Source organism: Blennius ocellaris (genome assembly GCF_963422515.1).
Source record: "Blennius ocellaris genome assembly, chromosome: 10".
NCBI lineage: Eukaryota > Metazoa > Chordata > Actinopteri > Blenniiformes > Blenniidae > Blennius > Blennius ocellaris.
In genome coordinates, this window is record NC_137659.1 from 11,780,567 (window position 1) to 11,836,025 (window position 55,459).

A 55,459-nucleotide genomic window follows, 5' to 3' on the forward strand; every position below is an offset into this window, starting at 1 on the left:
ACGAATATCAGTATACAGAGGAATTAGACTATTTAAAACCCTTTGAATACCCTGCATTCAACAAAATAACCTTAATTCATAAAAACTCTCCACATAAACTAAATTAGACAGTTAGTAACACATCTGTTAAATTCTTCAAAGTAGCCATAAAACAATAATACCATTTGGAAGACCAGCCCCACTAAAATGCACATTGAATCATTCTAACATTCACAAACAAAAACGTTCAGAGAATTACTTTTGAATTCATAGCGCATTTCACTTTGTGAATGAAAAATAAATTCATCATTTTTAACTTGTGACAGAAAAATAAGTATCATAGGTCTGTGACTTCAGACTTTATTTTTTAACTTGTGACAGAAAAATAAGTATCATAGGTTTGTGACTTCAGACTTTAAAAGTCATCTATAATGTAATAAATAATTCTAAAACCATTGTAGGACCTGGTAAAAATAAAACAAGGTATTGTAATCCAAAATCAGATTATTGACAAAAGGTTCGGTTGCTTGAATTACTTAGGACTGCATGTAGAGAATTCACTGCTTCCTAAACCAGTGGGGCTGGTCTTCCAAATGGTTTTATTGTTTTATGGCTACTTTGAAGAATTTAACAGATGTGTTACTAACTGTCTAATTTAGTTTATGTGGAGAGTTTTTATGAATTAAGGTTATTTTGTTGAATGCAGGGTATTCAAAGGGTTTTAAATAGTCTAATTCCTCTGTATACTGATATTCGTGTATGTGCTGATTGTCAGAGACAATACCTTACTTAAATAAATGATACCTGTGTTGATGCACACAGACATAAGAGAACTGCAAAAAGTGAATCTTTTCTCTGTCACTTGCAAGATTCACGTGTGACACACTTTAGCATTCAAATGACACCCTCTCAGTGTGACTTGAAGCCGCGGGTGGTGTGATACTTAAAGACTGAATGAGAATCAGTAACTTACAAGAACTACGTAATGTGAACTTAGACCGGGTCAGTTGAATTAAATTACTTCTTGTGAGTTCACAGTATTGAAACAAATTTAGAAACTTTTAGATTATGTTAACTTGTTTATTTCAAGTTTGCAGTAGTCAAAGTAAATTAAAGAATTTAGATTATGGTAACTTGTTTGAGTTTGCAGTACTCAAAGTAACTGAAGGCTTATCTTTAGTTTTAGTCATTCATCATATTGAAGCCGACTTAACATAACAGTTCAGTTAAAAAACACGTTATTTAACAGTAACAGAGTCCCCAAAACTATGAACGATCACTCAATGGATGAAATTGACATGAAAACTTATTTGAAAACACTCTGTTTAACACACCACGAAACTTGAGACTAATTTACCATGATACTATAATATTTCTATTCCTACAGATTATGATCATTTGTGAGTGAGATCAGTGAGACTGCTCTGAAGTCCTTTCATTTGACTGAGTATTTTGACCGGGTACTTTGGGACCACGTTACAGTGGTGGTCAAAGTGTTAGAATCCTTTACTTCTATAAAGGCCACACTGTGAAAACAACTTTGCTTTGGTTGATGGAAAAATCACGTCCAGATTGTCGATGTAAATGAACAGATTTGTTGCAAAAACGGCTCCCCAGTGATTCAGGTAATATCTCAGCTCTGGTCACCTCTTATTATTACTAAAATGTCTAAATCATTTTGTGGTATGTGTTTGTCTCAGTTTAAAATGTCTTTGCAGACGGGTAAAATAATCTGCTTCTGTGCAAAGAGCCACGAAGTTGCACAACTGACTGTGAAATACAGTTTCACAAATTTTGCCGTCATTCATTTGAGCATGCCATGTTGATATGTGTACTTTGAGTGCATTATAAGTCCAAAGACTTCATTTTACTTACAACTCCAGCCGTCCATACGGAACTGGGGCATAAAGCCTTCATGTGATCTGCTCTATATTCGTGGAATACTTTACAGACCGTTCTTAAACTCACAGAGCTGCTCTCACTGGGGGGCGTTTAGGGCCTTTTACAGCGGCTGGAAACAAACAAACAAACAAACAACCAAACGAACAAATGGTCACCGTGTTCTTGTCTTACCTAACTTGATTTAAACTATTTGATGGTTTTTAGAATTTTTTCTTTATATTTTTTTTATCTTTCATCTGCTCTCTGTGTCTGTACTTTTATTGTGTTTCATGTATTTGTCTATTGCTATTTATTTGTTTTAAAGAACATTTTAGTATTACTGACACTGTAATTAATTTATGTACCTACCAGGTACAACCAGGACACACTTGTAAAAGAGATTATTAATCTCAAAGTGTTTCTCCTGATTAAATATAGGCTAGTGAATGAAATGAATGTGCAGAGATACTCTTTATGAAGACTTGGGAGCCGGGGTTCCAGTGTGGCTTCCATGTTTCAAGCAGCAATGATTAAGCAAGTAGCTTCTCTTTTCAGCAGAAAATGTGTTGCTGGACCTGAAAAGATGTAAGCAAAAAAAAAAAAAAACAGTTAAACCTAACGTCAATGTGTTGAGTACTTGATTAGGAACGAGTTTCACTACATTTCATGGGTCAAAGCATATTAAATTACAACTTGTTTCAGTTAGATTATAGTTCTTTCTAAATGTACAATTAATTGTTTTAGAATTACTTATTACATTATAGATGACTTAAAAAGTCTGAAGTCACAAACCTATGATTACTTATTTTCTGTCACAAGTTAAAAGATAAAGTCTGAAGTCACAAACCTATGATACTTATTTTTCTGTCACAAGTTAAAAATGATGAATTTATTTTTCATTCACAAAATAAAATGCACAATGAATCATTCTAACATTCACAAACAAAAACGTTCAGAGAATTACTTTTGAATTATGTGACTAATAGTCAAAGTGAAATGTGCAATGAAATTAAAAGTTACATATTTAAACGTGCTGTGAACAAAACATCTTCAATCGTCTCAAACTACTACTACTAACATTTTATTTTAAACAATCCTAAATTAGAATTAACAAACTTGATCCATTTAATATCGGTTTCATCGTAATCCAACTATCGTGACATCAATGTCCATCTGTGCTGCCTGTTGTCACCTTCGTCTAACTGGACTCAGACTGGCCTGGTGGATCTGACTGAGCTTATGTTTCTCCTAATGTGACCCCTGCTTGTGTTGAATAAACTTTCAGATGTACATTGCTTTGGAAAAAAAAAAAAAAAAAAGTGTCTATTGAATGACATTGCAACACTACCGGTTTCTCCCCACCTATTAAATAAATACTCACAATAGAAGGATTCTTCGTTCAGTTTATGAGGCGTTAAGTGAAAACTTTAATTGCTGTGACGTGGGCGTGTGAGGACAACTGACCCGTCTGCTTCAGCCTGAAATAGGGACAGTGAAATAGAACATAAAGTTAAAGCAACAAGTTCAAAATACAGACGCACATGTAACCAACCATCAGCACGCCAGGTTGTTGTAGCATTGCATGTAATTAGGGCTGCAGCTACCTAATATATTTTCAAGTATCAAAAAAAAAAAAAACATTAATAAAAACTGCTTTTTTAAATTGTACACTGTCACATTCAGAATGTGATAAAAGTTACAAGCCCTGTCTCAATCAGACAACGTAATGGTTTACAACAGAGTACAATGTTTACTTACCAGATCAGTGTGCTCAGCGCAAGTCATCCCAAAACCCAGATGAAAAGTAAAATTGTTGGGAGCTCCAGGTGGCTGTAGATGTGTGTGGACACACTGTGGGGCCGACGCTGGAATGCTTCGGCCTCTGTCTATCTGTACGGAGTCTTTCTACAGGTTCAGATCCGAGTAACGTCGGGTGTTGTAAGCAGTGAAATATCTCCACAATGTTGTTTTCAGTGTACGGTTAAATCCTTCAAACACGGAGGCCTTTAGATTGGTGGCTGTGGAGAAATGTGTGATACTGTGTTTCTTGTAGAGAAGTTCACTCCTTCAATAGAGTGTACCATGTTTGGGGAGGGGTAGACTAATTGACACATATCCGCGAACCACAACCCCCCTGCAGCTCAGTGGCCTGGGCCAGCTCCACTTGAGCGAGTGTTGTTTAACCAGGGACAGGGTGACATAAACCCCTGGTGACCAATCTGCTCTGCATACGTGGGAATGCTCAGGCCTCTGTCTGTCTGTACGGCTTGTCTTCAGTCAGTTCCACTTTTTTGTAGCTCTGCCTCGTAGAACGAACCGTCGCTAAGTTCTCTGTCATAATCTTTGACATTGTATACGGCGGGAGTACGGAGCGACGCATTCTGACATGGTAAATACTTCGTCCGTAAAACTCTGCTCGGATTTCTTTATCTAATGTTCCTCTCACTCTGGATATTCTGGCAAGGTTGCCCTCCTTAAATATAAACTTTCTTTTCCGACCATTGCGAGCAGTCGGTACACCATACAGATTCCGAAAAAGTTGGCGTGTTTTTCAGCGTCACCTCCGTGAGGGTCATCTTTATGCCTCGGTGAAAATGTTGTTGTTGTAACTTCTAACCAAGCCTTGCAAAACTTCGAGGTAATGCCTGGTGTTGTGAAGTGTTTAAGACCATGTATACAGAGAATTAAACAATAGACTGTTTAAAAACATCGCCTAATACAGCTATGAAACATTTGAAACCATCCTTAATACAGCTATTAAACATTTAAATTAGACCTTACATTAAATGTCCACATCTGTTCAGTTAGAAAGTAGTATTTAAGAGTTAAATTTAAACTCTTTAAAGTAACCTTTGGACAGTAAAAACAAAACAAAACAAAAAACTCTTTGAAATTGTCTTCAGAGCCTTATAAACTAATTTAGGAAGTTGTAACGTACCTGTTAAGTTCTTCAAAATAACCGTTCTATGGTCGGCATAGACGTCTGCTTAAGGCCCTGTATCCAGTGAATTAAACATTAAACATTAAAACGTTTCTCAGCTATGTTATCTTCAACAGTTACGAGCTTTAACTAGCCTTATGTGTGAGTGAGAAGTATTTTATTTAATTTCTTCTAAATCCTAAGTCGAGGCTGTAAGCTGTCATTGTTGTTAGAATGAAATCTAACATTAAATCCTGTATTCAGAGAATTAAACAGTTAAAAACCCCTCCTCCTACTACTACTACTACTACTACCCGTGAATTGAACATTTAAACTAAACCTTACATTAAAAGCCCGCGTATGTTCACTTAGGAAACTGAGTTTAAGAGTTAAATTTAAATTCTTCAAAGTAACCTTTAAACAGTAAAACTCTCCAGCACGCCTGCTCATTTCTGTAAAGTATCCGTTCAGCGGTCTGCTCAGAAAACTCTGCTCGTATTTTTTATCAAATACTCCTCTCACTTTAGATATTCTAACGAGGTCGTCCTCCTTAAATTTAAACTTTCTTTTCCGCTGTTTGCGTGTCGTCGGTTCGCCGTACAAGTTGCGAAAAACCTGACGTGTGTTTTCAGACGACACGTCCATAGGGGTCATCTTGATGCTTCGGTGAAAAGTGTTGTTGTAACTTCTAACCAAGTCTTGCAATACTCCGACGTAACGTCTGGTGTTGTGAGCCGTGAAATATCTCCACATCCTCGTTTTCAGCGTACGGTTGAATCTTTCGACCACAGAGGCCTTTAGATCGCTGGCCGTGGAGAAGTGTATGATACCGTGTTTCTTCATCAGAGTCTTAAATGTATTATTATAAAATTCCTTTCCGGCATCCGTCTGTAGTTTTTCAGGTATTTGGCTTTCGCTAAAGACTGACGCAAAAGCCTGCGTGACCTCGCTGCCGGACTTCTTCTTTAAAACACGAACGTAGGCCTTTTTTGAAAACACATCTATGACGGTCAGTAGATAGTTAAAGCCATCGTTTTCCCCGGACAATTCCCTCATATCGCAAAGATCTGCCTGAAATTGTCTGAGAGGTCTCATCACTATAACTCTATTCCTAGCAAAATGTGTCCTGGCCGGTTTATGCAGAGTATAGGCGTCTTGACCTGCTAAAAATTCTTTCACATCTCCTAACTTCACTTTTCTACCCATCTTGTTTTGAACGGCTCTATGGAGTCTATCAACACCCCCGTAGCTGCCGGGATTTGCGACATCGTAATATAGTTGTTTCATAGACCGTTTCTCTGCCATGTTATCTTCAACAGTTACAAGGATTAACTAACCTTATGTGTGTGAGACAGAAGCATTTATTTAATTTCAATACCCCTATCCCTCGTATTAAACAAATAAATTAACCCTCTAACACAACCTTTAACTAATAAAACCGACCGCCGACCCCTCTTCCCCTCCTCCTCCTCCTCCTTCTCCTCCTCCTCCTCCATCAGGAGGCGTCTCTGCAGCTCCGGTAAGAGTGTACCGAACACAGCCCAATCCGCCGACGTCAGCGTAATCGACGGCGTGTGTAGGCCCATCTCACCGGTTTCCGTTTGATATAAACAGAGTTCTCCTGTCTGGTACCTGAACACGTAACCAAAGCGGCCTTCCATCCCCACAGAAGTCAGCATCCACTCGCGTTGGAGATTTTCTTCCGCAGGTTTCTGAATCCGTCGCAGATAAATCGTCTCTCTGCGAGGAGCATTTGGTGGATTCGAAAAGCCGGTAAATATCGTTACCGCTGTTTCACCTATGAGAGAAGTCTGTGTCGTTTCTGTCATCTGAGCCATGGTGAGTCGATCGCTATTTATCTCGTCACGTATTCTGAGCCTGAAAATATAGGCTCGAAACATTCCCTTTTTATTCCCGACGTGTCCTCCCCCCTCCCTTCTCTGCTCCTCTGCCGACCCCCGGATCCTCCTCCCCTCCTCCTCCTCACCCTCCTTCCCCCTCCTGACCTTTTCTGCGTGAGAAAAGCACTTTATCTAAAAATCCTAAGTCTAAAAATGTAAACAGGATTTTGGTGTCGCTGATGTAAACAAACCAACTTCCTAAACTCTGGGCCTGCCCGTCTGCAGTAATGGTCGTAAACGGTCGTAAACGGAGGAGGAGGGTGACGAGTCTTCAGCCACTTTGCACAAAGATATACAGACAGACAGACAGATTGCATTAAACATTTAAATTAACCCCCTAACACAGCCTTTAACTAATAAAACCTTCAGGAATGAACGTTATAACCTTAGTTCTGTTTAAACCCCCTCTATTCAGAGCATGAGCTTCCCACGACCGTAAACTAATGTTTCTTCAGAATAACAATAACAACACTGACCACACCTGGTGCAAACGCCTAATAAAACCATCAGGATTAAAACGTTATCGCCTTAATTCTGTTTAAACCCTCATCTTCCCACGACCGTAAACTAATGTTTCTTCAGAATAACAACAACAAGGACACCTGGTGCAGACATCTGTTGCAGACACCTGTTGTAGGCTATCAATCAATCTGACATATAGCACCTGTACGACCTTTATGACCTCCTCCCCCCTCAGAAAGGGGGGCGGGGCGGGGCGGGGGCGGGGGGCGGGGGGGCGGGGGGCTGGGGGGGCGGGGGGCGGGGGGCGGGGGCGGGGGGGCGGGGGCGGGGGCGGGGGGCAGGGGGGGCGGGGGGCGGGGGGTAATCAATCAAATTTTGACACAAAGCACATTGCTATTTCTCTCTTTCCTTCACTCACATCAAGGCTTGAAAAGGAAATTGATTTCTTTTTCTCCATCTGTCACTGTGCTGCTGTGCTAATTGAAAGTTGAAAGCATGAGTCTATTCAAAAGAAAACCACATTTCAATTTTGACAAAACCTGTCCAGTCACAATAGCCTATTGAACTCATTCTGAAAAGTTAAATCAAGATAAGTCACCAAGGACGTTCAGAGCGAGAAACGCCTCCTTTGATTTCATACTGATATCAATAACTACAGGATTCAATGACACCCAAATTAAACTTCTCTGTAACATTCAGACTTTAATGACAAAGATTACTGTCAGCGCTTGATGAATTTCAGAAAACTGAATAAAACTCATAACAATAAGCATTGCATTCAGGCTGAACTACGATGCAACCACCTACAGATGTGTGAAACAAAATCTTAAGCTGAAAAGACAAGGACGACGACATTTGATTCTTCAGTTCAGTAATTATTTCCATGACAGGTATTTCACTTGATTATGAAAATGTAGTCTGCCTATTCATTTTAAATGAATGGTTTTACTTAATTATCATGGAATGATGTCTTGATCATAGTTGAATAAATGTTTTACAAAATCCTATTGCACACCAGTACAATATGGATGATATGCAGTGTATATACTGTGAATCTCCTTCTTTTAAGCTAGTTCAAAATTTCATTATTATTGTTACATGTTTTCTTGTTATACATCTTGCCTTGGCTTTTTTGTACCTCATATTTAAAGTGTTTTGTCCCTTAGCCTGTCACACCTGAATTTTATATTTTGAAATTAAACACTGTGTTCTTGGCTCTTTTCAGTGAATCCAGGTGTATTATTGTAGCGTTGCAGTGACATATTATCATTGCTGTCTGCACTGTACAGCTCAGGGCAGATTTACTCATTCAGCTCAGCTCACGTCAGTTGTCAGGAGAAAGATGCTCTTTAAAGATGCAGATATATTTTTTATACAAAAGATAGACTAACATTTTCTCCAAGGTTACCCATAAATTACTGGCACTGTGGATTGAAACTAATGTTAATAATACCTTACAGTCACATATATTTCCTGTTGCTGTATTAGTTCGTTATTAATAAAAGTACTACTACTCCTCAAGTATGCTAAACTGTGGTTTCATCATCTTCTTCGGGTCACGTTAAAAATACCAGTGGAATTGGTGAGCTGTAAAATGAGAGACAAAAGCTCTGTAGCGCCCGAAATGTTATCTCATTACAACAAGAGCGGGATGTCGTGAACCCAATCAATATGATCATCAATAATGTGACTGCAAAAAAAAAGCATTGTTAAAATAATTTGTCACTTTCTTTTATTTTTCATTTGTTGGGATGATTTGGATGCTTTGAGCTTCAAGATCTAAAAGATGTGATTTTTTTGAAAGCTTTCATTTTAGTGTGAGGACATGTTTAATTCTAGTCAGACACATCAGCTCTACTGCAAAGAAAAACCCTGTCTGTCAATACAAGAGCATCGTTAAGGATTTTTTTGAAATATGACACACAAATGATAGTTTTAATTAAAAGGTAGTCAAATGTTAAATAAAACGGGAGCCGTGACCACATGTATATCCTGTTTTCAGGAAATCATCTCTCTGTGACTCTCATACTATTTCCAGCGGTGACGATGCGCTGCGGATTGCTTGTTTTTCTTTTATGAGTGATTCCACCACTATGATACCAAATACTATAATTTCCCTGACCGCCACCTCCTCCATGACTATTTCGCTTTCCGTAAAATTCCTTTTCTTCGTCTTTTTCTGTCAGTATTTGGTGTCAAATGCCGGCGATCAGCAGGGTGAATGAGATGCAAAAATATGGACCAGGTGCTTTGCATTGACCATTTATGGTAGAAAGTGGGCGTGTTGAGGGATGGGAGATGAACTGCATAACCTTCCAGGTGGATTGTGATTTATAAAAGAAAAGTGCGTGCAGATGTGCGTACGCACAATTTTATTGATCCAAATTTTTGGGGGCGCACGCCATTTTCAACTTTTGGACGCATGTACATTTCTAGTAGGAATCCTACGCAATGTTTTATAATGTTCATAATCTGAAAAAAAAATCCAAATCCAAATCTACTAAAACATGATTTTGTTTACTGTTTGTGCATTTACTCTCAAATCTTTTTTTTTTGTTTTCTTGTTGGCATGTGGTAACATTTTGAGATTTGAGATGTTGGAAGCGATCGTTGAGTTGGTGGATTGCAAAAATGCAAGTGACAGTGAGACTTCAGACTTGAGAAGTTTATTTTTATTCATCCATCATTAAACTGTTATTTATTTTGTAAATATTACATATATATAATATAATATAATATTACATATATATATATATATATATATATATATATATATATATATATATATATATATATATATATATATAATAGGTGTTAAAGTTTTGCTTAAACGGTCACAGGTCTACAAATCTATGGTTGATGGTAGTCATGGCAACAGGCCCAAGGGGGCGGGGCTTAACTCCCTTGATCCTTTGATCCTTTGATCCTTTGATAAATATGTCATACAGAGGCTTGGTGAATCACCAAACAGTTCACAGAACCAGTTGGCCCATCAGCTATCAGTTCACATCAGGAGACATCGTTCCAGGAACTTTTATAGCGAGAATTCAACTATTTTTGAATTGCTACTCCTGAACCTTTTCCACGAGCGTTTTAACCAGAGAAGTGAGTATATTGATTGTTTTTTTGCTAAAAGAAGTCAAGGAGAAGCCACAATATCCATTGATGGAGTTAATATTGAGAATGTATATCAATTTTAGCTTTTGAGAGTCATTTTCAGTCTGTGTGGGTTATAAGCTTTAGACACTAGGAGGCGCAGTTTGATGCAGACGCACGATTTTGCTCCATCTGACTCTGATAAATGCTGTTTCAAATCGCGGGAACATAAAACATGACAGCATTGTTCTCTCTTGTGAAAAAGGTCATGTTTTATGGAATTTCCCCCACATGTGTTATATTGTCTTGTTTTGCAGATTCTTGTGGTACTTCTGATCTGCTTGCTTTGTCAATAGAGTCACGGTTTAGCCACAGTCGACACTTGTTTGAGGTGTTCGATCAGGGTGGGTTGGGGTTATTGTTGGGTCTTGATGAGACGAACAATTTAGTTTTAGTTGATCTCCACTTGACAATACTACATTTGGTGAGCTTTTGAGCTTGTTTAGGGGGTCTAATGATGCAGCAGAATAAGAAACATTATAAATACAATAGGATCCTGGCATTTCGGCTCCCTTTTAACATTTCTAGTATTTTAACTGCTTTATTTTAACTACACTTTTTTACCATTACAGTTTAGCTTTCTTCAGCACCAGCTTTATATTTCCTTCAGCAAATAACATTCTTTTTGTGTCTTTTGTCATTTCTTTTTGTTTACTTTCTGCCTAGTGAATCAACTTACAACGACAAAGATGATGACACCTGCGTACTTCATCCCGGGACATGTGTTCAACGGCCCACAGGGTCCTGTGCACCATCGCCCACAGGGTGCCTTGTTCTATGGCCCACAGGGTCCCGTGCACCACCGCCCGCAGGGTCCTGTGCACCAACGCCCGCAGGGTCCCGTGCACCACCGCCCGCAGGGTCCCGTGCACTATCGTCCACAGGGTGCGCTTCACAATATCCCACAGGTCAGTGCCTTCAATTCTTTGAATTTGACCTATTAGATTTTATTAATTACCTGGAAATAACACTTGATCTTACCTGATGTTATACTAACGTCAACTTGCCTTTTGGGAGAACACATGCATACATACAGACATACATTTCATACTTGCCTGTAGAGAGACGTTTATTACAGCCTCACATGAAATCAACAATAATGATAATTATAATATTAAAGCAAATAGAGCTCTTGGACTCCTTGTTTCTGCTTAATCCTGAATTTTGGACTTGTTTATTTGTTTGTGTGCTTGCCTGTCTACATCTCGGCATCTCAGTTTTTTCTGTGTTGCTTGTTTTAATGGCCGCATCCTCATTATCGTCACATTTTCTACCTCAAATTGCAGAAGCAGCTTCAAGAGCAGCTTCAGATTCAAGAGCTGCAGCCTCAGTCTGAGGGGCCTCGGCAGCCTCAGAAGTATGAGGAGTATGAGGACCTGGAGGAGGCGGAGGAGCCGCAGCTCGGCCGGGGGGCACGGAAGCGACATCGTCAGGTGCTGAAGCTCTTCCAGTGGCTTCAGGACTCCCAGGAACCTCAGGAGGCCACAGAGAAAGCGCAAAAGACTGAGGTCCTTGAGCAGAATCAGCAGCTGGAGGAGCCAAAGCCCAGCCGGAGGGGCCGGAAAAAACAAAAGAAAAGGAAGAATCCCAACGTCCTGAGTAGCTGGGATTGCTGGGAGTGATCTCATGAGGGGACAGACAGGTGAAGCCCACAGTAAAAATCGTCTTTAAGATTTATTATCCAGAATGACATCAGCACAACCAAAATGTCTCAGGAAGCCTGAGGAAGCCTTGTTGAAGAGCTTTTCAATATTTGGCATTTAAAAAGTAATTTTCTCACTGTGTGCTTGTGTGTTCCAGGCACCTTCTCGGACCTTGGAGTGAAGCGATAACATCGGCCAACACCACCTGGACCAGTGTTATGTCCGTGTCCATGTCCCCTTTTGCTTCAACCCATGATTCCCCCCTTCCCCAAAATAATAATAAAAAAAAATATATATAAATTCCATTCCTACTTGTGGTCATTAATAATGTCATCTGTAGCAACTGGACGAGTCGGGGTTTGAGCAATCATATTTTATATTGTTTTCTATTTTCAATACTCAGTATTCATTTAATTTTAACCTCTTTCATTCTCTCATACACTCATCCTTTTCTTTGGATCAGCTTTACTCTGCACTTTTCCCATATTGGTGCTTGGCATCCCAGATAAACCCACAAATATTACATCCTCTCGTCAGAGAACTGGGTACCTTCCCAAACAACGGATTCGCTCTACGCATCCAAAATAGAAGTAATTCATTTCTACAAGAATAATAAATAATATCCAGTAATGCTACTGGTGTTCACTTCAGTGTCACCAAAGTCACTGCAGCCTTCACTTGGCCCCTGCTGATGATACTACAGCACCTGGTTTGACACTGGAGCTCTGGCCATTGTCAGTGTTTCTCAAAGTAATTGCAAGTAGCACATGCGTGTGTACAATGCCAAGATGAAGGTAATGCAGGTGTATTTGACCAGTTACACTTGACATACGTTATATAAGGCTGCAGTAGAAATAGAATTATTCCCGCCAATTGAACCAGTTCTTAAGGTAAATGCTTTAAAAAATGGATTGATGACAATGTTTGATTATATACTACCTGTTATGGCCTGTTGTTTTTCCAAAACTCAGACTGTCATTTCAAGTAAACCAACCCCAAAACACATTCATTTTCTAAAAGGGACTAATGAAGCTTCTGCTTGTATTTCTTTACAAGGTTGGTAATAAAAGAGTCATATTTATAAGTGCTCTCTATTCACTCGCTGTTTAAAAGAACTATAATCCGTTATCACCAGGGGCCTCTCAATCTCAAACAGGCAAGATTGGTGTACAGTGGTTTATAAATGCACTGTATTTAAATAAAGTTAGCATTGGCTGAAATTAAATAATAATGAAGAGCCCCACCATAAATATTTATCACGAGCGACACAATAAAGACAAAAATATAGATATAAAACAGGTAGAAATGACATTTTATCATAAAAATATTATCGGTAGATTTAGTTCAGTTCAGTTCCATTCAAATAATTGTATTCATCCCACAAGGGGCAATTCATTTGTAGATTCCTAGTCCATTCGTGCATGTATTCGGTCAACAAATAAACAAATACTAATTAAATCGTCAAACATCAATCTGTCAAGGATTTAAGTAAAGACATAGGGAAATATCACAACAGAAAAATAAAAATTACATAAGCTAAAGAGTTTAATGGCAGAGGGAATGAAGGCCTGTGTACCGGCTTGTTTTCCTTTGGGGCACATAATAATAATAACATCTGCCTGAAGGCATCAGAGAAAATTCCTGAGACAGGGCACGGTCTGGATAGCCGATGATTCTTGTTGTTTTTCCAGCTACTTGTTCCTCTCCGATTGATAAATTTGTTTTATGAAATGTAAAAGTGTTTTCCAAAATGCTAAATTCTCATATTATTAAGTGTAAATTTTGTAATTTTGTTTTGCACCTCTCGGCCAACGTACATTTTTCCCCATCAGCCACTGCTCCCCCTCACTGTGGGATTATACACCTGGTCCCTTTGCTTCATTGATCATCATCGGGGCTTTGAGCTCGATCAGACTGTCGATCTGTTAATGAAGTGGACCTGTTGGAGCCCTGCACCTTTAATCCTTCAATACAGCTGGAAGCTTATCGATAGAGCTCTGGCTACTCCAGAAGCATGCAAGTTTTTTGAAGGGTCATCATATCACCTCCAGCTTCACCCCTCCTCCCACCGGATCCCTCTGAGCCCTCCTCCCGGTGACAATCGATTGAGCTGCGCCATGGATCAAAGCACAAGATTACCAAAGCAACTCGTATTGATTTGACCCACCAACCAACATGTTATGAAGTCAATTCAATCTTGACCTATAAGAAACAAAACGCCAACACTGTAATCATGGATCAGAGAAATAGATAAAGAAAGGTAATAACATGGTTGGAGGGCTGCGTCAGGAGCTTAGAAAACTCAGAGTGCTGCAACTTGGTGATAAGGACACCTGAAAATATACAGCAACTCTTTCTGAGTGGAACTCCCATTGACCTTCAGGTTAAGCAAACTGAGTCACAGTGAGATGGAAAAAAGCTTCCACAGAGCCAGACAATTTCTCACTTTTGCTGAAGAATAAAATTCTGAGATAGTCAACACTTTATCTGGTTAAATCTGAAAGAAAGACAACTAAATTGCATTTCCTTGACAAATTCAATTAAAAAACAACAAAACTAGCTTCTATGTTAGCACTGACGAGCCTTTCTATAATCTAAAGATCTCTGCAGCCATTTTGTCAGAATGTGCCATTTAATAAAAGCAGAAGAAAGATACACTTTTGAGGCAGAATGCACAGCCATAGAGAAAACAAATTCACTCTGACACTCATCTTATGATACATAAATAAAATCCATGTAAAATGCATAATGTGTATTAGTGTAAAGATGTTTTTGATTTGGTTGAACGTCCCAAAAGAGCCACTGAATTCCTCAAGGAAGTTATTGTGTGGCTGTAAGGAAAGCACAACTGGTAGTGACAAATTCATGTCACTTTACATTTTGCCTGTTGTGGCAAAAGAGAAAGGATAAGGATAGATAAAGATGAGCCTTTGGAAGTGTTTTATTAAAGCACTCACTGGGACTGATTAAATAAATGTGCACACACGCACACACAAAACCACTGTCCTTGCTCATCGTGTTGTCAGTCCTATCTAAACCTCCAAAGCTGACCAGGGAGGCTGATGGGAATCTGTTCACTTCAGTCATCATCAGACTAAATGATAATGACAGCTGCTGTGTCACCGCTCATCAGCTGCTCAAGGACTTCACTGTGACTGCCGACTCTGTGTTTCATTATTGCAGCAGCATAGTGGGAAGAAAACAGAGCACAGCCGGGTTCAGGTCAGAGCTGGATTTAACAACCACTCTTGTTTTGTTATGTTTTTTTGATAAATAATCAGTAATTTCATTAAGATCAAAGCAAGAAGACACCGGTTCAGTTTGAGGCCTTTCTATGTTTGTACAAAATGTACCCCATCTTTCATCCACGGTCTGGTAGAATCAGCTCTTGCTTCCTTTGACCTGAGGATAGAGCTAGAATAAATGGATTCACGAATGGTACTGGTTCATTAAAATAGGAACCATAAGTATAAACCCTCAGAATTAAAGGAACCAGAAGTTTTTTTTTTTTTTTTTTTGAGGCGTTGTTTCCCTAAGTTTTTGTCATTACAGTCACTCAGCCACTGTAGACCATCATAGTCTGTATGGCTCCTGTTGGTGTAGTTTGCAATAATCAATCCATATCGACAAGACTGAAAAGAAATGCTACCAGCTATTCAGTTATTATGACAACATTCACATGCACTCCAAATTGGCGATGTGTTCAGTGTTGCAGCTGCTTTGAGCAAAACAAAACAACCAAACATAGAAGGTGTCCACCATCAGTATCAGGACACATTTTATAATGAGTACAAATATAAATCCAGGAAAATTTGATCCTTCGATGTCAGCTCTTCCTATCATTGCGAAGCAGAATTCACCAAGTGTTGGATTGCTCACCCACTAATAGGGAACGTGAGCTTGGCTTAGACCGTCGTGAGACAGATTACTTTTACCCTACTGATGATGTGTGTGTGGTTGCAATAGTAATGTTCCTTTTTTATTGTTTTGCTTACAGAGAGGCTGTATGTAACATATCATGTTCATCACAAAACTGTACCAGACCTTTTACTCATTTGTTTCAATGTTTTGGAAGAAAACTACCTACATTACCAAGAAGAGAGAGAGACAGACAGACAGAGAGACAGACAGAGAGAGACGGAGAGAGACAGAGAGAGACAGACATGAACAAGCTTGAATGTGACACTGAATGCCACGACATTTCACTGCACACGTCCGAATCACTGAGTTGAATAATTGTTTGAGTGTCAGACTCGTTTACATATTGAGTGCATTTCTCAGGAACACGAAGAGGGACAAAATATCAAAAACAACACGCGTGGGCGGACAATTTCAGCTAAAAGCCATTGTGCCATCTCTCACATGCATAATGAGCACGATTCCTCTCAAAGTCTGAGCAAATACAGTCAATGTAAGCTCACACAGCTGGCACAGGTAACACAGCTGAATATCTGAATAGTAATGAGCCACTGATACGGCAGCAGCTCTGTGATGAGGCCGTCCCAGAAGCAACTCACCTGAATGTCAGAAGAGTAAGTGAAATAAATAAAAGTCAGTGAGTTAAACTGAAACAGCAGCACTTTGTTGCTACCCGGATGTCTTTGTCTGTGCAGGTGGGACAAAGGACCAAGAGTTTGGCCAGCTGTAGCTCAGCCAGTCATACAAATGTGTTGCTGAAAGCAAACAGTTTCTGTCAGAGTGGGTTTGGTCTGTAATGCAGGGCACAGGAGTAAGAGAGGGTCATGTCAACTCAAATGTTCCCTACCGAGTGATTGAAATGTGAAAATCTAAACTGATAGCATCAGTTGCCAAACCCCTGCGCAGTTTCCTTGTCATCCATCCAAAAACTAACATGTCTCCAAGAGTTTGGTGCCACGCAGAAACAATAAAGGACTGCAGTGTCTCCATTAGTTGTGCTGAATCGAGGTAGCTAGCACTGGTGTATAGTAAACAGCTCTATTGTACTGGTGCAGCACTACATCTAATCGGCAATGCGGAGAAAAACAACAGTCTATTGTTGATTCTTACTCATAAGAATGTAATCCTCGACAATTTGAGAAGCATTGGCTCGAGAAACCATCTGCCTCGAGATGAGCATGAAAAAGTTCATCAGCAACCCGATCAGGCTCCCTGCCATCATTTACCAGAATTCAACAGTTCTTAAAACAGCAAAGAAAAAGAAATGTGTCAATAGGAATTATCTTTAGATCTGAGCTGTCTAACCTGCTGATGTCAGTCATGCAATGTCTTGCAGGAGCTTCTTTGAAAAGATGGAGGAATGCTTTCTGCACGCTGCTTGGATTTGTTCTTGATTTTAAACCAGCAACATCCTGGAGCATCTTTGTAAAAGCTCGGTGAAGATATGTGAAGGTTGTCAAGATACGAAACCTAAACATAAGCAGACTATGCTGAAATACAAAAGGATGTTATTCATGAGTACACATTAGATTTACCTGTGGAGGTGGTGGCGCCACAAAAGCCATTCAACAGTCAAACAATCTTTTGATTTGAACAATCAGACCACAATACTTTCTTTTATATATTTGCCATGAGCCTTTCTTGGTTTCAATGTGAATAAATGGACAGCACAAGTAAAAACTCAAATCCTACTGGCAGTGAAGTGTCCAACACTCTGTAGAGGATGATTAAACTCCCACTGTAAACATTGTGCAGAACAGACCATGCAGCGAAAATGTGCAATTTGCTTCTCTTGAAAAAGAAAAACCTGCTCCAGGTTGTTGAAAGAGCTAACGGCCAGCCTCCTGAGGGATGACAAAGAAAGAGGGGAATAAAGATTTGCTGCTTATCTTAAGGACTGAACCCCACTGAGACAGCGGCAGTGGAAATAAATAACAGAAGATGGATTTCTTCTGAATCTCCTTAAGAAAATCTCTGCTGTATAAGTCATTCATTTTCACTGTCCCCATACCCCAAAGAGTATATTCTAGTCAGGCAAGGAAAATGTCCAACATGATCCTCATTATTGACATAATTTGACCTTTTAGTTTTTTTTGTCCAACATACTGTCTGTTAACATCACTCAGGTAAAGGGGCAAGTTCGTGAAATTTGTGTCATGGTACTGTTGAACATGGGGTAGCAATGTTGAGTCTCTTTATTGCCAGTCAGTCTCTTGGCTTTTAGAGTTCTGGTTCTTTTCTGTGGATAATAGTTGGAGTAGTCCACAATGGGGCGAACATGTGCAAGCTTTTATTGACAAACACAGACATGTAGTCACAGAACGATACTTAAACGCGAGTTTGGTCGTTGGAAACGTTGTTAGCAACTTATTGAGAAATGTGGCTATTGGCTTTCTTAAAAGTTAACTGAATGGCATCATCGCCTGTTTGCATATTTGACGAGGTAATCAGCCAGCAGCAACTTTGCGCATGCAGAATTCATTCTTGATGTGGAGGCATGAACATGTCTGAAGCCTGACTGTCGCCAGCAGGGACTGCCGAATGAGTGCTTCAAGGTGAGTGAGGGGGCTTATGATAGCGAATGCCGGTTGACAAGACAATCAAGGACATCTTTTAATGCCAGAGTCTCCAAAAAGTCAAGTCCAAAAAGTCTAATAAAATTTGAGAAAGTCAAAAGATTGCTTTGAGGTTATATTAGACATAGCACTGTACTTCAGCCTTTTTGTTAATTTCTCCTCCAGCTCAATACACCAATCAATTGGTGAAAGGTCATACGACAGGACTAAAAAGGCTTGTGCAAAATCCTCCTGACCTGTAGTACATCACAAATGTGTCTTTAAGAGGACATCATGACTGTTTGTTTTTTCTCATTCAGCTGAATAGCCAGCAAAAAAACAGGTTTTGTTGCATTTGTACACTGAACAGCTTCGTAGCACATGGCACACACCCTGTCTTTGATAGCCTTGCTGATTATATCCATCTGCATACTTGAGTTCCATTTTGACATAAACTATTTTGTCATTTGATTGTAGCATTTTCATGCACTGACTCACTCGTGTCTTCTTTGAGTTGGTTTGTGACAAAACCTATAAAGCTTCCTGTCGAAGCCAACTATCTGAGCCAATGTTGTTCCCTCAAGGAAACAAAAGAAATGAAAGAACAAAATGTAACTTCGGAATTTCAACTTGTACATAAACAGCTTTACTTTGAGTTTTTGAAAGCCATTTCCTTTGAAAGAACTCATTTGTTCATGCTGTTATTAATGACACAAAAAGCTATTTACACATATACGCAAGACTAAATACAACAACAAACAACACTCAGGGTTCTCTAAATTATAATGGCTATTACATTGTCTGAGTTGTTTTGAACTGGGGTGATAAACTTAATTTAATTCAGAGACCGAGTAAAAAATGAAAGTAAATCTCAAAAATGCCAAAAATTTAATGCAAACTTCAGATAACCATCAGGCTGAAACTTCTTTTTTGGAAGTGCAATCTGAAATCTTGCCACTGTAGTTCTTCTCTTAAGACTAATGTATATTGCTTTTCAAAACATAAGATTTTGGTCACAACATTCCCTTGTGGCTGAATGTATTCATTAACTGAATGATATCTTACACTGTGAATGTTGACGTTGGACATTTGCCTTTGGTTAGATTGTTCTTCAACGCAGTTTTTAAGTAATTCAAACAGAATCCTAAGCAACATAAAACAAAGAACAATGTTTATCCAGCTTCTTTTTTTCTTTTTCTTTTTAAACGGTGTGTGATTGCTTGCCAATAAATAAATGGCTGTATCAAAGCAACAGCCGAGAGCAAGCACCAGTTCACGCATTTCTCCAGTCAGAAGCAGAATAACATACAAGCAGCTGCAGCCTGACAGGTAGCCCAGTGGCAACATTTAGAGAAGCTTTTGGTTTATTCAGGTAGGGAAATGCTTCTAAAGTGCCCGGTCGCATGCAGGTGTGGGCCATCTGAGCGCTGACGTGGCTGACCTGCATGGAGAAGGTGAAAAAAAGAGACAAAGACGTCTTTCTGTCTCAAGGGTACCAGGTGTTAGCCAGAACAGTGTTATCTTATGTGGTTGTTTTGTTCCGTTCAAGTTTTCCTCCCAGTGGAATTATGCTCATACTTTCGAAAAGATTGCTGTGAAATGATGGGAAAAGTCCCACTTTGAACATGAGGACAGAATACAGGACGGGATGCTTTGGTGATTCTATTCTGCACACTTTACGTTAACTTCCCCAATGATAGAAGAGAGGCTGGCCGAAATTTTTCTCTATCCACTCACTGGTTCATACCTGTGCGAGTCAAAAATGAAAACTCTCTGACTGTGATGAGCTTCCCTCAGCAATCACTTGATGTCAATCTCACTAAACAAACAAGAAATTGAAAGATGCTTGGAGATTTTAGGCACAACTTGTTTTGTATCACTGTTCCTGTAGTGGTGCAGGTGGCACTTATACAACTAGCAGAAACTCACAACTCACAACTTGATCGGTGAGCACATGTGCAAGAAACCTCTGAGTTAAAGCCACTGACTGATTGAACCAGGCATTGTCCATAAATACAGCATACCATGGTCATCATCAGATCTGCTGTGGGTCAGACAAATCCTCCGTTTTCATCTGTTTGATCGCTGACAAAAAGTAATGAGGAGTACCATTTGAAGTCCTGTTGAGATGTACACTTTTCACACGAGCCAGTGACGAGTCTGACAAGATGTGGAAAACACAAAGGAACACATTGCACACTCAGCTGTCACATTAAGCACCACAAAAGAGACGAAGGCTCCGAGTGTTTGACACTGCTCCTTCAGACAGAGAAAAAGCATTAAAATAGACATCTGGAGCATAAAATAGTTTCATCATTTCCTGTCATACGAATTTCATCACGTCCATCACATTAAAGGCTTCAAAAAGGAAGTTGATGAAACTCCGAGACATACTGTAAAACCTTTTCTGCTGTGAGATAACAGTGTCCCTGCGATCCTCTGCATTTCACCCTTAACTGGGTCACTCTGCATCGAAAAGGTTTTCGAAATCAAAGTTAAAGGATAGAGTCACAGTTCTCCAAGTATTCCTTCTCATATACATAATCTAATTAGCTTCATTTCCAGTCTACACTTCCTACTCCTGACAGAAGCTAAGACGCAGACAAAATAAAACTTCAGCATTTCAATAGCATTTCTATTGTGATTTCAGACAGATGCTTCTACCCGGGTGTAAAGAAAAGGGGTGGATGCGGTGTACAAGTAGGGGAAGTTATCCAACCCCATGTGGAGTGGTTTGAGTTTTCACATGCGATTGGAAGAACTATCATGAGATCGAAAACTGAACTTTCACGTGCCTTAATTCACAATATATGATCATATATTTGTAAAGACAAATATTTGTGCTGACCGACAGTTTTTGTTAAAATTGTTAGTATTCCTAGTTTCACATAAACTCACATAGATTCCATCATTCGATGCTTCGAGCTGTATTTCACACTCATATCTCTGCTTCACATGCAGGCTTGGAGGCCTTTCGATGAGTTTGCGTCTTCCTGCACACGAAGGGATTTTACTAGTTTGTCCTCCACAATCCAAAATCATGCAATGGCAATTAATTGGTTGCTCTAAATTGTAACAACCTGTGCATGTGTGTGTCTATCTTCCCTCTGTTTGTACATTGCAATCTGGAATTGACTCCAGCCCCTCGTCAAATCTGGATGAACAGATAAATGTGTTGTTTGTCTCTTTTCTTATGGCATAATTTCAGTTTTGTTATTATTTTTTCAGAAAAATGAAAAAGAAAATCTCATTAAAAAAAATAATTTAAACTATAAATGTTCAAATAAATTGAATTAAAACCATTACTTGGCAATTAACTTAAATAAAATTCAAACGGGAAACAAAACCGTCCCCAGAATTTGACTCTGTGAAAGTTTGTGCCGAAACGAAGGGAACTAAAAGTTGTCTTGTACAAGGCCTCTCTCTAGTGGGCATGTGGAGAATTGAATTAGAAACTCAATCAGAGCAAGGACGTGATTAATATCAGGTGAGAGGGTTAAAGAAACAAACAAAACACGATACTAAAATACAACTCTATATTATTGACAAGGCATTTAAATCTAAATTGATAATCAATTGAACTTATTGTTTCTTATCATATATTAACACAGAGGTTACAGGCCTTTTTCCCGTTGATTATCACTTTTCGTAGTACATCTAGCTGAAAATCAAGGAACTGAAGTCACGTAATAAGGCATGATGTTCACTGCAGTTACAAATGTTGTGTTTGAAGGTGTTGGTGTGTGAAGTGGAGTTACTGTCTTGTACAAATAAGCTTTTTACTTACTGGAGAAATTATGTGACCACACTGCACTTTAGTCACATCATCAAGGTTTGGAGTCAGACCATGGTGTTTCCCTTTGTTTTGGTGTGATGAAAGTCTCCCGAATTTTAATGTTTCATAATCTAAGTGTGTGAAGGATTGAAGAAAAAAAGAAAATAAAAAAGGATAATCAGAATCCATCTATTTTAATGGTGAAGAGGTATTTGGTAAATCTGTCAACAGTGTTTGGCTACCTGAACTGTCTTTTATATTTTTCTTTTACCAGTCGTTCATTGAACGTATTTTTTTTTACCTTTTCCTTGGAGGTTTCTTCAAACAGGCTTGTGCTCCCAGTGGAAAAGGCAGGTCCAAATAGCTCAAATATTTGTTTAACAATGGGAACACACCCTTTCCTCTGGATTGATCTTAATGCCATAGGGCCACTGTTTGTTTTTTAACACCCAAATCTACACCCTGCTTTATACACAATAGAGACAAAAGCCAATATTGTTCTTCTGGGCAGGGTGAGAGATTCTTTTTAACTTATTAAAGGCAGATGAGGAGCTTTACATGTTATATATATGTTCCAAATAAAAACCACAAAGGAGATTGGATAAATGCAAAAAATACCAAAACATTAAGATTCTACAAAAGTACAGCAACAACCATTTAAAAACCACATTTGTTATTTATGACGTTGTTTGTTTTGTCTATACAAAAATGATCCGATGCAAAGATGACAAATAAAAATCAATTCAATCCAAATACTCAAAAGGTGATCTCCATTGAATTAAAATAATCAAAGATGACTATGAAAACTATTAACTAAAAATAAATGATCATACAAAATTGTAATACATTATCATCAATAATAATAAATGGACAACCAAAAACATTTGATTTTCAACCACAGGAGAGACCAAAGTAATGCAAAGAAAGCTACATGGAAATCTCAAAAGAACTACAGGACACTAAAAGAACAAGATAAATGTGAAATTAATCCAACTTTAGGCAAAAGAAATTCAGAAAATATGTATAAATCAAACTGAAATAGATTAGTATGACTGCACGAGAGACAGCATATAGATACAAAACAACCAGAAAAGGCTACAAACTAATTAGAAATAGACACGTAAGCACTCCAAGGAGCTACTGCAAGGTATGCAACACAGGTGAATGGCTAGAAGACAGTTTTTGCAGCTCTTGGGAATGTTTCTTAGTCCTGTCACATCATAGTTCCTCAAATGGCACCATGAGAGCTTTATTTAGTGCACTGAAAATGGAATTAGTTAATTAATCTCTCCCGTGGCATGGATTAGTCCATCTATAATGTGAATCCACAAAGGACCACTCTGAAAGAGTTAGTCATTAGGAGTTGATCTCTCTCTCAGAAAAAAAAATGGAGGGTGACAGCTATTTCTCCCTCTCTGATCCTCATCCTCACCCTATCAGAAGCAGACATGGACAAACTGTCACATGTTCCCAAAGCCCAGTCACATGCTCTACAGTCTGTACTGTACTTCTCCTAAGCATACTTCACTTTCCTCCTCTGATACTTTCAGGTGCTTCTGGTGAAAATTTACCTTCCATCTATTTTGGGAATTTGGAAGATTACATTTTGTTTGGGGTCCAAGCATGAAAAACTGTACATTAATTCATCACAATTTACAATGACACATTTTCCCCATTCCTACAAATAAACAAACAAAAATGATTAAAGTAAAACACACATCAATTTTTCCAAATATACACACAAATCCTGGACTAAATTATAGTTTAATCAGAAACAAAACTCAACCAAGGGCTTGAAAATCATTAAGAGTGTAAACTGTTGAGCAGAGCAAAGCGAAATAGCAGACTCAAGACACTGAGTCACATGCAAAATCTGAATGAAAATAAATAAAACAGTGGATGGTTGGAAAGAAAATATTTATTCCAGGCGAAGGATTATGAAGTTTCCACTTAAAACATATATTTGAGCCGAGCAGAACAGAGGGAATTACATTCTCCACTTCCAATGAGATAGTTTATCTGATATAACTAAACCTCTTCTAAATCTGACACTACACAAGGAAGACAACCAATGATACATCTATTTTTATCAATGCCATCATGGACCCCCTCTCCCTAAATGACCCCCCTGACCACTGTTCTAAAAACAACAGCAGGTTGGATTATATTAAAAGACCAAATAAAGACATCCAGTAAAGTGTTTATGAACCCAACTTCATAAAATAAACATTAAAGGAAACAAGACTAAACTTTTGTCAATATATTATCAAACTATTAGGTCCACAAAACAGGTTCATGATAAATAAATATCATATATATTTCAGAAGATAAAGTAAACTAAATTTCTGAACACATCAACTCAGGCCATCAGTGAACTCCTACTCCAATCGGACAAGGATAAGAAAATACAAATTGTGTTTTATTTTTCCTCGAATGTTTCATGCTGATTTGCAGGGTCTTGTTCAAAAGCAAAGTTGCAAATTACTTCAGATTTTCTTCAAAAAATACAATATATAGCAATTTCAGTTACAGCAAAGGGAAAACATCTTTTTTTTACATTTTCATTGATTTTAAGCTGTTTACTTACCTTTTGTCCTGATTTTTGTCATAAACCCACGCTTTACTTAAACAATTAATGGATCTAATCTAATTTTGAACTTGTGCATTAATTTATCACATTTTGTTATTGCTAATCTTGTCCAAGACCACTTGCAGACTCGTCTTTCTCCTTTACTCAAGTAGGCGTATGAGATTTCCTGCTGTCCCTGAAGGCGTCACAGACCACATCCTCGTGAGCAGTCAGTAGAAGACCACACAGCATCGTGAAGCTCTCTTATTATCTACCCAGGAGGATCAAGCGCAGCACCTCGGGTCTCTGTAAGTCATTTTACACGCCATGATGTCTTGTTTAGTCATCTTTTAAGTTCCTTGAGCTCATACCGTCCCCTCTTCGGCCCTCTCCGACCGGCTCCGCACGGCGGCGGCAGCGGCCGGGTGCAGTTTCCGGGTTTGCAGTCTTTGTGCACCCGGCACCGAGGTGGTGCGGAGCGCAGAAGCCCAACGTGTTTCTGTTTACCTCCATTTCTGCTTCAGACACGGACAGCGTGGCTGTGGTTGCAAGGATTTAACGTATTCTGGCGGTGTGTTTCATTACCGGCGGACTTAAGGCTGAACTCTGGCAGTACAACGCGAGCCTGGGCCGCAGCTATCTGGCAGACGCCATCTCTCAGCATCCCGAAGCAACTTAACCGATACCTGCAGCTAGCACGCCGGCTAACCTGGCTAATCCACCCCCCCAAAAAAACCCACAGGTCAGCGGCCGTGTCAGCATCTCATCATGCCATCGTTGATTTCTTCGAAACATGAACCAGCATACAGAAAGCCCTCGTTTCTGTTGTTCAACGTGCGTTTCAAGTCTGGACGTGCGCGCAAAAGTCCTTTTCGAAAGCCTCTAATTGTATAATTTCCTCTCCTGTGTGGTGGACACTGCTGGGACCTCCAGACAGACCAATTTGACATGACGATTTGATTTGACATCTTCAATTCGGCTGCATGCAAAACAAAGTGAATGTCCGTTTATGTCCCGGGATCTCACCATTCTTCTGTGTCCATGTGTCTTGTCATGAACGCTTCTGTCTGCTGTCAGAAGAGTTCATTCATTGTTATAGTAATCATCCGGATTAATTTGATAAATCCTGGTTAATGATCATTACTATGTAATCGCAATAATCTATTTTATTTAACTACTGTACTACTAAATGTGTAAAGTGGCTTTTGTAATTTGCAAATTGAAAAAAAAAAAAAGCCTCGTTCCAATGACCGCAACAAACGTGCCAAACATATTGGATGATTTTACCTGGCGTTTATTATAAATAGTACAAAACATTTTTCCATTGAATGATTCACTGAAGACCAATTAGGAAGCACTAAAAATAAACAACCTGACAGTCTTTTTTTTTACTGTTGTAATTTGAAACATATCTATAATGCCGAGTTGATTTACCTCTATTCAGTCACAAAGAGATGGGGGAAAAAATGGTTTAAAGCAGTTTTTTTACACACACATCATGATAAGATTTACTGCTACTTCACTGGAACTGCATTTCATTTCTCAACTTTTGTGGTTAGACAGTCATTGCAATGTTGCCATACTTTGGAAACTTCAATGAGTTTGTCATTATTGCAGGGTCATGATTCATCATTGTAGCGTCACAGAAATCAACATCAGACATTGTTTATTTTTGAAGAATGTTGACTTAAAATATAAACAGAAACAACTGAGTCTTGAGGTGTAGTTTGTTTTTATTTGTATTAAGTGATTGATCCCTGCAGCCATGCCAGTTCAGAGACAACTGAAGAAACATTACAGTGAGGTCTTTTTAAAAAGGGAGGCTACATATTTCAGTTCACTTGAGTTCATATCACAGTGACAAGGTGGGAAGATGCCTTCTGGGAAGCAGGGAGTTACGAAGTCTTTTATCAGCTTCGTGCCAGGACATTTTCATGGTCAGCACACATTTATATCAGAAAGAGTGAGAAATGTAATCAGGGCAGTTACACAAAAGAGAAGAGTTTAACTCAACATTTTCCATCAACTTATGAAGCGTATGTTGATTAATCGCATGCTTTTTGCCGTGTGTGAACATCTTGGAAGTTCTTGTTATAGTTTCTTAAACACCAAGGTCACATCTTTGATTTTTATTAGGATCGTAACTATCATGCCTGACAAAGACAAATGAGGAATGTTGAGAAAATGACCATTAATTTTTAATTTTAGCAATTTTTTTTTATTGTTGCCATTATTAGAAACTTTTAGTTGTTTTTTGTTTTGTTTTTTGCTGCAAAAGTTCCTACACAAATGTAGAAATACACCCCCAATGTCAATATCTGATGTTGATTGTATTTCATATTTTTGTTTGCAGATATCCTTAACATATTCTTCCTTTGTAATAGTTGGTATATTATTATGGAACTAATTACAAATTGCAAAAGTTTTAACTCTGAATTATGGTATTACTGGAGAAATAGTTAAATAATATTTTAATGTGACGATTACCATTATTATGATGGCGCTTTGTATGATTTTTGCATTTACTGGAAAATCCTGAGATTTTAAAAATCCTGGTAAATTGACTTTTTAAGTGTGCAATGATGTTGTTGGTTTGTTAGAAATATAAGTGTTAAATGTGTGCAATAATTTTGGCATATCGGCCGCATGTGCCTTCATGCAGATGTTTCTTGGCCTGCAGCGATGACAAATGAAGAGATGAGTGTGGCCCTCCTGGCACTGATGTTCCTCTTCGCTGTGAGTGACTGTTCCACGGGTTCAGACTGCACCCCGCCCACGACGGAGGCCAGCAGCGGGTTGCGTCTACTGTCTGCCGTGGTCGACGCACAGAGAGCTGAGCAGAGCCAGAGGCAGCACCTTGAGGCTCTTTTCAACAGGTCAGTCACGTTGAAACAGTGGGATTGATGTTTCTGAAGCATTTTTTTCTTTATAATTTTGCAGCAGCTCATCTTAACGGGTTGAAAGTTGAACAAATAAATTGTTGACTATGGAAGGAAAATTTCCTTCAGAACAAATATTTACACAGTTTGCAGAACTATTAGGCACGTGAGTATTTTGGCCATATCGTCACTTTAATGCATGTTTCCCAACTATCGTATTATCAGGCACATTGTTTTCCTCAGGCAAAATGGGCTGAAAAACAGATTTGACTGACTCTGGGGAAAGAAAAAAAAAGAATATTAAAGAAATCTTTCAGAAGGATGCAGCACACTTGAAATTGCAAAGTTATTGGGCTATGACATAAAAGAAGCAAAAGCCTAACTAAAAGGTTTTAAGATTACAACAGTCAGGGTTCGTACTCCGAAATGAAGTCGTTTTCAATCACACTCTCCTTGCTGGATGATGTTTGTCACTTGAAGTCCTATCACAGTTTTGGGTACTGCTGTTGAACTAATATTTGTTTTAGCTTCAAGCAGCGTGATTTTTAAAAGTTCACCGCACTATGATTTATTCTCATTTTGTATAAAATCTGACAGGTATGGAGAAAATGGCACCATCTCTCTGGCCGGGTTAAAGCGTCTCTTGCAGAACGTGGGGTTGGATCGCATCAGGAATGTTATGGTGCAGCATCACGAGCAAGCCGGCCACCACGATCACAACCACCATCATCCCCATCACCACCATGTCCACGATGACAACGACTCGGATCACCAGAAGCACGGTCACTCGTCCCCATTGCACAAGTTTCCAAAGAACTCCGAGAATGACGGGAAGAAAGGCAAGAACTCTGAGGATCACCTCAACCTCTACGACAAGAAGATCACGGCCGCGGTGCAGGCGGCTCAGACTGTCGACTCCACAGCTGTTTACAGTGGCCAGCTACTGGCGAAACCACAGGAGGGCAGCTCAGATCGGCCCAGTCCTGCCGGAGAGGAAATCACCAGAACAACTGTTAGCAGCTTAGTCGACGAAAGCCAGACGCAGGGCGCTGCAGTCAGCAGAGGAGATGATCATAACCATTCTCATGACCACGAAAACCGCAGCCTGGAGACCACTGATGTAAGATACTTAATTCTTACCTTTTTACATTTAGACTTGCTTATCTGATGAAATGCACTCATTTGATGTTTCGGTCTGTCTTCACAGTGTTTGAATGCCTCCACCATCCTCTCCTCACATGGGATGTCTCAAGAAGTCGGCGTCACCATCAGAGACTTCAGCTTCCTGTGCACCGCCCTCCTCAACCAGCTCGACAGAGGAGCGTGTATCCTTCATGAAGAGAGAGGTGAGAGACGATGGAGACCCTTCGGATGGGCGAAAATAATCAGTGGTTACATTAGTGGGAATTTTAATTGAGAGAGAATGACATCTGGTTTTATATAAGTAAAGCTAAAAACAGATACCAGTGTTTCAAAACAAAAGCATACAAAATCCGCATGATAAAATTAATTATTAATTAATTTATCAGTTTCTTTTTTCCACTTAAGTACAGTTTGTTTTTCTTTCTTAACAGCAGACTGGTTATTTGATACATCCCATCATAGGTTCACCTCCACATTTCAGACTGAAGCCAAAAATTGTTCCTGAACTTGAAGATTTCTCTCCTTGACTGAACCATGAAGTAAACACAAAAAGACAAACTCTTAAACACGTCATCTATTGATGAGCCTCTGAGCTCCACAATGATCTGTGTCTGCCATGATCAAAAGTGGACAAAATGTACAAACCAGGTTTCTCTCAGTGAGCAGACGGTCAACAGGAAATGCCACTTCAAACATTTTTCTGCGATGATGCATTACTACATCCTGTAAAACATCGGCCACTCGGTCGTCTTTTTTCCTCTCAGGACATAATCATCACAAGCATGCTCATGATCACCATGGAGACCACGACCACTCCGAGCACAACCACAACGACCACAACCATACTGAGCGCAATGCCGGGGATAATGAAAGAAATATCTCAACAGGTAATGATGGAAAGGATGGAATCTGTTGGTGAGATGAGTTTTTCACACATTTGACAAATATTTTAAAGAAATAGGAAATTCTAAATTGTTGTTGTTGTTGTTGTTTTTTTACAAATAGTCACAACTGTTTCGGAGATATATAATTATATATATTAAAAAAAAAGGTGACATTTATTTTTCATATTTTTTGAAAGGGTTAACAAAAACAACTTTACCCTCCCCACATTTCCTTTTTTATGAACAAATAAGAATCAAGTTTTGCAACATTGCATAGAAACTCTATGACAAGGTTCAAATTGACATTTCTCCAACAGTGTTGGATCATTCTAAGAGCCTTGTATTTTCGGTGTTTCAGCGTGGATTGGAGGTTTTCTCTCCATCACCATCATCAGCCTGCTGTCGCTGCTTGGCGTCGTCCTCATCCCACTCATGAACAGAGTTTTCTTCAAGTTCCTGCTCAGCTTCCTGGTGGCGCTGGCTGTGGGCACACTCAGCGGCGATGCCTTCCTGCATCTCATCCCTCACGTGAGTCCACGCCTGGATACACTACTGAAGCGCTTGTGTAGTGTGTTGCTTATTGTATTGCTACTCTTGTAGTATTTTTTGTCTTATTTTCCCCACAGCCATCACTGTGTTTAACTTCCATGTTTCCCCGCCTCACCAGTCCCAAGGAGGCCACCATCACCACCACGAGGACCTTGGGATGAATCCTGAAGGGCATCACCCCCACGATGAACACGAGGAAAACCTGGATGCTGTGTGGAAGGGTCTGACGGCTCTGAGTGGCGTCTACATCATGTTTCTGATCGAACACTTCCTGACGCTCGGGAAAATGTACAAAGACAAGAAGCAAAAGGTCAGCGATCAATTAGCTTCTTCACAAAGAGTGTGTTTACTCAATGGCGATGTCAAAATACACACAAATCAAGACCCATTTCAAGCTGCAGGTATATTTAAGTATTTGTGTAGAAGATTGAAATGTCATTTCATGAGCTAATTCAAATAATTTTGGAACCAAATGAATTCACCATTGGGTTGTATTATTTTCCATTCACTTACCTTCTAGACTTCCTTTTGAGGTTCAGGATAATTTAGGGCCCTCAATTAACCGCACATGCATGTTTTTGGGCAGTGGGGCACCCAGACAAAACCCACGCACAGCAAAAACATTGAAAGACCTGGTCCAGATTAAAACCCACAATCTTCTCACAAAGACAGGAGAGCACATAGTTGACATTCATATGTTTAATGTTTTGGAATTTGTGAAATTAAAAACATAATTGATGATTGTTTCCCCTCAAACTATGAGCAGGGGTCTTGAAGCCTCCATTGAATGCTGCACCATTTTAAACCAGGGGTTTCACAAGTGATGGTGTTTGATGTTCTGTGAAATAAAAGGCAGTTCATGTGTCTACAGATCCAAAAGAAGTGGGAGCAGAACGAAAAACTGGACCCTGAGAAGCAGCCTGCTCTGGAGGAAAATGACATGAAGCCAAGCGAAGGTGAGAGGTTGCACTATTTCTAAGACATAAGATACGCATGCTCTACATTGGCATTCAGGTGAGGCCAAAAACCTACGAAGCGATTGGAAGTTGAGCTCAACACTGAGCGATACTGTTATCACACAGAAACTGACCCCATAGACTGAATCAAAGACCCGTTTGAAAATCTGCTTTGGCGACTGGCCCATGTTGAAATCACAAGAGAAGTGCTCCATGAGGTCCTCCTCTTCCTCCGGTGTACAAGTCATGATAATGAAGACATCAGTACAGAAGCATCAACAAAGTGAAGTGAACCGAGGTGAAAACGTTGTTCCCGCAACATCGTGTTCATCTCTTCCCAGATGAGCAGAAGTTCCCTCCACTTTGTGAACTTTTGCGAAGCGTTCAATCTGTCCACTGGCCGTTGCCCTTATTTACAACATTTTGAGGGTTAACATTCACCCCGCCTGCTGTAAACACCAATTAGAATCTGACAAATAGACATACGGGCCTGCTGACGATGCTTTCTTTGCCAGGTAATCACGTTGACACCAAACCCACTAAGTTGTTCGGAATAGTGTGTTGCCGTAAATGTCGGTGTAAAAATGGCATCAGAGTGACTTTACAAGTGGAACAGCCGAATGAAGATTTACAGAGAAACATCTTTATGACTTTAGTCTGAATTGTTTCAGTGTATATTTCCTGCCCCCAGATGTTGAGACTAACGGAGCCAGTACCTTTGGCGACCACTCGAACAGCCTGCACGGCGGCAGCGTAGCGGAGGAGGAGCAGGTGATGCTGGCGCCGCAGGTGTCGGTCGTCTCCCCGCAAGGCTACAGGCGAGCGTCCGGAGCCGCCGCCGCCGCGTACACCGACGAAGACTGCGAGAACAAATGCCACTCCCACTTCCACGACACCGTAGGCCAGGCCGACAGCATGCACCACCACCACCACGACTACCACCACATCCTGCACCACCACCACTCCCAGAACCACCACCCACACAGCCACTCCCACTCCTACTCGGAGCAGCACTTCCAGCAGGCCGGAGTGGCCACGCTGGCCTGGATGGTCATCATGGGCGATGGACTACACAACTTCAGCGATGGCCTCGCAATCGGTGAGTGAGAGAGGAATTCAGAAGCGGAATAAAGTTCGGGTGATCCAGTGAGGCCTTGTGCCAAAATGCTTTCATGGCACTCGTGGGGTCGCAAAAGCAACTGGACTGGATTTGCACGTTACACCGCAAACTTTTCTGTTCGCGCTGAACCGAATAATCCTTTTTGGTTTGCAGACATCAGGCATTTGATTTTTTTTTTTTGTTTGTTTTTAATTTAAGATACCGGTACTTATAAATATACACTGTAATGGGAAATCTTCACAAACTTTGTGACATCTCAAAACAAGAATGAATCTACAATTCAGTGGATTTTCGCTGGAAGCACTTCAACTCGCACTTCAAGTCGAGTCATTCCTCCCTGAAAATACAGCTTCTGTAAATCAGAGAGATAAAGCTCAAAACAAGTGGGGGTCTAATTTTCCGTAGGAGTTGCTACATGAAAATAAAATGAAATCAGAAAAAATGTGGAGGAATAAGCCACATTTTATAATAGTGCATCTGTCAGCAGCATGTCACATGGAGCGTTTTTATGTTATTTCATGAAGTTTTCTGTTTGTGATCTAAATTGAGTTTGAGACACAACTTTGTCATTACGAGAGTCTTTACTTCTTTCTGATAACTATTTTAATTGGCGCAACAACCAAAAAATGTCCAAACAGTTTTTCCTCATGACTCACAGTTGTCATCTGGATGTCGAGGTTTAGATGTTGATGTCAGGTTTTGTCAGTTTTTGAAGGCTGACCACTGCTCTGCTGTCCGTCTGTAGGAGCTGCTTTCACCGAGGGTCTGTCCAGTGGTCTCAGCACATCTGTGGCTGTTTTTTGCCACGAGTTGCCACATGAGCTTGGTAAGATTCTTTAAATCTTCTCTGCGGTACGGATGAATACATTTAGACTGATTGGCATTGTGAGAAACAAAGGGTGCATTGTATTTCCATACAGGCACAATTATTTTCGTACGACACAATTCAAGAATTGTTGGCCACTGCTATTTTTCTCAATCTGGGTTTCGATGTAATGTGTGTACATCTTCACTGGGTTGTTTTCCTGACAACTAATGACCGGTGTGTATACGTGACAGTGTGTAATAATTACTAAAAGTCTGTCTGCTGTGTTCATCAGGTGATTTCGCAGTGCTCCTGAAGGCGGGCATGACGGTGCGTCAGGCCATTCTTTATAACGTGTTGTCGGCCATGATGGCATACTTTGGCATGGTGACCGGCATTTTGATCGGACACTTCGCCGAAAACATCTCCATGTGGATATTTGCCCTCACAGCTGGGCTCTTTATGTATGTTGCCCTGGTGGACATGGTGAGTCATTGTTACACCCCACCCAAAAACACAGCCCATCAGAAATGAACAGCGAGACCAGTTAGAACCTGCTGCCTATCTTATTGTGATGAGCTTCATTATCTGTTCATACTGGATGGGTTCACATGTCAATTAGTCATTTGTGCTTGCAAGACTTTTAGTGTGACAGAAGTCAAAAGAGGAACCTTATTTGAAAAGGCGATTTGACCACAGAGGAAGGAAATCTACTGAGTGTGATGCGTGTCATGCGGAGAACTGAAAGATGGCGCAGCATCACCATACATGGAGAAATGTCAAATGTTGAAACTTAAAAAAAAAAAAAATTAAATTTGCTTTTGTTTGTTTTGGTTTTTTTACACAAAAGTATATTGTGCAATTAGTGAAGTGACTCTTTTATATTTTGAGAAGAAATGTAGATTAAAAAGGAAATAAGTGGAGATTAAAAGGAATTGGTACAAAAGAAACAAACAAGATAACTTTAGTCCAAAGGTGTAAAAGTAATATGCCATATAAACACATAATTTATGGTTCAAAATATAGCCTTCAATGAACACACACATAAGTAAACACCTTTAATTTCCCATGGATCCCAGTGGCCACTAATATGTTCCAATGTAAAATTAAGGAAGTGTATATAAACTAAAAACTAAAAACAACATTCAGTTGTATAAACTACTGTACGCAAAGATTATGCATCACAGGTGTGATTCAGGGTAAAATATAAATTTGTTTTGTGTTTCATTCAGTCTGCTGGTACAGACTATTATCATTGTGAGGCTCTTAGAGATTTTATCACCTCACTGTGATTCAGCCGAGGTGGGGATACGTGCTACTCGCCAAATCGCATCTGCATGTAGGTTCAAGTGTCAACTTTCGTACCTCACAGAGAAAACGATCTGATTCCAATGCCATATTTCCACACGGCGATGAGAAACCACTCAGACAGCAGAACTGAAAGTCTGGTATTTCAGCAACATCTGTTGAGGTTTGACCTCAAGTCTAACTCTCACTGGTGCCCGGCCTGGCAGAGAGCTTTGGCCCTCAGAACCAGATGGCCTCTTCTCACACACCTTGTCTCTTAGTTTGACACGTCTATTCAAGACATGCAGGAGAGGTGATCTGTCGTGAGCAGCTGCTTCTCCAGAAAGTGTTGGTTAAACCTCTCCTGACCTCCTGTGGCTGCTTCCCTGTACTGCCGCCCGGAATAAAACAGACACGAAAATACTTCTTCGTCTCTAAACATATGTGTGTGTCTTTTTCCTTTTGCCTTCAGGTGCCCGAGATGCTGCACAATGACGCCGGGGACCACGGCTTCAGCCACTGTGGCTTTTTCCTCCTCCAGAACGCCGGCATCCTGCTGGGCTTCTGCATAATGCTGCTAATTGCTATTTTTGAGCACAAAATTCAGCTGGACCTCGGATACTGAGGAGAGAGAGAGAGAGAGAGAGAAGTGTTGATCTCCTTCTACATTCCATTATCTCCATCTTAATGTCTAAAGTTTATATTTGTTGTGACGTAGACACCAGTCACTGAGTTTGTTTGCATTTCCACGTGTTGCAAGAGGAACCGGATAAAGCAAAAATCGGGACGGGACCTTCCCTCACGTGGTAAAAACTTGGGTCAAGCTGAGGTTAAATGTGAAGATTAAATCAGAGTAGTTTGTTTTGGGTTTTTTTTCTGTGAGTAAACCAGTAGTCATTCCCTCCTGCAGCATTATGTCGAGAGTCCATCCAGAAGAGTTTCAGCTTATTCTGATAGTGAATCTAAAACGCTCCTCTCTCGTCCCCACTCGGGCTAAGAGTAGTTTTTGTTGTGCTCCATATGTTTGAACTATTCCTGACACAACCCTGCAAACTGCCTCAAAACAATTAAATATATTGCATAATATTAAGTATTGAAATAATATTGGCACGCAGTTTGCCAAAAAAAATTTTATGTACCACTCAAACTGAACAATTTGAATCATAACCATAACTAAATAACTGACACAAAAAAAACCAAACTTTTTTTTTTTGAAGACCTAAATAAGCAAAACTCTTAATTTTGACTAGTAGGCTTTGTGGAGCGGTTGCCGGCTGTTCAATCAGTGTACATTGTTTGTTAGTGTTTTATAGAGGCGATTTGTTGTTATTTTGTTCCCATGTTAAACCATTTTAAGCCTTAATCGGGCAACACTGTGTTCTAGACAACAGAAGTAGCGTGCGTGTTGGAGGGTTTGGATAAGTTCATTAGTTGGGTCAATGTGGAATTCTGCAGAAAACTGAAGGTTTCTGAGTTTTGTTGCTCCGAAGTGAAATTAAAAAAAAAAAAAAAAAAAAAAAAGCTTTCTACTGGTGCCATTAAAGGTTCCTCTTTGACCTCGTTAGATTTAAACCATTTCAGGATTGTAGGATTACATCACAGTGACAAGGTGAAGCCACTTGTGTGGAAGCCACATGAGGACTGTTAGAAGACCAAATGTCTCCAAGTCCAGCCGTCAAACGATGCCAAATGCAGCCAGATGAAGAAAATTCTATTTTGACGATATTCCACTGATCTCGTTGTCGAGGTTGGCGCCTCCGTGAGAAAACCCATGGTTTGAATTCGATTGTGTGTCTGATCGTCTCTCTTTTTGTCCTGTGATGGACCGGCAGTGTGTCCTCTTTTTACTCATCTCGGCTCCAACACACACTAAGTGGTATGAAGTGATACAGAGGATTGATCAATTTAAAAAAATGTTTTAAAGTGGATTCAAACTAACATGCTCTGAGATGGCACGCAGCAGAATGCAGGCCAGATAAGTACCTTTAATCAATATTTGCACCAAAGTAGTTGCAGTGTGTGTGTGGGAGGGGGGCGCACTTAAAAGATAACGGCTTTAAGAAAAGCTTCAAAAAAGGAAGGAATAAAAAGAAGAAGAAAAAAACCGTCTTGCTGTAAAAAGAAAATCTGCACAAATGCTGTGATACTTTTACTCTGATTTCTCTTGTGAAAATGGAGAAACTTTAAACCAGCTGTTTCCTGTCTCATGACTCTGATGAAAGCAGGAAATCTGCAAAGGTATTTGTGTTAAGGTCATTTTTTTTTTTTTTTTTTATAAAAGAGTAGGCTGCTAATGCTTTGTTACGACTGCATCCCCATGGCTGTAGCTTGTATGGATGTGACACTATAAATGTGTAATTTGTTTATGGTAATGAAATGATCCATTATTGACCAGAGTTACCTTATTTTTTATTTTGTTGACTTGCTGCACATATTCAGCATATGTTCCCTTAATTTTCTTCTCACTCACACGGTGAAGTCACAGATCTTGTTTTTCAAGGTTTAATCGTATATTTTTGGTTAGCATTTTGTATTTGGCAGCTTTTCTTTAGATATAAACTTAGTTTTAATGGCGTGCTCATAATGGGAAATGCTAGACAGATCAATTCATTTTCAGCTAAACCAGCTGAGCGTTTGTGTTGCACTAGAATACTCCATGCTTTTTTTTTTTTTTTTTATGTATTTGAATTACAAATATATGGTGGCTTTTCACCAACTGTCTAATAATATGTGTTATTGGTCTCGGACACAAACTCCCTTCCATTGTTTCGTTAACTTTTTTGTTCATTTTTAGCACTAATTGCTTTTGGGACCATTTAAATACTTGCTAACATTCTAACAGACAATTGTTGTCAGCTTTATGAGGCTAAAAGTACATTGTTGCGGTAGAAAAAGTAAGAACCCAATCTCTGTGTTTTATTTGTTTGTTTTTAGGTTTTTTTGTTTTTTTTTTGGTTACACTCAAAACTGTTGATGTGGCAGCTGGAGAGAGATGTTAGAAATTGAATCCTGTTGTTGCAGTATTCCTGCTGTTGAGGTCGAAGTAGTCTGAAGTAGAGCCTCTGTGTGTATCACATACTGCTTATATATACATGTTTCACTTACTATACTGTTTGGAGGAATGTCTGTCAAAGTCAGCACTACCACCCCAAAAAAATGTGTTTTAAAAATTGTGTTTTATTTGAAATGCATCTAGAAACAAAACATCACTAACGCATGTGTGAAATAAAGAAGTCTCTAGTATATTCTATCAGCTTGTATTTTAACTGAAGTTGAGCTGAGTGGCTTTTTGGGGTTGTTGAGCCCAGTCACGTGAAAATATCAGTCCTCTGCTGGGAATTATCTAATGAGACAAAAGATGAAAGAAAAGATGGCATCCATGTCACAGAGGAGGCAGGGAAATTATCACCGAGGTTCAAATGATAAGAAACCACAAACATGTTGGATAAGGGGCATTTCTCGATGCTTTTACTGTTGAGCCACATCTGAAGCTTCAAATGGAATTAGTGATGTGTAGTTGTGAGATTTTACTGATCTTATTAAAGTAGGCATGCATTTTTTTTTTTTTTTAAGTTAATGGCATGTTTAAGTGTTGGGGAAAAAGTCAAGTCGTATGTTTTCACAGTTTGTGAAGCAGGTCAATTTTTTTTTCTCTTTGTGTGTGTGTGTGTGTGTGTGTGTGTGTGTGTGTGTGTGTGTGTGTGTGTGTGTGTGTGTGTGTGTGTGTGTGTGTGTGTGTGTGTGTGTGTGTGTGTGTGTGTGTGTGTGTGTGTGTGTGTGTGTGTGTGTGTGTGTGTGTGTGTGTGTGTGTGTGTGTGTGTGTGTGTGTGTGTGTGTGTGTGTGTGTGGCTCTATCTGTGAACTTAAACACCTATGACCAAGCCATATGTTCAGAGACATTGTGTGGCAGAGCTGTTTAAATGTTTTCTTTTATTATTGTTCCACGTCTGTTGAGAGTGACTGTTGGTTCAGCCCTTCAGGCAGTTTAGATTTTGACTCGCTGCGCTATGTCATTCTAGAAATTAATAAAGACCTCCTGCAATCCCTCACTTTGCTTGTTTTCTCACAGTAAAATTATTAATTTCCTGAAACAAACAAAACTAAAGCATCTGAATTTATGTTGCCGCAGCTTTAATTCAGTGTTTTACAATTTAAATGGTCCTTAAAATGCTTTTAATACAAGGTGGGACCTTTTGCTTTAAGCTTCTCATAATGCCTTTTGCCTGTTTTCATTTGGAAAAGCTTTTCTTACTCTGGGGCAACTTTTATTTCAAATAACACATTAAACACAGTTGCACTGACTAGTGAATGTTTAATTTCCATTTTGTAACCTTTTAGAGAAACATCTCATTAAGATATGAGCAGGAAATCAATAAATATAAATATCTGAGCACTTATACACACGTCCTGCAGATTTGTTGCAAAGAAATGTTACATAATGGTGCTAATATTTCACTTTTTGACAATTTATCCCCCTTAAAAAAATAAATAAAAATACTCGGGGTTGGAATTTTTGATTTTTAAGTGTGGCAGCAGTTTTTATATTACTGTTAGCAGATTTGCCAGGAAATTATCAACACTTGGCCAATTAGCTTTATCGCTTGACAAATGCATCATTTCTGTACTGATGGGACAAGAGCTTCATTTGTTATCAGTTAAAGTTGTACAAGTTCAAATGTGAACGATAATATTTCCTGAAATAAAACCACTAAAATGATATACCTCAGAGAGAAATGTTACTTGAACAAATTGTTTGCATTGTTTGATTTGTTCTCAATTTGTTTGAGTTGCGATTAATCTGAAATTTAATGGCAGGGCAACATCTTAAACATAGTACCAGTGAAATTAATAGGTTTACCAACGATGGAAGTTTATAGTTTTGATCATCGTATAACTAAGGATGTCACTCATTTCGGGTATGTAAAAGTAAAACACAAACAGAAACAAAAACATCAGGACTTATTGATTATATTTATTACATATAATTCAGCACACCAGAGTACCATTTCTACACACAAACAATTTGGGCAGAGACTGCTTAACTATACCGATTTATCTCAGATTTAACCTTCAAATTAGTACCAACCATGCAAATTAACAATGGGAAATTATCAATAGCCTAACTGGTAAAATGTTCCAGCAGAATCTCGCTCATTCTTTAAAGTTTGTTTGTCATTTGAAAACAAAAACAAAATAAAACAAAAATCAACAAAAAACTTTTCAGTACAAATGATGATTTGAACAATCTGAGTGATTTTGATTTACATAATGAGACTCCACATGATAAACAACAATATATGTTGAAGAAAACTCATTAAGGTCACACTGCTCTTGACATAATATCCATATACTCATTGGATAATGTTTAAACATGCATAGTTATTTGACAAACAAATGAGGTTATTGACAGGAAAAAATCTATTTCCATTATGTTAATCAAAATATAATGGAACAAAAAATACATATTTTGTTAATCTCAGAGGGAATTCCTTTTCTTAGAATGTTCGTATGATCCTATTATGTTAACTGATTTGACTGATATCACTTCGGAGGGCTGCAATCATCTATGCAGGCCGAAACAGCTTGATCTGACTTCAGTCATAACCAAAGAAATTCACAATTTTCTTCAATATGCCTTTCTTTTCTTTCTTTTTCTCCCTTTCCTGCAGCAATTCATCATCTGTTTTTGAAAGTTTGTCCCGTTGAGACACTTTAGCGATGAGTTTTGCCCTCTCCCTCATTCCTTCGAGAGAATGAATCCGAGCCTTGTAGCCGGGTTTGGCCTCTGCGTTTTCTCCATCGATCATCATGTCGATATACTCTGGAGTGGAGAGAGGGTTGGGCCTCAGGGCGATCTCCTGCAGGCGGCTTATACAGCCGGCTGACTGGTCCATCATGCTCACAATCAGGTCCTGGAGTTGAAGAATCTCCTCCTCCTGCCTTTCAATCAGTTGCTGAACAGTCAACTTTTCCTCCGTAGCCCTTTCGTATTTGCTCTTCAGTTCTTGCAGAGTCTGCTTCTCTTTCATCGGGACGTACTCCCACTTGTACGTCTGGTTGAAATGCACATTCCAGACGCATTTTCCAGGGCACACAGTGCACATCCCATTGTTATCCATTGATGCACAGCCACGTTTTTCATGATCATTTTTGATTCCACACGGATAGTGGCACGTTATTGAACACCTCTGGCAGTTGGTGATATACACCCCTGGCTCTGTCAGCTGCTTCTTGACCGGCTTAATGATATCAACTTCAATCTGAAAGTTTTCGTTTGAAGTCATGACTGTTTCGTGCTCTTTGATTTTTTCTTTTGTCGACTTGATTTTTTCAAGCTGCGCCAGTCCAGCTTTAACTTGTGGCTGCAGACCTTCAATGACTGTTTCCAGCTGCTTTCGTTCTTTTAAGACCTCCTTAGTCATGAGCAAGCTTTTGGTGTTCATTTTATCCAAAGCAGTGAAGAACTTCTCCATACTTTTGGCCCCCATTTTCCAGAACATCTCATCAAAGGTGTTGTCTTCGTCTTCTGAATCGTCGTCATTGCCTGTGTGGCAGTTGCTTGCGAACAGAGCTGAGTTGTTGAACTTGAAGTGAACTGGGAGCCCGAGCTCATTCTTAGGACATGGAACACCAGACACATTTATTGCCTCAAGCACTGGCGGCTGCTTGCCGTCGGCGAAGGTCACCAGCATCTCAATGTTTTCTGCCACGTCTTTGCCAAAAATGGAGAGCACTGAGTCGAACACGTACCTCTGTGTGGCGGTTAAGCGTGCAAGAGCAGCCTGACTCACAAAACACAATGCATCAATCTCACTGACTCCATTGACAGACGTGAAAAGCTTTCGGATCTGTTCTGTGATCTCCTTGTCTCTTGCCACACCTCTCGTGTCTCCAAACCCCGGAGTGTCCACAATGGTCAGGGAGAAGGGGACTTTAAATCCGTCTTGGTGGTTGATTTTGTACACCGTAACTTCAGTGGTCTGGCTGTGAGCCTGTGATTTGGACTGATCTTCTGTCACTATTTCAAATCTGAAACTGTCCTTCCATTCTACTCCAACAATGAAGTTTATCATTCCATTGATGAGAGTTGACTTCCCTGATCCGGTCGCCCCAAGAAGCATGATCGTCCGATTCTGCCTCATGCTTTCTCTGCCGAGGTTAAACCACCTGCATCCATCTATATCCAAATCCTCTTCTTCCAGAGGGAGTTTGTAAACTGGAGGCGAGCTTGACTTTGTCATCTTGCCGATATGTTTCAGGTATTCAGCAAGACGTGCAAACTCACGCTTTGTTGTGCAAATGTTAACAGTGGCGCTTTCTCTGCTTCTCCCATCAACGCCGCAGTCACATGTGACCTTGACTGCATATTCTGTCTCCGTCTGAAGCTCTGAAATCACTGCCTTTTCCCCTGTAGCCATCATCTGTTTCCACTGGAGATCTTTCACTTCTTCTCCTTTGGATTTCTTTGCATACTCTACGATGTAGCTCAGTATCACAACGTCTTGTCCAAGCTCCGTCGGCTTCTCCCACTTGGCAGATATCTCACATGAGTTTGATTCCACTTGAAGTCCTCCAGGAGGACTGCAAGGTAAAGTTTTAATGGATTCACTGACCATGTTGGCGGGTCCAACACCCACTAAGGCCGCTGCTCTGCACCTGATCGCATACTCAGTGTTCGGTCTCAGGTCTCTCACTGTGACTTTGTCAGCTTTTGGCTCGGTCGTTTGTTGCCACTCTTCCTCTCCACTGACGCAGTACTCAACAGAGTAGAATGTGAGGTTTTCCGCTCCAAATCTGGGAGGAGAGATCTTCAGTGTCACGGTGTTGTGGCTTATGTCAGCTGCTGTCACAGCTTCAGGCTTTGAAGGTGGCTCAAAGTTTTCACTAGCAGGGAAGCCGTCTTTATAAAGGTAAATACTGGAACCCTTGTGCGTGTCATTTGATATGCCCACTGTCAGGAACTTAATGTTCTTGTTCGCTGTGTTGGCATCAGCAAAGTCACTGAAGAGCTTTGCTTTCATCCTCATTTGATCAGCCACTTTGTTTGAAAGGTACCATTGGTCCCTCTCTATGTCATGAGTGTGTGGATTTTGATCCTCAGGTTTGCTTGCTCCTTTCAGATAGTTTGACAAAGCTGAAAGGTATGGCTCGGCACCTCCCAGAGAGGTGAAAACGAAGCATAGCGCATGTTCCACACTGAAGACTTCTTCATGCAAACCACTTTGAGATGAGATCACCTTGTTGTTTTTCATCATCTTGGTGAAAGATTTCAAGATACTTATCTCTCTTTCTTTGCATTCCATCCACTCGGTCATGTTTTTGCTGTTGAATGGAGATGAATGTCTCTTCTTCAGGATTGCTGCAAGATCAGACTCCTCTTCTCCTCCTCCTCTGATTAATGGAAGTTTCTTTGCTAAGGTTCGTTGGAAATCAAGTTTGAACTCTGAGCACATCTCTTTGAAACTTTTCAGGTTTTTGCAGACCTGAGGGAACTGCTGTGCAGTGGCAGTTGTCATTGCGTCGTTGCACCTCATTTCGAGCTCACCCAAGTCCTCCAGGACACTTTGCGCTTCCTGAACCAACCTTATGCTTATCTGGCGCACAAGTTTAGCGGCAGCGCCATCTAAACTCGCCAGGGGCAAGAGCCAGACCTTCACTGGAACAGCATTTTCTCCATTGGCTCCCAGTAATTTTGGCAGGCTTCGGTAGACTTCAATCGCATCCTGAAAGGATGTCGGAGTGTTCTGAAGACAAAAGTCTCCGTGGAATTTGCAGGAAAATCTGTCAGTGTTCGCTTTGTCCTTGTCTTCCATTTTCAGGGAACCTTCACCCTCAATGGCAAGGGTGGGGATTTTCTTGATCACCACCTTCAAGTTTCCCTGAATATCTTGATGATTTTCTTTTTGAGAGATCTCACGGTCAAACACAAAGAAGGCTTGAGCCCCATAGAGTATACCTGTGACAACATGTGTTGCTATGCCTTTCTCAAAAACATATTGATGCTTCACATTGCCTCTTCCAAGATGATTCATTGACAGCTCCTGGAATTTTGTTGTTGTTTTGTACTTCAGTGTTACTCTGGCCTGAGTGCTGGATGTCCGTTGATCATTTAGATATTTTGCTGATCCCTCCACCTGTATCAGTCCACTCATGAAACTTGCCTTAAGAGATGCTTTAACATCCAGGGCTGATGATTTATCTTCGATTGATTCAGATGCAACTATCTCAAATTCACTGTTAGGCTTCAGTCTGTCTCTTGTATCTTTCTCGAGGTCATCGCGGTCCCATAGGGTCATTCCTGTCAAAATAAGAATAGATGGTGCAACTCTTATTGATGGATAGTAAAACTGGGAATTATTCAAGGAGTTATGCTTTAAATCACTTGAATTAATCAAAATTGTTCTTTCTACCCCTTAGTTCCCTTAATAACCCGTTGTAATTTCTGTTTTCTTCACTTTCATCGTTTGCATACATTACAGTACGTTTAAAAAAAAAAAATTGTCATTGGCTTGCTTTGCACATGTTTGTTTGTAAATTTCACAAAGGAGTTGTGTTGACTGCTCAGCTCTGTTAATCTCTTGTAAACTCACCAAGATACATATGCTAATTCAAAATGATATGTCACCTGTAGAGCATTAGTCCACTTTTCAACATATAAAACGATGGCAAATGGAAGAAGAAAGACAGAAGGAAAGATGTGAGTTGCATTTTCAAAGAAGAATTATTATTATATATTGCACAGTGAAAAAAACAAGTAACCTTATTTATATTTTCAACTCATTGGTGACTTGTTTCATTGAGCTGTCACACTTCAGTATTTGTAGCTGCTTGACCTAATTGGGGGGAGTTGAGAGGAAGAGACATGCATTCTATCCAATACTAAAAACTGTGAAAAATTTAATAAATTAAATCTTATAACCTATGGAAACAATCCATTCATCTATTTTCTGTACACACAACAATGATCCCAACTGTGGTTACAAGGGACTGGAACTCAATTTTTTCTAATGAACACAATTTCACCCTAAATATCCCCAGTGAATGACAGGAACACGTCTTCCAGGTTGCAGTATGACTATAAATGAACAAGGGTTCTTAGGGTTAGGGTTGATATGTTTTCAAGATGCATTTTTACTTATTTATATTTATTAATTTATTTCCAAACATGTACAAAAAAATCAAAAAGAGACAAGAGAAGCAAAAAGCCGTCGTGAGACATGTTACTTTGACCTTGCTTCAGCTTTTCTTTTAATTGTGCATTTGTCACAGCTTCAGCCTACACTTGGTTGTAGTTTCAGCTTGTGGATGTTAAGAAGCGTGAAACACTTTTTTTTGTGTTTCTCAATATGATTTAAATTCAAACCAATTTTAAAAGATTGGATCTTTGCAAGCACATACTAAATAACAGGAAAATGTGTCAAAAAGAATTCCAAGTGGGTAAGAAATATTTATTTTATATTCTGTGTTATTCTGTTATTGATTTTTGTTTTTGCTTCATCATGATCCATTTATTCACAAGAGAAGTGCAGAGATTCCCAGCTCATATTGCAAGGGTCCCAAGTTGTGCAACAACAACAACAATAATAATATGAAATGTATATGTTTCTATTTCACAATGTGTATCTTACAGAATGTCTTTGAATAGAAAATTCTCACTGGATGTCTTCAAAAAGCTTTCCTCTATCATCCTGATCACAACATAGGATCATTGACCCTCAAAAAAAGTGTTTCATCATAAAGGATGACGTGTTCTGTAGTTGTTATTGACTGTTACAGTTTTTAAATAAAACAAAAAAGTGACCATGTCTGGTAAATTGACCTGTGAAGAGCAGCTCATCAGGGAAGGAGGAGCAAAAATAATCTGTGGAGATATTTTTTTAAATTTAAAGACGACAAAATATTAAGCCAACTTTTATTTGCTGGATCTGAGTCAATTGGTAACCAGATCATTGATGGGTTGAACATTATTAGATTTTTTTTTCCCCTTGCGCAATCCTGAACACAAAGAATACAAAGTGGATGCTGAGAGTCAAGTTCACCTGTTTGTCCGCCAGAGAGAGCCAGAGGCACAAAACCACAATGTGGGAGTGTAGTTATGTAGTTTTGTGTGGCAAGTAATGCATGAGAAAAACACAGCAAATAAAAAGCAGTTGTACTGAAGCTAAATGAAAAGTAAGTCAAATTACATTGACGGATTTGTTTCAAGGTTTTACTGAAGGTCATTTGTGATCCCTGTGGACAAATGCGCAATACAGAACGTGAAAGCATTGAAAGCGTTCATCATTGTCACGTTCAGTTTACAGTTCCTGAGCTGAGTTTATTTCAAACACTTCAGTTCTGTATATCCGTGTGACAGTCTTACCTGGGACCAGTGAGTCTCGGCGGCAGTCGTAAAGCATGCCGAGGCCAAAAGGTCGGCCGAGGGCGGCCACCTCTATTGTTCTCCCGGCTTCAGGATCCATCTGTCAGTCCCTGAAATACAAACAGTACTGTATGTTAATTCTTATCTGTGGACACAGTTGAGATGTCTGATTTATGTTACATCAAACATCGTTGGAACATTGTTCTTTTCACTCATAATCACAATCAGGATGAAGAGCTTTTATTGGGCAAAGACACAAACAGTGTTACCAGTTCCTCAAGATCCTGCCAATGTGTCTTTTTACTCAAGAAGATTCTAAAAAATAGTATATAAATAATATAACATCTCTGCAGTGGTGTTATTGTATTGATGTTCTGTTGGTTCTTGTTCTTTAGTGTTATTGAAGCACACCGTTAGAGCAAGTTTTTAGGCATACTCAGTCACATATACACTTTTTACATGTCATAAAATAAATTAACTATAACTTATGCACAATCTCTTTGACAGAGACACAGACATGCTCTTTATCTGGTGTGGTGGATTATGTATGTATGTATGTATGTATGTATGTATGTATGTATGTATGTATGTATGTATGTATGTATGTATGTATGTATGTATGTATGTATGTATGTATGTATGTATGTATGTATGTATGTATGTATTTGTTTGTTTATTATTTTTATTTATTTTAATCTGTGCTGTCCTTATCTACGGGTTCAGCAGCCATGTGTATCATTTCACTTGAGCCCAGTTGCGCCAGAGGGATGGGAGTGAGAGATTTGGCATCCACCAATGTGCTCATCCACTCACTTCTGTTCTTCTCAAAAGCTCTGCACAAATGCTGCATGGGGCTCACTCTGGGCAGACTCAATCGGGGGCTTCTGTGTGTCTGTTGAAGCACTTCAATAAATATTCCTGACAGAAAAAACTTTGCTCAAACAAACTTTTATTCCAAAGATGTATAAATAGAAAAAAAAATCCACAACATGGACCTTTACCTTACCTACAACACCAAAGAAATGGATTGTGAAGGAAAAAATATATTTACAAACTACCAAAACAGTCTTATATTCACCTGCATAAGCTGCAAATGTTCCTTCTAACTTCAATAAGAATGTGTGTGTGTGTGTGTGTGTGTGTGTGTGTGTGTGTGTGTGTGTGTGTGTGTGTGTGTGTGTGTGTGTGTGTGTGTGTGTGTGTGTGTGTGTGTGTGTGTGTGTGTGTGTGTGTGTGTGTGTGTGTGTGTGTGCGCGGAGCGCCCGGTTCTGCAGGACGCTACAATATAATGCAAAGTGACTTTAAGAATTAACTTTAATCTTACTGAAAAAAGTGGTCCTATTAGAGTAACTCGATACTAAGTAACGTGCAACTGTACTGGACATGGACAGGAATGCTTTTTTTTTTTTTTTTAACTGAACTCGGTTATACGCTACCCATTTAATTGAATCCCGATTGAAATACATGAGATCATTAAGGAAATCATTTATTTTAGAGTCACCTTTGCAATCTTTTTCAGACAGAACAACCGTGATAAACTTATCCACTAAAACGAACATTTCCCCAAAACAGCTTCATTTAAAATACTTCATATTTACCTCCCCTCTCAATGTAACATTAGTACACCCAAGGGATCTTGGATGCTGGGTTACTCACAAAGCGTTGCTGTCATACATTGTGGTTGTTAAATGGTTAAATCAGCGGAATCAACGGGTCATTGCACAGCATAGAAATACAGCACAGCTTGTAACATCATGAAAAAATCATTTAGTACTCACAATAGAAACGTCTGCGATCCTGTAGTAGGTGCTGCAGTTTCAGACCTTTATATACCCTGTGAGAAGGTCCAACCCTCTCATGATTATTCATGTTTAGGAGGCTGAGCGGAGACAGAAAGCAGCTGATTTCTTAGAAATTGCCAGCCGAGATTGGGGGGGACAAGGGCAGGGGGCTCACAAGTTTACTTTCACTTTCTCTTCTGAGTACGATTTCCCGTAAATGGCCTGACTTCATGAAAACGCGGAATGATGCGCCATAACATTACGAACACCAGCAGACGGTTGGCTATGTGTTCCCCTTTGTTAGTGCTCCATTTGGACACGTGCTATCCTGAAGCAGAGAGGCTGCAGCAGGCCAACACATCTCAGCTATGGAAAGTAATGGATTTAAAGTTCAGCATATAGTTTATTTGTTGAAAAACTGCTTCTTTGTGAAGCCCGAGCACGTTATTCATGAACAAAGCTCACCTACGGAACGCTGATGCTCATCTCACAAATGCACCTTGCTTCCAAATGTGGCAACCTGTAAAAGGGAAATAAACTTTATTTTCTTATAAGATTTATTTATTGCATTGGTCTATATTTACAACACAGAAATAACATAACAAACATGGTGTCCCTTACTTTTGTGTAAGTGGGGATAGTACAAACGGAAAATAATACAAGAATGTCCTCTGTGCATGTGTAAGAACAGTAGCCTACATGCGCAATGTGATAACTTATTTTCAATAGAACAATAGAATATTAACTCACTTGTACTGTACTTGTGCTAAAGTGCTTGTATGTACAGTTAACATGTTCTGAACATTGACCACGTTGAACTCAGCAGCACCCAGGGGAGTGGCTGGTGGTGGTGGTGGTGTTGGGAGGGGGTGGTAGAGGGGAGGAGGGGTTTAGAGACTCCCACTGGTAACGCCTATTTGTCTCAGTCCAGTATAAAAAAAAAAGAAGCGCAGCAACGACTGCAGCCGAGCTTTCTCTTCCATCCTGATCTGAGGCAGACTGAGAGGTAAGTTACTGGGCTATTTTAATGTTTTCATGTTCGTTGTTCTCCATGTGTGATTTTAGATTTTGAGCCTTTGATGCTCTTTCAGACTATTTGTGGAAAGTGTTAATAATAAAGATTTTAAAAACAATGGAAGAAAAATAAATTACGTTGCAGGGACTTTGCTCATTGGTTTCATATCAGTTATGCTGTACTACAATTGAAAACATACTTTTACACGTTTCAACTTTGTTGCATCTCTCTCTCTCTCTCTCTCTCTCTCTCTCTCTCTATTTAATGGTAACTAGGAGAACATGCAACAGTTTCTTTTAATAAAAGGTATTCAAATTAAACGCATATATAGATTAAATGACAATGTATTAAATGGAGACCCGTACAAAAAAAAAACTGTTAATTTACAATTGTCATCTCTTCTCATCTCATTGTATTCATTTAACGACTTCACGGACCTATAACACGAGCATTTTTTCTAGCAACACGTTGTTTTCTTTGTATTTTGAAGGTATTGATTTGAGTCGTGAGCAGCACTGAAGTTTCCACACTTTCTGAATCTGAACCGAGACAACAGTCATCAGAGGTTTGTTGTATTTCAACTCCATTTTTGCAGCTTCCATTTGCCAGTTAAAGCACTAGATGGCAGCAGCACCACTCTATAGAAATAAAGATCGCTTCTGTCCCCCTGCATCCTTGTGCCTTGTGTACTTAACATACCTCTGAGAATAGAAAATAGCAAATGTTTTATGACATCATTTGAAAACAGTTATAACTGTAACATTATAATCGCTTCATCTCCGGAAAGTGAAACTCATTGCATTTTTACTTATTTTGCAGGATTTTCGACTTTCTTCAGTGTCTGGAGCAGCTCCTGTCTCCGCTGGACGTTCCAGGAAAGGTAAGGCAGTCCCAGTCTTTAATTAATAAATAGATGATTTTTCTTTCTCTGTGACTGTATTATTGTAGTTGTAGTGATCTCTGTGTAGTCAGGTTCTCTCCCTCTGTCAAGGAACATACATAAGAGGCTATACTATCAAACATTGAATACATCAGACAGAGGTGATCTCTCCATAATTTTGAAAACAAAGTCACAGGAGACTGCTTACACAGAAAATGTAAAACCAGAATTACATTCTCAAAGGATCTGATCTCACTCAATTAGTTATGTGATTAAAACTAATTGTGATCTGTATTGGTTTTCTTGAGAGCTGAGTGTCATGTATTTCTGGCAGTAATATTTCTGTTTTTTTCTTTTTCCAGATTTAGATTTGGAAAAACATCTTTACATCAGTGGTGGAAGCAAACTTCTGTAATCCTTATAGTCAGTTTCTGACTGTTTTAAAGAAAGAATGAAGGCAGTAAAGAATTTGTTTTTAGGAGACCAAGGCCCTAAGAGGCATTGTGAAGCTGTCAGAGACAAAAGTAAGCTGCTTAAATCAAACTCGGGGCCTCTCCCTGTTTACGTGATTCCTCTGATAAAGAACAAACTCGATGTACAAGGTTGCCAGCATTTCAGTTATGGAAAATCTTCTGACAAACACAATCGCACCATCATGGTCCTCGGAGCAACTGGTGCTGGAAAGTCAACTCTCATCAATGGGATGATCAATTACATCCTTGGTGTTCAATTTGAGGACACATTTCGATTCAAGTTAGTTGATGAAGACGCATCCAAATCACAAGCTCAAAGCCAGACCTCTGAGGTCACTGTGTACAAAATCAACCACGAGGAGGACTTTACAATCCCCTTCTCTCTGACTATTGTGGACACTCCAGGGTTTGGGGACACCAGAGGCATAGACAGAGATAAGGAGATTGTCGAGCAGCTGCGAAATCTCTTCTCCTCTGATTTTGGTGTCACCGAAATTGATGCTGTGTGTTTTGTAGCTCAGGCCGCCTTGGCACGGCTCACAGCGACACAGAAATATGTGTTTGATTCAGTGCTGGCAATCTTTGGCAAAGATGTGGCAGAAAACATCAGGATCCTGGTGACATTTGCAGATGGTCAGCGCCCACCAGTTCTGGAGGCAATCAATGCCTCAGGTGTCCCATGTCCCAAAACTAAAAAAGACGGGCTGCCAATTCACTTCAAATTCAACAATTCAGCTCTGTATGCACACAACAAGTCCTCAGTGGCCAATAACACAGGTGATGATGATGATGACGATGAGGGTGGTGACGATGGTGGTTTTGACCAGATGTTCTGGGACATGGGGACAAAAAGCATGAAGAGATTCTTTAATGCTCTGAATGTCATCACCACCAAAAGTTTGAAACTGACCAAGGAGGTGCTCAGAGAACGGCAGCAGCTTGAAGTTTCAATTGAAACTCTGCAGACTCAGGTTAAACTGGGGTTAGGAAAGCTCGAGGAGATCAAAGAGACAGGCGCAAAACTCAAAGAGCACGAGGCAGAAATCAGTAGAAACAAGAACTTTGAGTTCTATGTTACTGTCAAGAAGCCCCAACAGGAGGATATCTCCACCAAGGGGCACTTCATCACCAACTGTCAGCAGTGTCACGTCACCTGCCATTACCCATGTGGCATACCTGACGATGGAGCTAAAAATGGCTGCTGGGCAATAGGATCAAATGGATACTGTAATCAGTGTCCAGGCAAGTGCTACTGGAATTTACACTTCAACCAAAAGTACAAATGGTCGTATGTGGAGGTGCAGGAAAAACGAACCATTGATGATCTGCAAAAGAAGTACCAGAAAGCTGAAGGAGAGAAGTTAACCGTTCAGGGAATCATTGATGGCCTAAAGGCGACCTACAAACAGATGCAGACGGTGGTGGTGAATTTGATGTCTGAGTCTGCCAAGTGTCTGAACAGGCTGAAAGAGATCGCACTGAAGCCCAACCCTCTGTCCACTCCAGAGTACATTGACATGCTGATTGAGGGAGAGAAAAGTGAAGCCAAACCTGGATATAATGAACGAATTAAGGCTCTCACGTCCATGAAGGAAAAAGCAGAGTTCATGAGCAAAATAGCGAAAGGAGAGAAACTCCTGCAGCATCAGCAGTCTATTGACATGGCGTCACAGTGAACCTGAACGTCACAGTGAGATGATGAGGGACGGTGAAGTCATGGTTCTGGCAGATTGTTTGTATATGGAACTGAAACCAACATACCTGGTGTAATTTTCACTTCTAGTGTAGTACATTAGTGTGTAACTTTATGTTCCCAATTAAAAAAAAAAAAAGACTCTTTATGTCTGTAACTAACTTGGAAACTGATTAACACGAGATGTAATGAAAATATGTGTCTCAATATATGCTTATATCATTTTTTTCATGTGTAAACGAACTCAACAAACTTACTAACAAAATATGTTATGATAATAATCATGCCTTATTCACTGTTTACATTTTTTTCCTGCTGACAATATGAGTTTAAAATGTTTTAACTGTTCCTAACTACTTTCTTTCTCTCTTTTTCTACATATGATATGGAAGCTATAAGTATATGTTCATTTATATTCTGTCTGTTCATGAAATAAAAATGCTCTTGATTAAACACATTACTAAAGCCCAAAATGTTGCTTGACTCTCTTCTTTGTGAGGCAGTTCAAACGTCCGCCACAAAATGGCACCACAGCATCGGCTGTAGTGACGGTTTTCATCAACCAGATTCTAAACACTTGTTTCAGTGACACCAGCAGACACATTGTAGTCACATCAACTATGTAAATTGCACAACTCAAACTGTTGGCGTAATAAGAATGGCACTTTCATTAAGACCTCCAGCATCGTAGCATCTTTCATAAAATGTATTGTTTGATTATCTTGGGGGGCATGAGCAATGCTCGAAATCAAGGAGGTTGAAGTGGAGGCATACACGGGACTGAGTCTGTCTTTTAGGCCTTCCACTGTGTAGTTTGTCTGCATTCCACCTGTGGCTCTTTTCCAGATAGTTTTGGTTTCCTGCCTCAGGCTAAAGACGTATGTTAGGATCCAGACCTTGAGTGATCCTTCCTGATTCCTACAACCCAAACTGACATGAAGCAGTTATATTATCTGCACAATGAGAAAGTTGAGAAGCTGTTTTTCAATTTCTTACCCTCAAAAACAATAAAGCTTGCTTGTGAACTTGCACTGTGGCACTGCACATGGCGGCCCACACCGCAAACAGCACCGTCAGCAAGCACGAGCCAACCTCAGCTTTTCGTGTCAGCATTAAATAATTTAATCCAAAAAGCAAGACAACTGTACACACAATGAATCAACGTGCTCCGAATATTTCAGCAAAATGATGAACAGATTAAGGTCAGTGTCTACCATGTCATATCTTACAGAGCTGTGTCCGACCATAAATGCGACATTCAGAATTACGAAGACACCTTTGTCTAATCATACAAACGTTCCTCTTCTTCATCATCATCATCATCATCATCATCATCATCATCATCATCATCATCATCATCATCATCATCATCATCATCATCATCATCATCATCATCATCATCATCATCACCATCATCATCATCAAACATTGTCCTGTACTTGTAAATGCCTCTCCTCACTCAGCGACAGAAACATTTATAACAGAACACGTTTTCAGCACAAAAGAGGAAGTAAACATCATTTGAAGCTTCTGTCGATGTTTATGGGTTTTTAATAAAGGCAACCAACTTCCTCTTTTGCTCTCAACAAACGAAAGCCATGAATTCTCGATTCTAGTCCAGCTCTCTGTCACCTGGATGCAAAAATACTGATTCATGTTTTCTTTTTCATGTTTTTAAGTCGCATCTAAGCGGAGCCACTTGTCATGCTTCTTCAGGCTCAAAGGAAGAGGTCACTTCCTGTGACCTCTTCTTCCTGTGACCTCCCACAAAATCTAAAAGTATCAGAAACTCCAAATTGACTTAGGAGCACAGAGAGCTACTGCACAAAATCAGAGATAATGTGATGTTCCTGCTGACAGTCTTCCAGAAGTGCTGTTAACACAAATGAAGGCAATGTTTTTGGCTTTGGGACGATGTTTAGCACCTCCATATGCTCCTCCTCTTCATGACGCCCCACTGGAATTTTTCTGTCCCAGTCAATTTTCTGGAGAAAAGCATTCAAAACACATGAATACAACAGTTGTTATTATTTTGAAGTTGTGAGTTAAACTTAAAATAAAAGTGTCTGTCTGACACATGATAAATCTAATTTCTATGCATTTTACTAAAAAAAACCCAAAACAAAACAGAGAGGAGTAAATGGTAGCATTTACACAAGTAGAATTCATGATCATTGTCCTGTCAACTGTATCTTATGTATTTCTTTTCAAGCACATATGGATTTTCTGCATAGCGGATGAAGACACTGACCAGTGACTGTGGCAATGGCTCTTTCTGGAAAAGCCTTTTACAGGCATCTGCACTGCAATGAACGGTGGACCAGAACAAAGCAATCAAGACACTGGCTGAGATGAAGACAGTCAGAGTCACAGCAGTGGGCTTCTTCCAGGCGGGAGTCTCTGGACCTGCAGGTGTTAGGGTTAGGGTTAACAATGAAACATTCATCTGTTATTGTGCATGGCTGTTGTTTTAGCTACCCATAGATTCTAGCAGTCTGTCTTTGTGTTAGCCCTGTGTTGGCACTGAGATTAAGTGGTGACCTGTACTAGTTTTACACTACAACTACTTGGTCAAGACACCAGCTCCCTGTGACCTTAATTTGAATAAAGTAGGAATATAGGATTAAATAATTTTACCACCTCATAATCTGGTTCCATATTAGATCACGTTGATAACCTTTAAATCCTTTATAAGCAACTTTGGCACTGGGAAGAGAAATGCTAAGTTGTGTATCTGTAGTGTGTCATTATTGAGGAAGACACAAGTGTAAATGAACCTTTGATGGGTACGCATTGGAGGTCGGTGTCGTTGCTGTAGAGCTTTGAGTCCAGGACAAGCTGAGCTCTGACGCAGTAGATCTCTCCTTCCTGCAGGTCGGGGACAGGTAGCACCTTCTGCTCTGCTGGCATCGAATATACAGCAGACTAAAGACAGAGAAGTCAGAGACCATCAGGCGGAAGGGCCAACAAGTTGGTTATCTTAAACTAAGAAGACTAGAACAAAAAGAATTATAAAGAATCCTCTAATTAATACATACTCCCAAAGAAGTAAATATATAAAAAGGAGTAAAAAAAAAGAAAAGAAAGGGAGAAACAGACAGTTGCAAGGAGGTGAAATGCTGTGGAAAACATGAAATAAAGAGTGGAGTCTAAAGGAAAGTAAATAGAGATATAAACATGTGGGCGGACCTTCAACTCAGCACCTTTCTTCCACACAATCACATGGACAGTGGCCATGAGAGGAAGCTCTCGGAAAGTCACCTGCAGGTTGCTTCCTTCTGTTGTCACCGTCATTGCTGGCACTGTCAAGACAGCTATGCACAAGAGTCATTCATACATTATAAATGTCTTTAATCTAAATGTTCATAATTCAAAAAAAGAAAAAGAAAATCCAGCATATCAATACTTTTGTAATCTATTTATCTGGTAGTCAGTGACCATCGTCTATTTACAGTTATTTTGAAATATACGTAAATGTATTGATAATTCGCAATTCAAACTTTCTAGATATTCTTACTATCTCTCCTGTTGAATGGCTGGCTCAGCTGGGTCCAGGCCGAGAGCTGCTTGTCACAGTGCGCTCTGACCTGAAGGTTGTAGTCGGAGTCAGAGCCCAGGTCAAAGGTCAGGTCACAGTGAGTGTGAGGGATCTGCTGGCAGTCTGCCGCATCCACCCAGCTGCCATTTCCCACCAACAGCTCAAACTCTCTAAGGATTGAAATGATGGATTAGTTGAATTTGTAAAACGTTGAAATAATACAGTTGTAATTTTAATCTTATAAATTCAAACAGGTGCACAAACCACTCATAATATTTGTTTTTGAATTGTTCGTGCTTTGTTTGTTCGAAAAAAGTTTGTGGTTTTGCAGCATG

The 55,459-nt window shown here is 39.7% G+C and overlaps 4 protein-coding genes and 1 long non-coding RNA gene across 5 annotated transcripts in view; 3 read left to right on the top strand and 2 right to left on the bottom strand.

The window, feature by feature from the left end:
• Positions 1-6,471: 6,471 nt before the first annotated feature.
• Positions 6,472-12,217, top strand: LOC308135700 (uncharacterized protein). Its single transcript, XM_080503789.1, has 4 exons — positions 6,472-6,553; positions 10,966-11,207; positions 11,586-11,941; positions 12,100-12,217. Exons 2-3 carry the CDS (start codon positions 10,989-10,991, stop codon positions 11,919-11,921), a joined length of 555 nt encoding a protein of 184 aa, XP_080359915.1. The 5' UTR covers positions 6,472-6,553; positions 10,966-10,988; the 3' UTR covers positions 11,922-11,941; positions 12,100-12,217.
• Positions 12,218-24,991: 12,774 nt separating this feature from the next.
• slc39a6 (solute carrier family 39 member 6) lies at positions 24,992-37,953 on the top strand. The gene is made up of 12 exons (XM_080502848.1): positions 24,992-25,067; positions 27,422-27,635; positions 28,236-28,758; positions 28,846-28,984; positions 29,546-29,668; positions 30,024-30,193; positions 30,333-30,524; positions 31,086-31,170; positions 31,862-32,269; positions 33,036-33,116; positions 33,391-33,581; positions 34,855-37,953. The coding sequence occupies exons 2-12, from the start codon at positions 27,442-27,444 to the stop codon at positions 35,005-35,007; spliced, it is 2,259 nt and encodes a 752-aa protein (XP_080358974.1). The 5' UTR covers positions 24,992-25,067; positions 27,422-27,441; the 3' UTR covers positions 35,008-37,953.
• Positions 37,954-39,976: 2,023 nt separating this feature from the next.
• On the bottom strand, positions 39,977-45,854 carry LOC308135153 (uncharacterized protein; the record flags this gene model as incomplete). Its single annotated transcript, XM_080503028.1, has 2 exons — positions 45,745-45,854; positions 39,977-43,680 (listed from the first exon to the last, which is right to left on the bottom strand). Exons 1-2 carry the CDS (start codon positions 45,842-45,844, stop codon positions 39,977-39,979), a joined length of 3,804 nt encoding a protein of 1,267 aa, XP_080359154.1. The 5' UTR covers positions 45,845-45,854.
• Positions 45,855-49,038: 3,184 nt separating this feature from the next.
• LOC308135699 lies at positions 49,039-50,225 on the top strand. The gene is made up of 3 exons (XR_013936806.1): positions 49,039-49,105; positions 49,360-49,420; positions 49,783-50,225. It is a non-coding gene; the product is annotated as an uncharacterized lncRNA (long non-coding RNA).
• A 2,719-nt stretch (positions 50,226-52,944) lies between these two features.
• Positions 52,945-55,459, bottom strand: part of crfb16 (cytokine receptor family member B16) — a 5,201-nt gene continuing 2,686 nt past the window's right edge. The window contains exons 3-7 of the mRNA XM_080503346.1: positions 55,104-55,294; positions 54,776-54,900; positions 54,364-54,511; positions 53,838-53,992; positions 52,945-53,571 (exon numbers count right to left, since the gene is read on the bottom strand). Coding sequence (XP_080359472.1) covers positions 53,404-53,571; positions 53,838-53,992; positions 54,364-54,511; positions 54,776-54,900; positions 55,104-55,294 — 787 coding nt within the window. The 3' untranslated portion in view covers positions 52,945-53,403. The remainder of the gene's footprint in view (positions 53,572-53,837; positions 53,993-54,363; positions 54,512-54,775; positions 54,901-55,103; positions 55,295-55,459) is intronic.

Excerpts from the sequence above, each read along its gene's own strand:
- LOC308135700 (XM_080503789.1), top strand. The coding sequence starts at position 10,989 with ATGATGACACCTGCGTACTTCATCCCGGGACATGTGTTCAACGGCCCA. Across the intron at positions 11,208-11,585 it reads CGCTTCACAATATCCCACAG|AAGCAGCTTCAAGAGCAGCT; the intron begins GTCAGTGCCTTC and ends CTCAAATTGCAG.
- slc39a6 (XM_080502848.1), top strand. The coding sequence starts at position 27,442 with ATGACAAATGAAGAGATGAGTGTGGCCCTCCTGGCACTGATGTTCCTC. Across the intron at positions 32,270-33,035 it reads CAGCGATGGCCTCGCAATCG|GAGCTGCTTTCACCGAGGGT; the intron begins GTGAGTGAGAGA and ends GTCCGTCTGTAG. Across the intron at positions 33,582-34,854 it reads ATGTTGCCCTGGTGGACATG|GTGCCCGAGATGCTGCACAA; the intron begins GTGAGTCATTGT and ends TTTTGCCTTCAG.